The sequence below is a fragment of the Leptidea sinapis genome, chromosome 5 (genome assembly GCF_905404315.1).
Source record: "Leptidea sinapis chromosome 5, ilLepSina1.1, whole genome shotgun sequence".
NCBI classification, from domain to species: domain Eukaryota; kingdom Metazoa; phylum Arthropoda; class Insecta; order Lepidoptera; family Pieridae; genus Leptidea; species Leptidea sinapis.
The window spans coordinates 6,998,186-7,060,059 of NC_066269.1; the positions used below are offsets into that span (position 1 = coordinate 6,998,186).

A 61,874-nucleotide genomic window follows, 5' to 3' on the forward strand; every position below is an offset into this window, starting at 1 on the left:
CGGGAGGAGAGGGTGGGGCCGCGGCGGGAGGACACCGATTCCAAAAATAACAATAATTGTAACTAGAATTAGAATAATTAATTAGATTGTGTAAAAATACGCTTTTTTTTTTTTTACTTTTAATGCATATTATATCTATTGTTTTGGAATAGTTTTTGTTGTTTTTTTTATATTTTATTTTTTGATGTTACAATTTGAACCTGTGCACATACTGTCTCAATTCTTCATTTTGTCGAACATTTGTTTGTGTGGAGCGTGGGAAACCGTGAACCCACTCATTGAATGATGGGGGGCGATCGGATATTACTTTTTACTTTATTTAATTTGTATATACCCAAAATTAAATGCAAATCCATGGGAGTAGTTCTACTCTAAATTGACCATTAAAAATGTACTAATATGATTTTAATTAATAAATACATTTTGACTTTGAATTTAACATATTTGTACTATTATATTCATTCTTTGGTAGTTCCAAAATACGCAAACTTTGTACTGTGACTTAATAGTTAATCAGATTACGAAGGAAAATTTATGATCACTATTTGTGTGATCTTTGTCTGAATTTTTTAAGAGGAGATATATTTTTTTATGGAAGAGCTACTGAGACTAACGAGCTTATGGGTCTCCTGATGGTATGTGGTCACCCTCAATCAAGTTGCTCAGTTTCACCATAAACTTAAGCTAACACCAACTACACACAAAATTCTGTTCTGCAACGTCTGGCTATCACCTACAATAAAGCTTATTTTAATTTAGATATGTTTTGCTTGTCCAAATTACAGCTAAAAAAAAGAAATAAGAAATATACCTACATCGACTGCAATGATTATCCAAACACAGACAAACACACATACTACATACACCCTCAAATACACTACACACAACCTTACATACACGCACACACACTCCTGTAACCTTATTTTGTAAAGCTTATTTTCTAAGTAGCTTATTATAGTAATTGTAAATATTTTGTTATCTTATTCTGGCTTGTTTAAAAAATAAAATGTTACTTCTTTTGTTTAATACCTATATACTGTAATCAGTTTTGGCCTTATTTTTCTACTTTATAATATAATTATATTGTATATAAATTGTGACGCTGTAGATTACATGAAAATAAATAAGTAAACTTCAATTTCAATGTTCTCCTACTTTAGCCCATTAGCAGCAGTTATGATCATTAAATAATTCCGCAGGTTTTGCACGACACTGTAAAGTAAATGGACTATGGTCTATTAGTTCTCAATTATGTTAGAACGAGTGGGAGGCTCCTTTGCACAGAATGCCGGCAAGAATATAGGTACCACAACAGCGCCTATTTCTGCCGTGAAGCAGTTACATGTAAATATTACTGTGTTTCGGTCTGAAGGGCACCGTAGCTAGTGAAATTACTGGGCAAATGAGTTTGAACATCTTATGTCTCAAGGTGACGAGCGCAGTTGTAGTGCCGCTCAGAATTTTTGGGTCTTTCAAGAATCCAGGCGGCACTGCATTCTAATGGGCAGGGCGTTACAATTACCACCAGCTGAACGTCTTGCTCGTCTCGTCCCTTCATAAAAAACAATGTTGTCCAACTTTAGCAAATTAGCAACAGTTATGATCATTAAATACGTCGCAAGTTTTACACGACACTGTTAAGTGAATGCTTATACAATATGTTATGTTTTTAAAGTGATAACCCTCACTTCTAGGATTAATACACGAATAAAATTTGAATAACAAAATTTTATGAACGATGCGGGATTCGAACCCACGACCTCCGGCATTCCGTGCCGGTGCTCTAACCAACTGAGCTAACCGTTTGAGTACCGCCTCGTTATAAAATTCTGTTTGCTTTGTTCAACTCTCAGGTTGTCGCTTCATCTACAGGATCTACTTTACAGTTGATAACCTGCTCAACCCCAATATTTGCATATTAGGATATTACTTGAGATGTCGCTCTTGTAAATCTAAACAATATGTTATGTTTTTAAAGTGATAACCCTCACTTCTAGGATTAATACACAAATAAAATTTGAAAAACAACATTTTATGAACGGTGCGGGATTCGAACCCACGACCTCCGGCGTTTATAGCGAGGTGGTACTCGAACGGTTAGCTCAGTTAGTTAGAGCACCGGCACGGAACGCCGGAGGCCGTGGGTTCGAATCCCGCATTGTTGAAAAATTTTTGTTTTTCAAATTTTATTTGTGAATGCCTATAATTATAACTATCGTCTATTTGTTGTCAATTATGTTAGAATCACGGTATTTATGACATTATGAACGACGATATCTATTCACACGATGTGTTGAAACAGATTGACATTTTTATTATTTGGGTGATGTAAGGCGTGGCACTTACGGCCGTTCCCAATATTCAGTCTATCTCTTACTTGAGATAAAAATCGTTACTATCGTTGACTTTTCTGTCCCAATAAACTTATCGACGGTAACTCACCTCATTCGTTCACGCTGTCTGTCAATAGGACTAAGTATAGCTTGCCAGCGATATAAAGTTTGTATGGAAATTGCAATTCACGCGTCCCAATATAAGGCGATAAGAATGACTTATCGGGTATATTGGGACAGCGTCAGATTATTGACTGCTAATCACTGACAGTAGAGGGTAGTAATATATCTCTATCTGTTGATAGTATATTGGGAACGGCCGCTACAGTAAGCGTGCGATTTGTGGCAGAATTTCTAACAGTCGGTAATCAAATAGCAATGCGCTTTTGTTCATTGCTACATTGCAAAATTTTGTAGGTCTACACATATTTAGACAAATTATTAGTTAGTGTACTTTAGATTCACTAAAAATAAAAGTAAAATTTCACCAAAAAAACACAACCGACTTCCAAAAAACTATTCCGTACGGGTACGGCCGTTAGTAGTTTTGCCTACCCAAGATTGCTTAGAAACCGTGTACATCGTGTCTATGTGTGCGTGCGTCTTTTAGGGCGCTCTGGTGGGCAACTGTATCAAAAGTATTTAGACTGTTCATCTACATATTGGACTCAACAAACTCAGTTTCTTTAATTTATAAATGTTTCATGTATTTCTTGTTTCACTTGGACGAAATCTTGAAAAACATTAGAATTAATAGTCTGTTTACTTCTACTTCTTCTTGGTTTATTGACTCCGCTCGCTGCGTTCACCTTAAAAGGCATAAAAGGCATTTATTTTCCCAAAATAGATTCCTTTAGAATCCTTTTGGATGTCATTTCTAATAACTACTAGATACTACTACCGCTTCGGAAACAAATTGCGCTCTGAGAGAGAAGAAGCGGCGCAAGAAACTCTCCCAGCATTCTTTTTTTGAGCTCTTTTCAATAAAAATATACAATATTGTACAGTCATTTCTATCCCTATAAAATAATCACAATCTAGGCCCAGGCTGTCCGATCATTTAGATGTTCAGCAGTGGAGTAATAGGATTTACGACAGAGCCATTTTTTTAATACGTTTAAATTTATATTGCCTGAACAGTGGCTGGGACTTTATTATAGAAGTCTATACATTTACCCTTAAAGCTATTATGTATCTTATGAAGCCTACTAGAATTAGTTACAAGCAATCCCTTATTTCTAGTGTTATAATTAACTACAAACTTAGAACCAACTTCCTAACTTAGATACCAAATGTAAGATAAATGATAAACATTATACAACTTGAAAAGGTAGTTGTAAATACTGCTGTTTTTCTAGCAATTAGCACACCCACACTGATGATGCTATATTTAAGTAGCAATTCTTTAAAAAGAAGTTAGCATGTCTATTAATCTATCTGTCTATTTTTTATAAATTAAAATATTCTTAGGTCAGAAGGGCTGTTAGACGTTGGGAAGGGAACTCGAAGACAAGTTTCCGTTGTCATTCAGTCTGATAATTGATCTCAGCGAGAAGTGTGTCAAACAGAACTTTGGAATGGTTTCCGTTTTAAACGTGGCAGTCGCCCAATGATGAATCTGCGCTCATTACATTCATAAGATTCTTCAAGAGCGTGTGATAATCATACTAGGTTTTTTTATAAAAGAGAATTCATAAACAAAATGTATGTACGATGCGGGAACACGCGACCACTCGTGTTCCGTGCGAATTCTCTTTCACTGAGCCAATCGTGCGAGTTACGTATCGTTTATAAAATCTTGTATGCTTTGTTCAACTCTCGGGTACGGCTTCATCTACACGATCTTCTTTACAGTTGATAACCTGCTCAATCCCAATATTTTGCATATTAAGAAATTGACTTGAGATGTCGCTATTGCAAATCTAAGAAATTTGTTATTTTAAAGGGATAACCCTCACTTCTGTGATTAATTACACAAATTAAATTTATAAACAGAATTTATGGACAATGCGGGACTCGAACCTGCCACCTCTCATACCGTGCGAGTTCCACTAAGCTAACCAGCTTGATTGGTGTTACACAAATTGTTTATGAAAGAGAAGATAAACGACCGAACAGGTTACCTGATGTCAAATGATCACCACCGCCCACATTCTCTTGTAACAACAGATCACAACCGCTTTGTGCAAAGCACGTTGAACATAATAACGTTACATACATCTCAACTTAATTAATTAACGCACGATTTTACTTTCGATAAAAATTCCGCTCTCGTTCTACAAACAATTATATTATATATAAATCTTATACTCACATTAAGAATGTGGTGATTTTTATAAATAACTAGCTGCCCCGACAGACGTTGTTCTGTATATAATAAATAAAATAATGTTTTTATATGAATTTGTCAATAACATCAAAAATTAATTCGTAAAATATGCACCCTGCTGTCGTAATGAAATTTTTTCACGGCAGAACTGTCAAACCGTGCGTCAATAAATTCTCTCATAGAAATTATGTATGGCCTTGACACTTGGCCCGTGGGGAATAGAGGCGCGTAGAATGTACTAAGTACTATCTTCTCGCCTCAATAGGACTACTGGCAACCCAAGCGCTGGCAGCTATTTCGGTCAAGGGATCAGCCTAGCTATCCAACGTGGAAACACTGCCAGTATTCTTGGTACACTTTACTATAATGATAGTTTTAATTTAATGTAATCATAGGTAGTGTAGTTAATATAATTATAAGATTTGTTTTATTTAAATACTATTAACGTTTAAAATTTACTTAACCCTACTAATATTATAAATGTGAATAATAGTTTGTTTGTTACGCTTTCACGCCTACACCACCGAACCGATTTTGATGAAATTTAGTACAGAGATAGACAAGAGCTTGGGAAAGGACATAGGCTTTTATCGCGAATACAAGGCATTATTTTTTCTAACTTTTTTAAATTTTAGACCCGCGTGGGGATGAAAGAGGGGGACAGTTTGTATGTGTATTTCTTGCAAAGCGAGTTTATATTATAATATAAAAAATGCTGCCCAAAAAACTATTGCACGCGGACGAAGTCGCGGGTATAACCTGGTAAGTATATAAATGAATGATTCAAGCTAAAACTGATTAAGTTATATCTGTACTTGAAGTAACTAAGTAAGATTGTTGAAGTCATTATTTCTCATTGTTTATTCTCAAACCAGTCCGTGATCTTGGTTCTCAGAATTATAAAGTTTTCCAATGACTAACAATGACTCAACTGGGTGATATTAATTATTTTTATATTTGCACTAACTCAATGTGGGTCAAACGTTTAGAGAGTTGCCTTTTTTAATCCTGTCTGTTTTTTGTGAGGATTTTTAACTATAACTCTTGTCTGGCGCTCCCCAGTATTAGCTCGAACCATTTGACTGCGTAGAGATGTCACTTTATTTTGTGTTCGTCTAATGCATCTATCACGTGGAGTGTTCCGAAGAGCTGTTTGTCCTGATTCCTGCCGCCAAATTCCACCTTCGCAAGGCACGCCACAAATTAGAATATCATCCCCACCATCTAGATGTGTGCCGTTCCTCCCCAGTGTGGTTTTCAAGGAACTTTCTTCCACGTACAACCAAGCTATGAAATGAGCTTTCTTGTGAGGTGTTTCGAAACGATAGGACATGGGTACCTTCGAAATAAGCCCGTACACCTTGATGACAGTAAGAGACGAGACAAGCAGGACGTTCAGCTGATGTTAATTGATACGCTCTGTCCATTACAATGCAGTGCCGCTCAGGAATCGAACGAATCTTCAAAGGCCATAAATTCTGAGCGGCACTACTTGCGCTCGTCACCTTGATACATAAGACGTTAAGTCTCATTTGCCCAGTAATTTCACTATGACGCCCCCCAGACCGAAACACAATAATGCTTACACATTAATGCTTCACGGCAACAATGCGCGCCGTTGTGATACCCATAATCTAGCCGGCATCCTCTGCAAAGGAGCCACTGGTAAAAAAATCTGGTGTTGCGAGAAAATGTGGGTAGCGGTGATAACTTAACAGTGCCTTCTTCTATAAAAAAAACCTCCTCCTGAGTCTATTATTCTATCTACATAAGATTCAATAATCACTACAGTAAAAGATTCAATCGTTTCCAATCTACGGGGTTACACGAGCTAGTCTTAGAAAGCGCTACGTAAGTACAACATAAATGAAAAATATTTTATATTGAGGCAAGCTGATACCCGCGACTTCGTCCGCGTAGACACATGACTAAGCACGTAGCACTTATAAAAATCTTTATTTCTTATGACAAAACTTAATATTTATCGTTCATAAAAAATTGTTTTCAAATTTTATTTTAGCTCAAATTAAGTTTATATTTTACCTGCTGAGAAAGTTGGCAAGATATAAAAATTCTAAATCTGATTTCTGAACGACGGACGGGGGACACCTCAGAGGAAAAACAATAATGTTGTTTTTATTTAATTCGAAGCATTTTCATATTTATTCACCTTTTAAACCTTCTCTGGACTTGCAAAAATAATTCAAGATCAAAATTACCCAAATCAGTCCAGTCATTCTCGAGTTTTAGCGAGACTAACGAACAGCATTTCCTTTTTATATGTATAGATAGATGACAAGTATTTTCGCTTTCATGTCACTTTAAATATGCAATCGTAGTAAAAACGTGATGTTACAATCATTATGATGGAAAGCACATTTGCATATTTTTGCTCGCTCATCGTATTTCCGTGAAACGACGCAACAAGCATAATATAGTTAGTGACGATCATACACAATGAAAGATATTTTGTTAAGTAATTGCTCGTGTTGTATTACAACTTTTAGTTAGTTTTTTTTTTATGAAAATAAGGGGCGAGACGAGCAGGATGTTCAGCTGATGGTAATTGATACACCATGCCTATTAAAATGCAGTGCTGCTCAGGATTCTTGAAAAACTCAAATATTTTGAGCGGCACTACTATTGCAATCGTCACCTTGAGACATAAGATGTTAAGTCTCATTTGCCCAGTAATTTAACTAGCTACGGCACCCTTCAGACCGAAACACAGTAATGTTAACACATTACTGCTTCACGGCAGAAATAGGCGCCGTTGTGGTACCCATAATCTAGCCGGCTTCCTGTGCAAAGGCGCCTCCCACTGCTATTATGCCATTGAGTGTCAAGATGCCACGCACACAAGTATTTAATAGTTGCCGTAATAAAAAAGGTATTGTTCTTTGGTAGTGCGGTATATAGGATATATATAGCTGGCTTAATCTAAGCCAAATAAAAAGGATGCATATTCTAGCAGCAATGTGTACAAATCAGTATTCTATACAATACCAGTCAGTATATACAGTTATGGTTCACATCTGGTCTCTCTATATTCGCGCGCTCAATGCTGAATGTCGTGATGGTCTCGACCACTTTTTACTGTGAAAACTAGCCGCCACTTATACCGATCGATAACTAGCATTCAATCCATGGTGCTCCTCCACCTGATCACACCATTTAAATTAAACACTTTTAAAGGATTAAAACGCGTGTAATTGTAACAGTCCCCCTGTTTCAGTCCCCCTGAAAACGAGATCTGGAAAAGTCTTGAAACGTCCGGGCTAACTAAAGTAGAAATAATAATGTTACTTTTACGCAAAGATCTAATTTAAAAACACAGTTACAATAATACGCGTTTTAATACTTTAAAAGTCTTTTATTTAAATGTGTAACACTCGCGTTAATCAAAGAAAGACTACCTGAGATTGTCCGCTGGTTTCCTGCAGTATTCCTGGTGAATTGGTTCGCTAAAAGCACATTTTTACACACACTTTTTGAACTATTCTAGTTATAACTCAATATTTTAAATAAGTATGTAATATTGTAAACAAATACGAATAATAATCAAATTAATTTATAATATATCAAACAGATTATCAAATAACGGATGAGATCGTAATCTCTCGTATCTAGATACTGATTCAGAGTGATTCTGTTCATGAAATGTTAATTTGAAGAACGGAAATAGATAATGATATAAATTTGCAGCGAGAAGGTTGCAACTTGTACTTGCATCAAATATATTTCACGTTAACCTATACTGCGGACATAGAATGATTTAGATGGAGCGACGTTTTGTGCGGTCACGTTACAAATAGTACAAGTAGCATCGGGATCCAAATTTTATTGAAAATGACAGACACAGAGAGAGTGTGGTGATTTTTTTTTGTAAGTCAGCCATCAATGTAAGTTATCATCTACCTCCAGTATGAGCGCCTCCATTCTTCCTCCTCCTCGCGTCGTATTCCTCATTGCTGAGGGTCATGATTTCTTTGAGGATTCAACTTTTTGACAATAGTTCGCCACCTGTGTCTGTCTTTGGCTACGTGCAGTGCGTCATGAAGTCCAGTTTCCAGAGATGTGCAGATTTGGTCAGACCATCTTATAGGGCTGCGACCTCTGGGAACTTGTCCGTGTACCTTCCCAGTAACCATCAGTTGTTCGAGGTTGTGGTGACCTTTTCTGGCGATATGTCCAAAGAACTCTTAGGTTCTACGGAGGCAGATGGATGAGAGTCTGGTTTTTACACCCAGAGTGTGAAGGATGGATTGGTTGGTGCGGAATGCTGTTCAAGGAATTTGAAGCATCTTCCTCCAGCACCACATCTCAAAGGCATCAATCTGATCTTTGTCGGCCTTCTTAGTGTCCATGTCTCAAAGCTTCATTAGGCCTACACTTTATCTAGTGGGGGTTGAATTTAGACTATTTTCCTATTATTAAACACGCCTTGATGAGTAATTAGCATTTGGCAAGAGGCATCACAATTGCGTAATGATTTTGAGAAGATTTATTATGAAAATGTGTGCGCATTATTGCCTAATTGCAGATTCATCATTTTTAGATTTTAGTCTTCTTATGCATATTAAACTATTATTTATTAATAAAACTTTTACATTTTTTAAGTCTGTGTTAGTAATAACATAGGCTTGAAAAATTCGAACACACTTTTTTTAGTGAGTTTGCTAATTATGTATAAGCTTTTGGAAGGACCTAGCCTCTGCAACTCCTACCGCAGAGGGTAGGAAAAACATTATGTACCATATATTATTAGACTTGAATAAATGATTATTATTATGATTTCATTACTTATTACTTATTATTTTATCATGCCTTGTACCTTATCATAACAGCACTGGGCAAATATTATTTTAATCGCGACTCTGTCTGTACATTGTATAAAATCTATGTCACGAATGTTTGAATGTATTTGTATTTATGTTACAGCGGCGAGGCGAGGGCTGCGGATGTGACCGTGACGCAGAATGACCTCTGTTGTGATGTAACGTGTACGTCACCATATCTCGTACACACCCAGGCTATCGGGAACAGTAATCAAACGGATGCTAGGCCTAATGGCCGCATAACCCACTACCGGATGTACGGTCCGTTGTCCTCTTATATTATGACACGCTAACATAACCTTACTCCACCCAACCAAACTTTATACTATGATTCATTGAAAATTTTTAATAGGAAATTGGTAATCGAAATATATTTTTGGTTCTCTTAGACACCTTTATATAATAGTGCAAGTATAGAAGACTCACTCATTAAAGAAATAGGAACTCTAGCGGCCATACAATACGGTGTAATTCAGATCGCACAGCGCTATTAATGTACATTTTTATTCACCTAGAAGATGACTCTCTTTCTATAGCGTGACTCAACTCTTCTGACGACATCAGGGTTGTCTTCTTTACCTGCAATCGTACCTAATTTTTAATCAATAATTGAAGATAGTAATGTATGTTTTGGAAGACCACCACATATTCAACATATTTCATTTTTTATTCAAAAAGTAGGAACTATAATCTATATATACATATATATATTCAGTATACATAAATACATTGAATATGTGGTGGTCTTCCAAAACATACATTACTATCTTCAACTAATGTAGGTTTGACAACGAAAGAATATTGATTTAAAATGTGGTACGATTACATAGGTAGGTACCTATTTATTTTATAGAAAAAACTAAGCTATTTTTATAAGTGCAACCGTGGTCTTAAGATTTCCTTGCGCACTCGTTTACTGCACTGTTACATCTGGCCCATACTTCTATACGGATGTGAGGCGTGGACTATAAAAGAAGACCTCAGAAAACGTATAGAAGCTTTTGAAATGTGGGCATATACACGTATGTTGGCCATAATTTGGACCCACAATGTCACAAATGTGGAAGTTCTGCGCCGCGTCAATCAAAAACGCGAACTCATGCAAACCATCAAGATGAGGAAAGTCGCATATTTGGGGCACGTTCTTAGGCACGAGAGATACGAACTCCTACAACTAATCATGATGAGAAAAGTTGCCGGAAGAAGAGGCGTAGGTCGCAGAAAAAAGTCTTGGCTGCGCAACATCCGAGAGTGGACTGGAATCGCGAGTGCGGCAGAACTATTTCGCCTCGCGAAGGACAAACAATTGAAACTACAAAGCTGACCGCCAACCTTCGCTAGTCGGAGAGGCACGCGAAGAAGAAGATTTTTATAAGGTTACAGGTAAAAAAGACATATTATATATAGGTAGGTAGGTACATACGACCTTGAACAGAACCACAACGTGGGCTAGACTTGCACACGTCCTCTTAGGTAAGTATTAAATAAACAATAACAAATAACTTTTTTGCGCTCAGCTCTTGATCTAAATACGAAAAACGAAACATAACCTACTTAGGTAGATGGTAATTTAATAATAACCGCTTTAAATTAGATTGTTTCAGCATCTTTAGGAAGTTTAATAATTTTAAATTTGGATCACAATGACCTTTGATATGCTTTGGTGTTTTATGTTTCTCCATTTGAATATCGGTTGGACCGGTGAAGTAGGTGACAACAAAGACCGCGTGTGCGTCACTGCTGGCTTGTGAGACCCTATTGGCTGGCCAACTGTGTACAGGCCGCCACACGTACTTATGATTTCGATACTTAAGCCGGTTGCAGACCGAAAACTTAGCTATGCCAAGGCTAAACTAAGCTATGCCAAGCAAGCTAGGCTAAGCTAAGCTAGAAATAAATAGCATGCACACCAACAGCTAAGCCAAAGCACTGCCAGAACACTGGACAGCACTGGCGAAGGATGTGCAAAGGGTGTACGGGGTAGCGGGAGGGGCTTAGCTTAACTTAACTTAGCTTCACATATTTTAGAATCAGAATCAGAATATCTTTATTCAATAAAATCTCGAGAATCACATTGAATCGTCACAAAATAAATTATTCTAATATACAAAAATACAAAGTTGTATCCATAATTATACTATTTGCACTATATTATACAAAAACTAGTCATAGCTCTACACCGGTTTACAAGAACCTATGGTATTGTCAAGCTGTCATTGCGAGATGGAGCGACATCTGGCCAAGCTATCTTGGCATTTATAAAATCATCTATTCTATAATACGGGTTCCTTAAATAATTATTTTTTAATATAAGATTTGAAATGACGAATTGACAGCTCTGTCACTTTTGATGGGAGTTTGTTATAGAAACGCACAGAGTTTCCCATGAAAGAATCGTTAAATTTTTGTAATCGGTATCTTGAAATCAACAATTTATTCTTAGTTAGCTCATATAGCTTAGTTTGCATAGTTTGCGGACTGCACACAAGTATGGAAAACTGCGACAGCTATGCGAGCTAAGCTAAACTAACTTAGCTTAGCTCTTGGTCTGCAACCCCTATTACACGGGGACAGGCTTAGCATGGGTACTACCCCGTTATGAATATCATAAAAAATCTTCTCATCAAATCTTCATAGAGTAGAACATCCTCGAGGTAAGGCGGAAACGGCAGCGATCGTTGTTACGTGGAAAGTGCTCAGAGGCGATATAGATGCGCCAAGTTTGCATGATGCGTTGTGTAAAATCTTTGTACCGGATAATTATTGTTCGTGACGCAGGCATTTATTTGTGTACGAATTAATGTTTTTTGTTTTTAATTAATTACTTGCTTCAATATTTTAATTGGCTGACGCCGTTGTATTAAAGTATAAATAAATAATTAACTAACAAAGTAAAGATTCACTATCAAGATAAAATTTGAGTTGCAGCGACATGAAAGAAACAGGAAATGTATGGGGTGTTCATTTTATGTTCAATAATTAATTAATACTTAATAAAAAAGACGTGTGGCACTCGGGGACTGCCGCGGTGAAGCTATTGCATAGCATTTTTTATCAACTTATGCAATCATAATTATTTATTTACTATATTTTTTTTTAATAAAATTAATTTTAAAAAAAGCAAACGGGAAGTGTGTAAAACTTAACTTGCAAGATTTGATTACAGACAGACAACGGGACAGGTGAAACTAAATAAAAATGCTTGTCATAATAATAAAAAATAAATAAACGTGATAAAAAAATAAATAAAAAAAATCATTATTTACCCCAGGCTCTAAAAAACGCTCTAAGGCAAACCTGGGACCTTCTGTATAACGAGCATATGAGATAACCGCTGTTCCACGGCAACTGTAATAAGCGTGCCGAAATAACTATATACATCTAGTAAGTAACCTAATAACCTTAAAATAACCAAATTATCTTAGTTACGGAATTTCTGGATTCGGTCTCCACGCTCAAGGCCCGCGATAGAAGCTATGCAATAGCTTAATATATTGTTACAATACAAGTGGTGACGAGGCAAACGTTGTTTTGCCATATAAATTATGTACCCGCTCATCGTATGAATTGTCATATTATTATGAAATTGAAATGTCATTGACTGAATTATTTGTATTGCGAATTTATAGGTATTATTGGTATTTTTTTAAAGTAGTAAACCTCACTTCTGGGATTGAATACACAAATTAATTTGAATACAAAATTTATTTAAATAAAAAAATTTTAAGGGTTAAAACGCGTGTAATTGTAACGGTTTTACATAAGATGTTTGCCTATAAGTTACATTTTATCCGACGTTTCAAGACATTTCCAGATCTCGTTTTCACGGGGACTGCAGATGAAGTGAGTCAAATATAGTATTTGTCATAGTTGTCATTATGAAGTTTAGCGCCATTTATTTCCTTGGAGGTGGTATTTGCTGTACACAGATGGTTTTTGGCAAAATTTACTGACAGTGTCCTCTTCATTTTTGGTATGTGTAGTAATGGGTTTTAATTTAGAGATTATTGGATCCCAACAAAATTTATGAACGATGCGGGACTCATGAAGCGACAATGACTTAAAAGAGTGGCAATGATTTTCTTGCTACTTCTTCTCATTAGCTCAACCCTTTACGAAGCAGCGGTAAATTCAATAAGAAACAATATTTTTTTTTGACATTCATAAGTGTCATTTCCGTGAACTACATGAATAAAGTGTTTATGAATTTGAATTTGAATTTGACAGCCAGAGAGTTGAACAAAGACATACTCGAACGGTTGGCTCAGTGGAAGAGCGCTCGAACGGAACGTGAGACGTAGCGGGTTCATAAATTTTGTTTTCAAATTAATTTGTGGAGGTATTTCTTATTCAATAAAACAGAGGTGCCGGAAAAGTAATCACCAACAAACATAATATACTAACCAGCCCTTCTCCAAAACACGCTGCATCTTATGGTGTAAGTATTATTCCGATCGGTTCAGTAGTTTTCGCGTAATAACTAAAAGAAAACCGGATCTCCATTTATTAGCATAGATTTGTGTCAAGTGACCGCTGTCAGTAATTATTAACATTGATCAATTGACTGTTATTATTAGTAAACAGTGTTTGATAGCTGCCGTTATACTATTTATTTATTTATTAGTTTAACTTACAAATTACACTCTTAGTATGCACACTTATGTAAACAGTAATAATATAAATTGAATGAGTTGTTTCAATTATTAGTCAGCACTCCATAATTTAAAACTTCGTGTTAATCCAGTATTTTAGGCTAACCCAACGGTATGTTAGGTATCAGTTAAGCTCCACGATGTAATGAGAATTAATTAAAGTTGCCCAATTGAATTAATTAAATTAATAGGTCTATAAATACTCGGTTGGTTTTAGCTTTTGGGGTACCGATAACTTGAGAGATAGGATAGTTGTTATTTCGATTTGGGCTACCCATAATTATTTTTATTCCAATATTTGTTTTGTATGGACATCTTTTCTAAATATTGTTGAAAAATTCATTCAAAACTTTCTGTAAAACCGACCTGTGGTACGCAATTCTCGTCGCTATAATGACTATGCAAAGAAAAGTCCAAATATCGACATTAATATTGATAGTCTTAACAACTTTAAATTAAAGCTCATAAAGTGTGACCTATCTACAGCCTGAGAATGTAATACTTAGGTAGTCTTATATAATAAATTGGTTGGAATATTGCATTCACAGATTTGTAATTAATATAAATAGCTCGTAATTTACTAATTTTAATCAATATTTTCTAGATTTCTCTAGTTAATTATAATTAGGGCCTATAATTAAGGGCCTTGGTTTTAATTTTTGTTATTCTTCATTGATCAAAATCATCAAATAGATGTTTAATACCTAAAATGGTAAAAGGTAATGATAACTATTATTATTTTTAAAGTTTTTCGGTATTAGATTAATAATAATCCCTAAAACTTCTGAATGAATAAACTTGGACTGAAATAGTAATTTGACTCGCTAGCTGATATTTCTTTATCAATGCAACGTGAAAGTTGAAAGAGTTAAATAAACTATTATATAAAAACCATTCTATAAAAGTATTCTCAAATCGCACGCTCACAAAATCGTCACAACATTCGTTTGTCACTGCGCCGATGGGCCTGTCTCACTCCACGTGAAGGTATAGAAATCGTAAGTACGCGCGGCGGCCTCTGTAGAGTAGGCCAGCCAGTAGGGACTCACGAGCAGTGTCGCGTACGCGCGAACTTTGTTGTCCGACCGATCATTAAAAAATAGAGAAACATAAAAAAGTATAGCATATTCAAGTTTATTGCGATCAACATTTAAATTTCTTTCTTTCTCTTCCAACGCATACGTTACTATTTGCAACGAATGTAGTTTGTCAACGAATGAATTTTGATTTAAAATTACGATTACCTATTTAAGAAAATTTATTGAATTAGGCGTTACTTTGCGGAAATCCATAATTATACAAATGATTTAAGATTTCTTTAGTGTTAATTCCGCCAATATTTGTTTTTAAAACAATTCGACACGTGTTTCGCCTCTACACGAGATCTCGAGATCTCGTGCCAGATTTTGGCGAGACAACACGTCTTGAGGATGCCTCGTGTAGAGGCGAAACACGTGTCGAATTGTTTAAAAACAAATATTGGCGGAATTAACACTAAAGAAAACTTAAATCATTTGTATAATTTTATATTATAGAAAAAACTTAGGTATTTTTATAAGATGACCTTATACTAGGTAGGTACAGTTTTAGGTCTAAGTCAACCCTTATGTCGTCAGAAGAGGTAAGAGTCATGCGATCGAAAGAGAGGCAACTTTTAAGTGAATAAAAATGTAGTTTAATAGCGCTGTGCGATTTCAATTACACCTTATTGTATGATGGTGATGGAAAGGTCCCTATTTCTTTAATTGATTTTGCAAAGTGAGACTTCCGTACTTGTGCTGTTATAAAATATTCGTTGGCCGCGGTGCATTCAGGGCTGTCTAGTGTACCAAGTGTCTACCGAACTGATTACTGAATCTACGTACGTATTTGGGTATAGGTAAGTGCATTCCCGCCGTTTGTATGAAGATAAAATAATGTTAGATAACGTTATTACCGTGGTGTCTGTATACGCAAATAACATACTCTAATACATTGTATATACTCAAGTCTAGGTATATTATGCGTGTTTGACTGTTTGAGTGGTTTTGTAATTATTATTTGAATTAATTATGTAGACATCATTCTGTACAATAACTGTATATTCCAGTATTTATTTTATTTATTTATTTATTACACTTTTTGACTCTACATTAACTAAATATAACTGGGATATAAGATGATATGGTGCAAATGGCGGACTTATCACTATATAGTGTTCTCTTCCAAGCAACCATTTGTAATATAATAAAAGAGAAAGACAGTACATAAAAGTGTAAGAAATGTGTCAAAAATATACACACACATTATATTATATGCTATTCTAAAGTATAGATAAATTTCTAAAGTATGGTATCTAGTTAACGATTTATTTGTGTTAATAAATCAATTTTAATGGTTATAAGGAATTTTTTTGAATATTCACTTCTGTTTGCAATCTTTATTATTGTCTCTGTTTTTTTATAAAGCCCATTGGAATGAAACAAACATTTAATTAATGTTTCGGAAAGCTTACCACAATAACAAAAGCAAACAATTCAAGCGGGAATTCCAATCTCTAAAATTATCAACCATAGATAAACAAAAAAAAGTTGCCGGCCTTTAAGGAAGGTGTACACGCTTTTTTTGAAGGTACCCATGTCGTATCGTCCCGGAAATACCGCACAAGGAAGCTCATTCCACAGCTTTGTAGTACGTGGAAGAAAGCTCCCTGAAAACCGCACTGTGGAGGACCGCCACAGATCCAGATGGTGGGGATGATATCCTAACTTGTGGCGTGTCGTGTGAAGGTGGAATTCGGCGGCAGGAATCAGGTTAAACAGCACTTCGGAACACTCCCCGTGATAAATGCGGTAGAAGACACACAATGAAGCGACGTCTCTACGCAACGGCAAGTGATCTAGCCGTTCACAGAGCACTGGGTCCCCGACAATTCGAGCTGCTCTGCGTTGCACGCGGTCAAATGAATCGAGCTGATACTGGGGTGCGCCAGACCAGAGATAACAGCAATTCTCCAACATACTATCTATCTAAAGTCCCTTATTTAGATTTCACGAATAGTCTATTATAAAATCAAATTAAGCTTGTAAGCTTGAAATCCTGATGTCATCGTTTTAAGCCTGTATTACAATCGTTTTAGAATGGCCCATAATAAAATTTTTTAGAAATACATATTGTTAGGTGATAAGTGTAAGGGGCCGTATTTGCATACCAAGATAAATGCAGTACCACCATTTCCTACCACACTTAGGTACTATACATAACCGCACTCGCCGACGATTGTGTTATCTCTTTTATCAGAAGACAATCGGACTATCAGATCGTAAGCGATCTTTTCTCCTTTCCACAAGCACACAGCCTGTCCCAGGTTCGAGTCTCCATAAGAGACGCCCGCGTCTGTTGTTGAGTAGTATTTGCGGCCTCCACGGCCCACGTCCTATGTTGCTGTTAAAGGCTTTTCACTAATTTCATATTTTGAGCCCAACATATAGGCCCTGTTTCGGGGTCTTTAGTATGTAAATGTACTCTCCACCTTTTTTTTAAAGAAAATAAGGGACGAGACGAGCAGGACTTTCAGCTGATGGTAACTGATACGCCTTGCCCATTACAATGCAGTGCCACTCAGGATTCTTGAAAAACCCAATTATTCTGACCGGCACTACAAATGCGCTCGTCACCTTGAGACAAGATGTTATGGCACATTTGACCAGTAATTTCACTAGCTACGGCGCCCTTCAGACTGAAACACAATAATGTTTAAACATAACTGCTTCACGGCAGAAATAGGCGCCGTTGTCGTACCCATAATCTAGCCGGCATCCTGTGCAAAGGAGCCTCCCATTTGTAGAACACCTCTCAAAGAAAATCTAATATCTATTGTATGATCACTCCAGCAGTCAGCGGTACCTTATCTAGTGGAGATACAGTATCAGCCGCTATAAAGTATATTATGCGCTTTATCAGCGAGGGGGGGCACGGGGAAGGGGGGGGGGGCGGTATCGATAATATTGTGTCCGATCGCGATATCAATCTCTATGCTAAGTGTCTTTGTTTAGAAAGTAAATACTTCATGATCCAAATTGGAGTAACGGTAAGAATTATTGGAAGCGAAAACTTTATTGTATTTTATAGTTTTTGTGGCACATATAATATGTTTTTATTTATTTAACAGGGGGCAACCGAGTACGTGCACATAGTTCGACGGACAGATTCTCGTTGGGGCAGTAAAGTCCTCGAATGGTGACTACGTAACGGAAGACGCAGTGTTTGCAGATGTCCCCCACAAGATGGACCGACGATCTGGTAAAGATCACCGGAATACGTTGGATGATCATATCAGTCCGAAGACGTCCACTGCTGGGCAAAGGCCTCCCCAAAAGATCTCTACGTCGATCGGTACTGCGCTGCCCTATATAGCTAGTATAGCTAAAAGCCCTATCAAGCCATTGCACCAACATACTGTATATTATTTTATCTACACCCATGCCCTTATTGCCAACATTAAAGCACCCAATGTTCTAATAACCATTACATCATCCAAACGAGTGTTATAATGTTGTACTGAATTTCATAACAACACTCCTATGTTTTTTTTCGATCTCTTCATGCGCAAAGAGTTTCAACAGACAGTCACATTCTTATTGCTCGATGCGTGGTATCTGTATGAATTTCAAAAAAAGAACATTTTCGTTTACGCGCGTTCCACACTACCAGAAAGTCGCGCCCATTTTTCTTCGATAGTTTTATTGTTTTGTTTACAAAAAATCGAGTGAATTTTAATTATTGCACAATACAAAATGTAAATTACTACTAAAAAAAATTGTTTCATTAATACTTAGTTTATTTGTATACTCAGTAATGAATGATATTAGGTTACTACTAGGATTGGTGTTTTAATGTTAGCAGTAAGCTAACTGTTCCAGAATCTTTAAGAGGATTCATATTCTGGATGTAGATAAAGTCTTGAATGCAACTGTTGATAATTAGGTATTTCAACACTCATGTGATACTATTATCACAAATCCACATTCGTGTTTTAATACCCCTTAATACACAACAGTTGCATAAATAACTAATATTATAATTCCCATCAGCGTGAGATAGATACCTATGCATAATAATGCTGATGTCAAGTAGGGTGTTTGGCCGTGATTACCTGATGAAGATACACAAATGCTCCCATCTGTAGTTATATAGATATAAGTTAATGAACTTAAAAAATTCGTACGTGACTACCACTTGACATTATGGAAATATCGCCTGGTTATCGTTCGTATCTGATAGTAAGTCGATATCTATTGTACATTCCACGAAACAATTACAAATTATATTATCAGTACATTATAAATTAATTTGTTATTAAATCTCAACAGATTTCACTCAAGACTCAATCTAATTCCATTAAAAATAATTTTATTTAATAGCTATAGGTACCATCGACTATGATTATGACCCACTTTGAGGATTATTTTTTATTTAAATTATAAAAAGAGGTTTATATTTGAAACGAAAAATATTGTATGATTGATTGGTGGTCTGTCAGTGTATATGATAACAATTACTTAGGATATGTATGATCTTAGGTTAGTAATGATTTCAACCAACTTATTTATTATGACTGAAGGGAAAGGATATTATGATCGGTCGCGATTAATTTTTAAAGTAAAAACTTTTATTACATCGTCTCAAACTTTTTCGTCTGTGTGTTGCGTGACGGTCGGGCGGCCGCGGCGCCTATAGTTCGCAGCAGCGGACCGGGTAGTGTATAGACTATTACTCATTTGTGCCAGTGCTCCACGCTATTTTGTTTGTTTTTGTCAGTGTTTAATGTTAATGTTGTTACTTTTATTATTTCCCATTATCATTCCAATTTTCCAAGTTTAAAATTAAAATTGATAAAGCGATTTTTATACCTAAGGGCATATGGGTATAAATGGAATATTTATCCAAAAATGTTTACTTAAATTTCTATAAAGTGGAAAAAAAGTTTCACTTTTACCGTGGTTTCATAAAACCACACAATCCTTTTTTTTTCGATATTGCAATATTAGCACAGATGCTGTAAAATCAAACTTCTAAATCAAACCAACCAAAAAACCGTTTTTGACCCTCCTTCTTGTTGGCTATTATTCGCTACCAACTTGTAAATTTCAAACTGTGGCTTTAAGGCGACACTAAATCCCAGCGACCTTGAGCGATATGAGTTCACGGCTGCCGGCCCGCCATCTATATTTTCAAAATTCTTGCGTGGAAAATAGTTTATATGCTTACAATCCTCGTAATTCACTACTAATCTGAATTAATGAACCTACACAAAAAAGTACAAGCTTTAAGAATAACTACCTACCAGTGGGAGGCTCCTTTGCACCGGATGCCGGCTAGATTATGGGTACCACAACGGTGCCTATTTCTGCCGTGAAGCAGTAATGTGTAAGCATTACTGTGTTTCGGTCTGAAGGGCGCCGTAGCTAGTGAAATTACTGGGCAAATGAGACTTAACATCTTAGTCTCAAGGTGACGAGCGCAATTGTGGTGCCGCTCAGAATTTTTGAGTTTTTCAAGAATCCTGAGCGGCACTGCATTGTAATGGGCAGGCGTATCAATTACCATCAGCTGAACGTCCTGCTCGTCTCGTCCCTTATTATCATAAAAAAAAAAACTTTTCTGAGTGAAGTACCAAAATATGCGTCACGCCATTCCAAAAAACTTGTTTAACTTCAAAGAAAAGTAGTAGTTCAAAAAGGCTCGGCAGTGTTAACTATGACCAACAGCAAGCATTAGCAACCTACAAATAAGACTTAAGGATATGTGTAACAGGATTAAGTAAGTGTTCATAGCTCGAAATCCTATACTTTCACCAAAAACTTGTCTAAAAACACCATGTTTGCGTGTTTTCTGCTTACTCTTCGCCTTAAAGAAACGCGAAGTATCCTGGCCCATACCATCAGCTGAGTAAACTGTCCATTTGCCTCTTCTAATATAAAAAAGCTTGAAGTACAACAGGTTAAAGGTATATAAACACACCTTTATTATTGCTTTTAATAGACTGTTAGCGCAATATATTGTACAATGAGTTTCTCAGGATGTTTCCAGATTGTGAATAAATCACACACGATGATAAATATGTGGGATCAAGAATACAAGACTGCAAGGTCTGAAAGGTCACGCCTGCTATATTTACTTATATAGTACTCTTCTACATAATAGGTACAACATGATGAACAACCTTAGTTCAGGGTATTAAAATACCGACTGACTTGCGCTCTCGATGAGGTCCTCTCGGACACAGGAGCAAGCTCAATGCTACAGGGAGATACGTAAAAATTTCTCCGCGACCGTGTAACGTAAATCAAATCAAAAATCAATTTATTCACGTAGGTCGCGGAAATGACACTTATGAATGTCAAAAAAATAAAATATTTATCTTATTGAATCTACCGCTACTTCGTAAAGGGTTGAGCTAATGTGAAGAAGTAGCAAGAAACTCATTGCCACTCTTTTATATCAAGATTTACATTTAAGTGCATCGATTTACAAATCATTTCAAATTACAATATAATATGTAAAATGTAAAATGATGCAACAGACACACTCAAACGTCAAACTGTCAATGTCTTACACGAGTAAGTCAAAAAAGTAAATGTAAATTAATACAAAAATTATTGAGTACAGTAGCTGCATCATCCACATACACTATAAATAAATAAAGGTATTTTCTGTGAGCATTTTATAAGCGATTATAAATAAATAAATATGTATATATCACAAAAACTTTTAAGAATCTGAAAATAATAGGAACAAGCCGACAATTTAGAACAAGGGTCGGCAACAGGCCGACCACGGGCCGTTTGCAGGACCGCGTTAGGTCGAACCTGGGACTGCCAAATACATTCGAATTTGCTGTTCTTCTGGAGCAAACAAACTATAAAAAAATCTGGCTCAAGACCGTCGGTGCAGTTTCTAACATTAATATTTTACCAGTGGGAGGCTCCTTTGCACCAGACGCCGCGCCGGCCAGATTAAGGGTACCACAACGGCGCCTATTTCTGCGGTGAAGCAGTAATGTGTAAGCATTACTGTGTTTCGGTCTGAAGGGCGCCGTAGCTAGTTAAATTACTAGGCAAATGATTACTAGGCAAAGTGCTGCTCAGAACTTTTTGGTTTTTCAATAATCCTGATAATTAATTACCATCAGCTGAACGTCCTGCTCGTCTCGCCCCTTACTGCCATAAAAAAAAGTTGATTCATGACGTATTTATTGGCTTATTCAGCCTGCCTTCGTGTCCTAGCTCAACAAACTTGAGACACGCGTTGCTATTGGATATCGGGGGCGAGGCGAGCTAGAATTGTGCCACCTTTTTATACTTATCGGTTCTATTTCAAATCCTATATCGTATGGTCCACCAAATAGTCTCGTATTTGTCATTATGTATTACCACCTATTGCCCGCGACTTCATCTGCGTAAAAGAGTTTTTAAAAATAATAAGCAAGTTTGGAATTGAAGATTACCTCATGACCTATTCCAGTTCTGGTTTCCGTTTTCGCTACCGTTCCCAACATATTATATGAATCTTATTTCGAGGAAGATTGCTATGGCAAACTAAACCTACTATTGGTATAGCTATAGCTCTCCGACGTGAATTTCAGTTTTTCATAAATCCCGCGGTAACCATGGTTTTTTCCGGGATAAAAGGTAGCCTATTCTTTCCCAAGCTCTAGTCTAATGCTGTACCAAATTTCATCAAAATTGGTTCAGTTGCTCCGTCGTAAAAGCGTAATAAACAAACTTTCATACACATTTATAATAATATCTACAAGCTCTTGTTCACTGTTAGCGTCTAAGTTCTGTGTTGTAAAAGATTTTTGTGCACTGTGAGTAATTTTTAAGAAACTGATACACTTACTTAAGTTATGCTTATAACATAAGTTATCCCTTAAGAGCCCAATTTGGTGGGAATAATCAGATTTTTCAGACCAAATTAAATTGAATTTGAAGCGCTTTTTTTGAGGTTTGGAAGTATAGAAGCAAGTGGCGTTCTACTGACTGCACCTACGGGAAAAAGATGTGAGTGCATGTATGTATGTATGTAAATTACATCTCTGTGTATGATTTGGTTTGAGACCTGTTACTAAACTTTCTGATTAACATAAAATATATACGTTGTATTTTAGTTTCATTGGGAATACTGGGAAATTAACAAACAAAAGCTGCTTCCAAACTTCTTATCACACGGGAGAGGTTCTTGCGCCTTTCTTCTCTCTCAGAGCGCTATTTGTTTCCAAAGCGGTGGTAGTGTTTGAACTAACATCAAGAAGAATTCTATAAATGCATTTATGCCTGGAAGACATGGATGAATGGTGGATGTTTGCACAACAGCTGTTAGAAACGTTAATATTTGAATGGCAATCCGCGTATTGTGCTTAAAACAACAACAAAGTAAACAAAGTATTTTACCTAATTATATATTACTTACACATTACTGCCGTGAAGCAGTAATGTGTAAGCATTACTGTGTTTCGGTCTGAAGGGCGCCGTGGCTAGTGAAATTACTGGGCAAATAAGGCTTAACATCTTATGTCTCAAGGTGACGAGCGCAATTGTAGTGTCGCTCAGAATTTGTTGGGATTTTTGAGAATCCTGAGCGGCACTGCATTGTAATGGGCATGGCGTATCAATTACCATCAGCTGAACGTCCTGCTCGTCTCGTCCCTTATTATCTTTAAAAAAAAACTTTTACTATTAATTAAATGTATTGTAATCACTTCCATTACACGTATATAACAACAAACAAAATTTGTAATGTTATAAAGTAATATAATATTAAACTTGGTATTTGATGTGTTTGCAAGCATGCAAGCCTTATTATTACCATGTAATTAGGCAGTTGAGATAAAAATGTAATTTATAATAATTATATAAGTTATATTATTACGATACTTAGAGAATAAACGGAAAAAGAGGTGATCTAACTGACAAGTCTTTATTAATAAATTTATTTTAATTCAGTGCTTATACCACTGTTAATGTGCAAATTTAACTAAAGCTGATTGACCTTCTAAGGTCATCTGCTGTAGTAAATATGGGCTTAACACAAATACTATAGTGTATAGAATTTTGCAGGGATTGTCATTGAACTATTAGCTTATTTGAACCATTAAACCGTAAATAAAAACATCGCAGTAAATAGTAATATTGCAATTAATATGTAAGATATGTACCTATGTTTATCCATTTTAAAACTACTTTCCATAATACATTACGGAATGGAGATTAAATAAATTAATATTGTTTAACTTAGTTTTAGTGTTGTGTTTTTTTTTTTTACAAAAATGGCGATATCTTTTAATGTGCATAAAGTTTTAGTGTCGATGTTTTTATATGTTACTAGCTGACCCAGCAAACGTTGTATTGCCGATATTAAAATCGCGATACAAAAGTAACTGTTGATCGTAGATGGGTGAAAATTTGAAGTTGTATGGATTTTTTTAATGCTGACTCATAATCAAACAAATTTAAAAAAAATGTCAAAAAAAAATAAATCGTGTGGACCACCCTTAGCATTTAGGGGGATGAAAAATAGATGTTGTCCGATTCTCAGACCTACCCAATATGCACTCAAAATTTCATGAGAATCAGTCAAGCCGTTTCGAAGGAGTTTAACTACAAACACCGCGACATGAGAATTTTATATATTAGATAAAATCGGACAAAATTCATATTATAAGCGATGCACAACTAACAAATTTATAAGGTTATGTTATTATCTTAGATAATTTATATGTCTACATAGATTATTTAGATGGTTTCACAGCTGTTATAGTCTATCTAGGTTATTACGATAAAAAACTACCAATAAACAATTATTTACTTCTGCCATAACTCTCTTTAGTAGTTCATTTATAATTATTTATATCTTACCGTTGGTTATTGAGTTTAATCACATACTCAATTAGGAGAGAAAATAAGATCGATGTCCGCCATTATTATATTCTGTCACATTGTTTTTCAAATTTCCATAGACTTCCATAGATATCTAATAATTTATGTCAAGCTGACAGAGGGGATCGTAAATATTACTCATTTTAAGTAAATTTGACCGACAAACCCATGTAATACTGTGGTAGTAAGTACTCAAGTGATGAAACGACTTTGGTCAAGAGAATAATTATACTTTTTATAACTCTTTTTTTACTAATTCCTTAACATTGTTATTTGGTTTTAATTGTCTTGACCTTAAATTTTATATAAATGTGCTTGTAATAAAAAACACTTCTGCTTGTATTATATTTTTATAAATATAATTAATAATTATTTTTATAGCATGTTGAGTTTCGGTTTCAGACATGTAATTGATTATTCTAAAGATTTTTTTATAATGGCTTTGAAATAGTTATTTAGTTATTTCTAATGAGAAATTATGAACTTGTAAAAATATGGATTAATAATGTCTGCCATCCCAGCATCACTCGCGTTTAACTCTTATCTACTAAAGAATGAGACACCGAGTGATAGGGGCTAGGTGTCGCGATGAGTCGAGATCCTCACTCATTCACATTCTAGTAATATATGATTTGCTCCTGTAGGATTATATTTATAGTAATAAATTAAAGTTTAATTAGTCAATTGATCATCTACTTGCACAAAACATTTTTTTTACACGCTTTTTATTAGCTTCACCTGTATGATTGTTTGTAACCGACTCATTTGGGCGCGATTTTGACCCACTTTAAACGGCCAGATTTCGTTCAAACTTAGGAGGATCGAGGATCGATGACAATACATTAATTTGATCAAATTATTCCATTTTTCAATTTGCAAAATAAGATTTATGTTAATTTATATAATTTTTTCATCTACCCTCGTTAAGGCAGGAATTGATGCTAACACCTGATGCTAAGTGATCACCGCGCCCATACACTCTTGCAAAACCGACCTTTAACTATATAAATACTGCTAACGATGAGATTTCATTTAGGAATTACTAGCTTTTACCCGCGAATTCATCTGCGTTTAATAGTTACTTTGGGCAGTTCTTTTATTCTTTAGGATACTTTTCAAATAAAACACATACAAACTGATCTCTCCGGTGCTGGCAGCGCTCTTCTATGATACAGCGCATATCTCTTAAAGGACACTATCTTTAATAGTATTTCCCTGTGAACTTTTATCTCCTATTTCATCCCCATGTAGATCAAAGTTTCAAAAATACTCAAAGAAATGTTTTTAAATTATTTCTTATGAAGTGCCTTAACACAAATTTTCATGGTTTTATCTTCGATAATGACGATTTTCCATACAAACTGCCATCCCCTATTTTAGCCCCTCCATTTATTTTTTTGCAATAAAAATCTATGTCCTCTTTCAAGCTCTAGTCTATCTCTGTACAAAATTTTATCTAAAACAGTTCGGTGGTTTAGGCGTGAAAGCGTAACAAACAAACTTTCATTTACATTTATAATATTAGTAGGGATTTTTGGTATGAACTTTAGAATATTTGGTGTGAACATAATAATAACTAACTCTCTCAAGGCTTACGCAATGAATAATTACTTATATGTAATATTAACTTAATTATTTTTAATAGAGCAATGCATTAATTAGCAATATTACTAGAACGACCTACTTAATGTTAATAAGTACTTATTGTGTTAAAATTAATGTTTTCACATCAGCATTATTATGTAACCAAAGTGGCACGGTTCAAGTTCAATTTTTGCTAACAAAACATTTTTTGTTTTACATTTGTAGGTATATTTACGAGTAGTAACTAGTAATTATTCGGTAGGTATGTTATAGTAGATGTACTCCAACAGGCATCGAACCTTCGGTCACTAATGTAAAGTCGATAATTACAAAACTTTCACTGCCTTACAAATAAAATAGGTATAAAGTTGTTCAGATAATAAACCAAGAATATGCAAAATATTTACAAATAGACATTTTACTTAATATGATTGGTTTATTCGGACATATAGCGTTTCCCGCGTTTATTTGCAAGGCTGCCTGACATTTGGAAAACTTCAGAATTATAATTGTATTGACAGTGTTGTCAGTGCTATATTCAATATTTTGCATTGGTTTATTCTCAGGTATAACTGTACAAGTTTATTTGTAAGGCCGTAAAGCTTAAAGCCGTAAGTTACTAATTGTTTCAGTTGGCTGGGTGCAGGTGATCTATAAGTAACACCTGATTGTCACTTGTTAATAGTTGTTATAAAAAGAAACCTAGGAGCACTTTATCGTTAGACATAATAATATGTCATGACAAACTGATGACTGTGTCAGTCACCCATCTTAATCGAACACCTGTCAATAGAAACCCGGTTTGTGTAGGTACAACTATATATACACAAATATATTACTTACTAGTTGACCCGACAGACGTTGTTCTGTATATAATAAATAAAAGAATGTTTTTTATTAATTTATCAATAATATATCATAACATCAAGAATTATTTCGTAAAATATGCTCCCTGTTGTTGTAATGAAATTGTTTCACAGCAGAACTGTCAAACCGTGCGTCAATAAATTCTCTCATAGAAAATATGTCCATACAAAACAAATATCGGACGACGGGGGACACATCAAAGGAAAAACAAAGTTGTTGTTTTTATTTAATTTCAAACACTTTCATATTTATTCACCTTTTAAACCTTCTCTGGACCTCCACAAATAATTCAAGACCAAAATTAGCCAAATCGGTCCAGCCGTTCTCGAGTTTTAGCGAGACTAAAGAACAGCAATTCATTTTTATATATATAGATTATTCACTAGTGGGAGTCCTTTGCAAAGAATGAAGGCTAGATTATTGGTACCACATCAGCGCCTATTACTGCCGTGAAATCGTAATATGTAAGCATTATTGTGTTTCGGTCTGAAGGGCGCCATAGCTAGTGCAATTGCTGGGCATATGAGGCTTAACATCTTATGTCTCAAGGTGACGAGCGCAATTATAGTGCGGCTCAGAGTTTAAGGGTTTTTCAAGAATCAGCACTGCATTGTAATAATAATAATAATAATATTGACACACTTTTTACACAAATTATCTTGCCCCAAATTAAGCATATATAGCCTGTGTTATGGGTTGCAAGACAACGATATATTTAATACAATATACTTACTTAAACGTACATAAATACATATAAACATACATAAATACATTTAAACATCCATGACACGGAAACAAACATCCATATTCATCATATAAATGTAATGGGATGGGCGTATTAATTACCATCAGCTGAACGTCCTGCTCGTCTCTTCCCTTACTGTTATAAAAAAAGTACTAGTGTATAGACGAACAAAGCACGCAAAAGAGAATAAAATCTAACATAGATACAGAAAGAAAGAAAGCGAATGTATTTTTACTGTTACCAGTTTTGATTGATAAGTCGCAAACAGCCACGCTTGGAATTAGCTACTTACTTATCTATTAACTTACTTAGACATTGCTCAGACTTAACTTAGGTAAATCTTAGATGAGTGTAATAAAACGCGAACTTAACTTTTGCATTGAGCTGTCTTAGCTTAAGCTTATCATAATAATTTCAGCTGTTAAATGAGTATCAAACGAAATCAAAGATTATGCTAAGCTTACATTTAGCTAAGTTGTGGAACTTTAGCGAAGTAAGTAAATATTAATTACAAATTTAAGCAGAATTTTTAAATTATAAGTATTTGGTGAGTATTGGATAATGTGTAGATTAAGATTCTTTTTTGTTGTTTGGTTGAGTTCCCGTGACAGGCTTCGTCATGCTCGCTTAAATGTCACTGCTCGTGGCGGCGACATGGGACGGGTCGTCCCCTTCCCTAAAATATGGTCCAGGGAGACAATCGCTGGCTCATGCGTCATTCTCGTGAACGGGCGCTGCTTGTGGTGGCAGGATGATTCTGTTACCGGAAGCTCTGCTTCAGATTCTTAAAAATAATTGTATATTTATTTATTTTTACAATCGCTTATAAGATGCTCGCAGAATACATTAATTTATGTACGGTGTGTGTGGATGATGCAGCTACTGTACTCAATAACTTTTTTTTTGTATTAATTTACATTTACTTTTTTGACTAACTGTGTGTGAGGCATTGACTATTTGACGTTTGAGTATGTTTGTTGCATCACTTTACATATTATATTGTAATTGAAATGATTTGTAAAACGATGAAAATGTAAATCGTGATTTAAAAGAGTGGCAATGAGGTTCTTGCTACTTCTTCTCATTAGCTCAACGTACACATTGACAAATGATAATTGGTCACGCATTATTGAGCTATCGCTAAGTGTATATACTCCATTAAATTCTGACTCTGTGGGTACAGAACACGTATATCAAACTTTAATTTTATTATATAAATCCGGTGTCCTGATGTTTGTTTCCAGTGAACTCCTAAACTAATGAACGGATTTTAATGGGGATTACTTCATGGAGTGCAGTTTAGTCCAACTTGAGGTATGGGATAGTTTTTATTTCGATAAATATTTTTATTTCCAATATTTGTTTTGTATGCACATATTTTCTACGAGAGAATTTATTGACGCATGGTTTGACAGTTCTGCTGTGAAGCAAATTCATTATTAGTACAACAGGGAGTATATTTTACGGAATAGTTCTTGATGTTAAGAAATATTATTGATAAAGTCATAAAAAAATAGCATTTTATTTATTATGTACACAAAAGCGTCTGTCGGGCCTATTTATGAATGAATAATTTATGTTGCTCGTATTGACAGTGACAGCTCGTTAATTGTGTAGATATTTGTTCATTGTTATTCTAAACTCGATCTTTAAACAATGTACTTACTTGACACTTGTCATTCATCGCTATTATTTAGGTACTGTCTGTGCTGTGCATATGAACTTCTGAATTGTCATACGACAACTTTGAATGTTCTATCGTACCAACACTCCTAATAGTTACTATATTTATATATATTCCCTTAGATTATTGATTGGTCTCCACTGCGCTCGAACTAGGTACCGCAGGCGTAGTCTCAAACTGCGGCATCTAATACAACTCTCAAGTGGGCGTACTCGATCCAGTCACGAACAATGTGTGACGTTGACGTGCCACACGTTCTGTTAAACTTTGCTAAAAACTTAAACTAAAATGCCGTCTCTTAGTATAATTTTGTAAAAATAAGGAAGACACTGGGACCACCACAAAATAACACGAAGCGTAAGTCACAAAATTTGAAAAATGCCATTGAGTGTCAAGATGATACGCACACAAGCATAGTTGCCGTGTGCTTAGGTAGTGCGGTATCTGGTTGGAGCGCAGCGGAGACCAATCGTTAATCTAAGCATAAATCATTCATAATATTCCCTTTAATGCTCTAAAGAATGATGTTTACAGCAATGACTGCTAGATCCATAGTTTAAAGAAAAATTAAAAATATTACAAATTTAAAAAACAAAGATAAAACACGAAAGGTTACCAAGTGAACGAGGGAAACTGCATGTTAAAACATATACATCTTCGAACAAAGCCTTCGTACTATAATAATCGAACTGCACTCGGGTGAGTTTGTTTGTTCATAATATTATTTTGAATCCAGATCTTATGTAATCTACATTTTAATAGATAATATCATAAATTTCAAATTTGTATAGTATGGACGATACATGTGAATGTATATCACATTAATATTAAAATAGATAAACTTACCTTTTTTATATAAGAGGGGGCAATAGGGTCAGAGGCTCGCGGGAAGGGGAGGGGTGAGGAAACAACCCATGTACATCAACACCAGGGCTCAAGAGGTGCGTTGCCGGCTAAGCCGACCCAGAAGTACATGTAACACACACACCTTCATCTCATTCCATTTAGCCATCAAGTATGTTTAAATAAATTTTAACAACATCAACCAATTTCTCGATGAATGCATCATCCAGCCACCACAAATAGCGTAAATTTACGAGCATGAGGCATGGACTAGCCATCGCGTCCCTGCACCATGTTTTAATGGGCCCACGACGTCTATGAACTACTAAATATGAGTAAAAGTTCTCTCTGATCATAAACATTACTCTGTGATGAAAATGAAATACAGACTACTATGTTACATAGATGCCGGGCGAGCGTCCCAAACAGAATGTAAATACTACGTAATAAGAGGCGGACTGCGTGAGTAAAAATTTAAATTTAGTTTTGTATGAAACGTGCAGTCATTTGACATAAGTTTAAAATAATAGTAATTATAGTATGGCGATTGGCGACGAAGTATAATCCGGCTAAGTTTGAAAGCGAGCAGTAATTGCTTATAACGTACTGGATTTCGGCTATCTCCGTTTTTACAAGATTATACCCGTCATCTGTCAATCTATCAATGGCTGCACGTTTCATACAAGTTTCGCTAGACTGGGTCAGCCGTTAAATGAACACCTATCGCTCAAGGTCGCTGGCATTTAGTATCACCTTTAGCAAGTATGACGAAGCCTGCCTTAAGATCTCAAACAACAGGAAGGAATGTGTATTTTATATTATGCAATGCTGCCTAAAATACCTTTCTTACTGCAGGTAGAACAAAAAAAACAGCACAAAAATATTTATGACAACATTTATTGCGATACCCCTAACAAATATAAATTAATTACAATATATTACAGCACATTTTGTATATATGGGATTTGTATGCAATTTGATAATGTATAGGTAATTTAATATATTACATTTTAACAATAAGGCAATATTCAATATCACATAGAATTTACATAATATTAGATATTTTGTATTATTTCAACAACAATAGCAGGTAAAGTATTGTATCGGCATGTATCTGGCACTGATTAGATTAGCTCGTAATTTCATTGATAACGACGCACGAATATATTTAATAACATAATACAATTCCTATAAAATAAATTGACTATTTATAATTATTATGGTAGACAGTAACGAACACTCGATCAGTATCACCCACAATTAGTTCATTTATATAAAAATTATCAAAAGTAATATCGAAACAATGGCTCGATTCATAAAAACTGCTTTACATTCTTGCAAACTGACTACTTGTGCTTAAAACAATATTAAATTCATTCTTTAATAAACTATAGTCGCCATGTTTGGTCTAAATATAAATTCTTCGATGTTTATTTTTTATAATTGACGAAGTTAACTCATGAAACCTACAGTCCCCTAACACACTACACTATTACTAACTAAAATCTCAAGAACATCTCAGCTCGTTACCGCAATTAGACTCAAGAGTTCATGAAATAGAATGGTATTTACCGTTAATTATATATTGTAAAGTTATATCAACATTTAAAAACGTACAAACAGGCAGGCTGTCTTTACAAACTGCTTACTAACCGGCCTTTTATAGGTATGAGTTGGTACGAGAACAGCTTTTATTTAAGAAAGAGTAAACAAGGCCTTATAAAAATATATAGACAACATTGCGACGTGCTGTTTCTACATTAATTATCTGTAGCACGAAGTTGTAATGTTGACTACAGATAAAATTACAGTAAAAGATTTGTTACAAGCAGTATTGAACACAGATCACAATATTATTAGATATAAATGTATTCCTTTTAAAACTATTATATTCTCAGCATCGATATAGGTATCTACAGAAACCGACCTTAAAAAAAAATTACCATGAATCGAATAACCAGATTGAACGAAGACAGTAAATATTGTTATACTTAAGTATGATAAAAGTAAAATACAGAAACAAGAAGAGCGAAAACGGATAGAAAGTATCTTCTCAATTAACCAATGAATATGCACGAGCCGGCCGCAACGTGGTCGTGCCACGCTAGCAGCGCCACTACAACTGAAAGTGATCGGTGGTCAGTGGCCCGCGCACCGAGCAGTTCCTGCTCATTCAGTAAACAACTCCAATAAATAAATTTCGCCTAAACGTGTTCTTTTTTAATCATTACCAATTAAACTTAGCCATAGACAACGAGTTATATGCAAATCTAAAAAGGTCAGTGTAGTATGAGTACGTGCACACACCGTAACGAGATGAAGAGGGGGCAGTACGGCAATCGTATAGTACCGTACCGCGCTCGTCAACATCAGGCCACGTGACGCCGATGTTTGAGCTTCAACCTAAAATTAAAAAGGCTTCTCTTGCAGTTTGAAAACTACCAACACAAAAATTAGGAAGTTCAATTTTGATTCGGAATTCATTTTTGTTTAAAATTTAAAACATGTTTGGCTTTGAATATTTTTCACTCAGACATAAACTTTGGATGTCCTTTAAATACTGATAACACTTGAAAGGAATAAAGTAGGCAAGATGTGATACAAAAATATAAAAATCAATAATTAACTTACAGCAACGAACTTACTAATAAATTAAGGCACGCGTGAATCCTTGAGATCCACTCACAAAGCGACATCACTACCGTGTGTATTACTGCTCAATACTGTCGGGAAAGCGCCGACGTAAAAACGGGAGGTTCTCATGAATGCGCCTCAAAACTATCAAACAATGGGTTGAAACCATCAGCTCCCACCGAGCAGTGAAACCGAACAACATATTGGCCGCTTTCGCGACGTAATTATCGTTACCATCATTTGCATTGTTCGCGATCTTTAGAAAATTAATTGCTACACAATCGATTGGCCGAAAAAATATGAAATCGAGCGATTGAAATGTTTCACGCGGACATCGAGCTCTGTATACCGTTAGCGGGTTAGCTGATAAATTGAACGATCACGACATACCAGTCAGTCGGCACGCTCCTTCAAAACATTCCGTTACAGTTCGACCGCGGCGTCCAGGAGACGCTCCTTCCGTCAGTCGACGCTAACGTTTCCGCTCCAACGAGTTTGTTTCGATCCAATTTGGCGTCATACACTTTAACATTACTCATTCCGTTACCTAACACTATGCTGCGCCCGCTTCTTGCTTCTGCTGTATGATAGACTCCCATTGGGCGATAAGCCGTGTGGAACTGGGCGCGAGGAACTCTTGGCCGGGTCCTAGATCACAAAGTTCAGCCAGTGATTTGGCAGGTTTTAAACTTCCTAATGAGTCGTTCCCCGAGCTATTTCTCGGTGAGGGTGACCTTACGTCCTCATTCAAAGCTTCGTATAATTCTCCTATAGACTTCGTGGCTTTCAACTTTCCCGGCTGAGGGATCTCTTCGTCTTCAGACTCTGAATCAGTTTCATTATCGCTGAGCTCTAGATCGAAAGGTTTGTATTTCTTCCTCATTCGTTTCAGTTCGTGTTCCCTGTTTTTCATATCTTGGAGTTCCTTTTGGATCTTCTCCTCGACAGGGACGAAACCTTTCCTCACGGGTTTTCCTTCAGGTGCCCGCGTGATAGCCTCTGGTGGTAAGATGGGAATTATAGGGGTCAGCGGAAAGGCGGGAGCCACGGGGATGGCGACCGGGGACGGTGGGGTCGCTCCTACTGGAGATGTGACCGGAAGTTTTCCCTTGTTTGCGATAAACCTTTGCATTAAACCTTTGGTTCCTGTTTGCGGGGTGAATCTTCGCGTATAGCCGTTGGTGCTTAGCAAGGTAGGCGTGGCGGGAGGCGAGGGTGCTATAGGTCCGAGCAGCTGGGACGTGGAGACGGCTCTGTTCAACGTTTTTGGCTTGTCGATCCCATTCCCGTTAACGTGACCGTTTTGTTTGTTCACGTCAATCGTAGATTCCGACATCAATCTATTGATCCTGAAGTGTCCCTCCTTGAACTCGCGCTCTCTCTCCGTTACTTCTATTATCTCCCGCTGGATTCTTGAGAGTGGGTCCTCTTTCACTAATGACTGGAAAATAAAAACGGAAAAGTTAGTAAAATAACATAATAAGACACGATGATACTAAGAACTAAATAACCTTTTAATATGTGGGACATATACGTACATATACTTTAGCAGTACTCCGTTAGCAATGTGGCCGTGTGAGATATATTTATGGCCAAGTATGTCTGGGTCTCTATGTAGATACTGGTTCGCGGTGACCTCACAATCTGACACAGATTCGTAAAGAGACCGTGACAATATTAATACACTCGAATTTTACCTGACTATCACCGAAAAGATCGGAAATGATTTTCATTTATTTGCACATTTATGATGATAATTGTACAATATAAGTTATAACACAATATTTCGCTATGAGTCATCGTGATAAATAAATGGATTAATATTAATTCTAGAACAGATGTTCTTATTGATAACACATAAAGCTGATCCGATACCAAGTGCTGTACGATATTCAAAACCTTCAATGTAATAAACTGATAGGTATGGATTATAAAAATTAACGATTATTATAATTATATTGTATCTGTTTGTATGTTGCACCAGTAATACTTCTATTTATTTATTTGTATTATCAGCAATAGTCACATAATTTTAAAACGATAATATAGAAACTCACCTAATAGGTAAAATGTGTGAGAACGCAGGGTACTTTTGAATTTACAGAACAACAGAGAGAAATATCGTGATTCTCATTAAGTTATACTGAATACTTATTTAATATACTATGTTTAAAAGTCAATAGCTGTAATAAGCCAATATAGGTATACCTACCTACCATTTATGATATATATAATAGATACATTATTGGGAGAACGCTGACGTATTAGGATTTCTTAGCCCAGAATACAGTTTTTAAATGGAATAGATCTACCTATATTTGGCAAGTATGAGATTCCAACAACCGGACATCGCAACGTAGCCTTCTTGATAAATCCCTGAATGATAAGAAAAATACTTTTGATATAGCAGAAAAATCGATTGAACACCACATCCTTGACATTGAAACCAAAAGTCAAAATGTCGAATGTCAGAAACACACATTTAATGTGTGTTTATTATGATTATTTCCAGGTTGTTTATAGGATGCTGCTCAAACCTTAGATCGGATACAGAAGTGTCTAAGGGCCAAGCGCCGAGTCTTGCCTCCCGGCTTCGGCCATCGGTCAACGACGTCAGCTCGACCTTAAAATGGTGAGTTATCTAATGAAGCGGTCAGTGCGGGCGACTCCGGGCGGCGAGCATAGCCGTGACCTCGAGCAAGCTTTCTACCGTCGTGTCGATCGCTATTGAGCCTCTGGAGCCGACATACATTCCCGAACTGGACCACGTACAGCGTATGGAAGCAATTATATGATATATCATACACGTGACTGTGCGCGCAAAGAAATGCGAGCCGATGACCTACGGAGCACGGAGTCACGCTGCCGGCCGCAGTCGAGCCTAGTGCCAGTCGAGCGGGCAACGTTCACAACTAGAGCACCGACCGCGGATTGCGGTCCGCTGCTAAAACACAATGAAATCCGTACTCACATCACCCATTTTCGTGAACTCGATCAATCCAGAGCACAAGAGGTTGGTTACCACGTGAAGTACACTAGATCACAGCACAAACATCACGGTGCACTCGCCACGCTCTCAGGCAGTATCGTCGTCGCGTGCGCGAAGTGTCGCAGACGTGTGATGACTGCGTAGGAAAGCGTTCGGCGGACGCGGGCTAACGTCCTCTACTGACTACTGACACTGAGCGGCGAACGCAATGGTGACGGTTAGGGCTCACAGCTCAGATGTTGCTATCACCTCACGGCCACAGTCTAATTGGCGTGAGCGAGAGGACTGCGCTACCTGTGCCAGATAGAGCGAGAGAACAGGGGTGCAACTCTTGTGTCTTAGATATAAATAATAATAATATTTATCGAATTTTTAATACTAGAATATTTTGTGCGACTGATTATTTAATAGGAGTAAAAACTGACGTTTCGTAACTTAATCAATAATAATACCAACTAACTTACCACGGGTGAGGAAAATTTAAATATTTCACGTCAAACCGAAACGGAAATCAAGTTACAAGATTGAAGCTAAAATCATTTGAGAATCAATATCGACATTTTATTATCTCGACTATCCAATACAACATAATAATAATCAGCCTAGCTATCCAACGCGGAAATGCTGCCAGTATTATTTGTACGCTCCCGGTGACGATTGTTTAAATTTAATGTAAGCATAGTATTGTAAATATAGTTAAAAGATTTGTTTTGTTTGAATAAATGGATCTAATGTACATAATAATATATCTCTGGTCTGTCTAATCGTCCACAGTATGATTCTCAAGGAACTTTCTTCTACATAGAAATGTATAATTAACAAAACTGTATGGACTTAATTGTTTCCAGGTAGAGACGGCATAGGTACCTTCAAAAAAAGATTTTCCTCCCACCTATGGATCGTCATAGTTCCGGTGATCCTCTGGTTTTTCAGGAGAGCAGGGGCGGCGTTGATCAATTGACCAGTTGATTGTACTCTTTTTACAATTCAACAAAATTATTATTATTATGTATGAAATCGCCGTTTTGGTGTACTGGCTACTTTGGATGAGAATAAAACCTTCTTAATCCGAGATTTCAGAATTAAGATGTTTTTTTCAAGTCACTTAGAACACATTGGTGTTAAAAATGTACAAATATGGATTGTTTCTATTCTTTTTCATTCTGCTTTAAAATTAAAGATATGTATTAAAAATTAGAGAAAAATTATATACGAGTTTCGGCGTGAAACTGAAACAACTTGCACTTAACTCTCAAGGAATTAACGGCATTATTTGATGTCAGTGTATACCCATAATATTGACCCATTTGTATCAAATCAGTAAAAAAAATCAATAAATTTCTTTAGAGTTGGTTGAGTTCCATATCCCTAGAGTTCTACCTCAAAGTCAAACAAAACATTTCCCTGAGATACGACGTTAAATACTTATATTAAATAAACATAATAATTAAACTTAAAAAATAGTTGAAATTTTAATGTCAACGTGTGTGTACAACGGAAATTTCAAAATATAACCCTCTCAATATAATATCCTTAACCTTTACTAAGGGTTTTCAGTCTTCAAAGTTACACGATATTTTATCGCTATCACTCGAATCGGACCCTTCTGACTTCATGACGCTACAAATTTGAAATTAAGCGCGGATTTCCACACCACTGAACTTAGAAGGGAAAGGAATAAAAAGGAAGAGGGGTGTTTAAGTATCGAATCCCTGACACCAACAGGTTGGACATATTGCTTACAACAGCTGGTCATATTAATTCCATCAAAAGCATAATTTGTAAAAAACACAAGTCTCGCAACTCGGTTCTTCTGCCGTAAAAAGTTGTGAGATCCATGTAATACCAATTCAGTCAATTTATTCAGTCCCTACGTTTTAAGGGTCCTTTTTGTCTTAAGTTATTACGTAATTAGCTAACCTAACAACATCTCAACTAAGCTAAGCTTAGCTAACTTACAATGATAGATATTTATAAATTAGGTCCTAAGAATCATTGAGAGCAAAGTTTAAAGAACTTAACATTTTGAAATGTTGCCTCTCAATAATATATTGTTGATAATTATGTATGTACATAGTCACATAGCTGTATTTTCTAGAAACTGTCATAACAGTAATCTTAACGCCAGGAACAAACATAAACTTATTATGCTTACTACACGAACAAGTCGAGTTAGTCAGTCGTTTGTGGGGCGGTGTATATGCTTTTACAACAAGATCCCAGAAAATGTTCAAAATAAATTTATTACGAAATTCAAAAGGATTATAGAAAGACGTGTTTGGGGTAAAGGTTACTATAACATAAATGACTTTCTTAATGATGCCACTGACTTGAAATAGAACCACCGCCGCCAGTGCTATATACTATGGCTACGAATCTATGGATATTCGGAAATTACTTGTTCTAGAGACTTCTGAGCTTCATTAAAAGCAGACCATTTGTTCTACCACTAAACATAATTAGTAGTCCAAGGGGTTCAGATCTGGGATGACGAGGATGGGATCTTCAGCTCTTACTGTTCAGTACCTCGTTGGTGCCACTTCTTCTGCTAAATACCTCATACCTTTTTCTCCAAAAAGGAAGCTCGATGACCACTTTGCACTTTTCCCACCACAGTTAAGCTCTTTTAGAGCTATGAGCGTATAATTTTACTATTTTTTTATTTGTATAATGGTCTTCAACAGTGAAAAAATTTTATCACTAAAAAAACCCTTTTTTTTTTCATTTGTCGTTCGCTGCTCTTCGACAACACCTCCCTTCAAGATTCGCCTAGTATCGGAATACTGGGTCTCGATAATCTTGAGCGATTACCAATTCCTCGGTCATCTGGAGGGCAAAGCCAAATTAGCTTTGAAGAAGCTGGGCTTCACAAATAGAGCACGACATTCTAGCGCTCTACATAGCGCAGGTCCGACCACATATGGAGTATTGCTCTCATCTCTTGTCTGGCACACCCCATTCTCAGCCCGGAACATTTGACCGCGTGCAATGCACAGCTGCTCGAAAAGTCGGGACCCAGTGATCACCTAGCGTTGTGTAGAGACGTCGCTTCATTGTGTGTCTTTTATAGCATTTATCACGGGGAGTGTTCCGAAGAGCTGTTTCAACAGATTTAGCCGCCGAATTCGCACGACACACTACAATTAGGATATCATCCCCACCATTTGGATGTGTGGCGGTCAAAGCTGTGGAATGACCTTCCTTGTTCGGTACTTTCGGGACCATACGACATGGGTACCTTCCAAAAAGCACGTACACCTTCCTTAGAGGCCGGCAACGCCCCTGTGATTCCTCTGGTGTTGCGAGAGAGTATGAGCGACGGTGATCACTTAAAACCAAGTGACCGTACGCTCGATTCTCCTCCTTTTCCATAAAAAAAAAACATGTTGATCGAGTCAATCTCTTTAACGGGATTTAGGGCATGTCCTATATATATCGACGATATGACCGGGACTTTGATGATACGCGAGAGTGTAGCATGGGAAAAGTCGTAGGGAATCTCGCTGTATTTTTTTTGAGTCCTTATAGGATTATAGCAAATCTGGCTTTAACAACACGGCTGCCCGATTTTGTATGGTTCAATACAGGATGTGTTGGTATATATAAAGATACAGGAAAAATCGGCTTTCCAGCCATGTTATGTAAGGCGATTACAGATAATATTTTTTTTTCTTTAAAACCCCATTCCATTATTGTGATTTAATATTAACATCGAAAAATGTGTTAATTGCCGAGATATAACCGAAGTTTTTAATATAATATTATACAATTTCGTAAGTTGTAATAATATTTATAGCCAGACTTTTGAGGTATCCTAGTCTTGCCAAACATTTATTTCTTTTACAGTTTTTAGTTTAATACATAAATATAAAACAATTTAAAATATAAAAAGCTTATTCGAAGTGGTCTCCATTGGCTGCAATACATTCCCTTAGACGCTGGGGCCAGTTATCAATAGAAGCACGCACTCTTTCCATGAGAAAATTTGTTACGGCCAATCGTACGGATTGTTTTAGGGACTCCAAGTTACTTGGCGTTAAGAGCAAGCCGTAGTCTCTAAACTGACCAGAAATCATAATCCAGCGGATTAAGATCGGGATTAGACGACCGCCAGTCTTCAGCTCTGGATGAAGTCTGAAATGTTCGTTTCCAAGACTGCGTAGACCGAGCTTTATGACCCGGCGCCGATTCTTGCTGGAACGACCATTGTTGTTAAAGGGCTTCACTGCCTTCTCAAGAATGGTGTCTTGATACACTTGTGTCGATGTTTTCATACCTTTTACACAAAAGTTAAAACACGCAACATGATTCTAGGTGCTATCTTCATTTCCCGAGATAAAATCTTTTGCCTTCACAGCCTGGACAGCTGCTTTGAGCACCTTTTTCTGTCACAGAGGTCTCATTGTACCTATTATTAGCCCGGTACACCAACATTTTAATAATACCAATCGTAATTTGGTTCAGCAATTTGGTTCTCTTTATCACCCCACTCCATTTTAATATCGCAAAATATCGTACAATGTATTGGCGCCAAAATTAGAAGACTCAATGAACAATCATTTAAAAATGACAGATTCCAAATTCAAATGTAATATTATGTTTATTTTTAATTGTAACAGTATTTATTGTTAGACAAAGTACATAGACCAACTTCTAAATTGATTAATGAACTATTTTTAGTGGAGAGTGAAAATATAAATAAAACAACATTTTGGTACAATACATAATACATCTTATGTTACTTTATTTTAAGGACTAGAATAACTCTTAATATTATAGGTCAGTCTCAAATACAACTTATACTAAATCTAACTCTGTGATGCTGAGATCATTTCTTTGCTAATTGACTTAAGTGACTGGAGCTGCACATCCATGTGGCTGATCCTCAGATGACGGGAGAGGTCACTGGTGCGGAAGAATCCTCGAGAACAATGCTGGCATATATATGGGGTATGGTTTGTGTGCTGCTTCAGCAAATGGAACTCAAGCATACTGGCTGTCGGAAACATTTTATTACAATCGCCAACAGAACACTTAAACTTCTGGGCATTTTGATGTTTGTGGAATATATGATGAGTCAAGCTCCTCTGAAAAGCATAAGAGTTGTTACATACATTGCATGTGAATGGTTTCTCTCCAGTGTGCTTGCGCATGTGCCCTTCCAAATCAGAAAATGTTTTAGAACATATGGTGCATTCTCCTGATTTGTGGGAATGTTTCCTTTTCATGTGTATCATTAGATTGCCTTTATTGGAGTATGTACAACCACAAATGTTACAAATACTCTTGTTCTCATTAGTATGAAGATGCATGTGAGCTTTCAGCGCCCCTCTACTTTTCATAGACTTACCACACAGCTGACAAGCAAATTTTCTTTCATCGCTGTGAACACTCTGATGCTTTGCCAGAAGTTGTTTGTCTGCAAATCTTTTCTTACATATTCCACATTCATAGGGCTTCTCCCCTGTGTGGATGAGTTGGTGCCTATTTCTAGATGTAACCTGTTTAAATTTCTTCAAACAATACTTGCAAGAAAATGGTTTTTCATCTGTGTGAATGCGGATATGTATGATGATATCATTTTTTGTAAAAAAGCTTTTGCCACAAGTTTCACAAGTGAATAGACGCTCTCTGTGTGCTGAGTGATATACTTCTAAATGACGCTTAAGAGCACCCTTTGTAGAATATCTGGAGTGACACAAATCACAAGAAAATGGCCGCTCTCCAGTGTGTTTTCTCATGTGAATCTCGAGAGCGGAAGGACTTAATGTAATCAAGCCACAAATAACACATTGCACACGATTTTTACCTTCTCTTTTCCGAACCTTCTTTCTAACACTCTCATGGGTCTGTGTTACTGGTTCTCCATTATTTTCAAATATTGTCCTTGATTGAAACTCAGATAGCAAATCATTGTCGAAGTCATTCGGATAGTCATGGTCGTCGCTTAACTCTTCACTCTTCAATTCGTTTGATTCGTTCTCTATGTCACACCTAGCTTCATTTTTTAATTGTATGTCGGAGTAAAGATGTATTGATGAATTCAGACATTTTAACGTTTGTACAGACGCGTCGTATTTCTGAACAAATCTATAGGCAATATCAAGATCGCTGACACATGACTCACACACTACGCTAGGAAGAATATCTTCCTCTTTTACCTTTAAAACTCGTATCAATTTAATGTTGTATTGTATACCATCATCTCCTTTGCTGAGAATCGAAATATTACCTGTTTTCTCAAGACAGATTTTGCATAGCATTATGATATCCATTTATTTAACCGGGGCGATACATTTTTTCTTATTTTCTATTTTGTTGTTTTTGTTTATAGGATAATATAATTTCAACTGTCAATATGACATTTAAGTCTTTGAGTTTTTTTATTAATTTCATGACTATGAATGCTAGTCCTTCAGCTTAAATAATAAAATTGTTGTTTTTGAGTTGCAGGTTATAAGGCTGATAAGGCTGCCATACAGAAAACTTTGGGGATCTTGAATGATTAGCTGTAGAAATGTATGGAAATTAAATTTCCAATGATTATGATAATACTCCTTGCTTCAATTCACCCTGTTACCCTAATTTCTGAAATAAATGTAATAATAAACTACCCACTACCAAGAATATTATTAAAAGTAGATGTAGCATTTAAAATGTTTACTTTCAATTTTTGTCAACATGATTCGTAAAATTTTATTTTTATATTTCGTTTGATTGCTCTTTAACATTAGGTTCTTGGCGCTAAACCAGTACATGACGTCAGATAGAGCATTGTTTACTTCGTCATATAAAAACTTGGCTTCTTTTCCCTTTGAATATTATGTGTGAAGTGTCATCCGCAAACAAAAAAAAAGTTATCCACCTTGTGTTTTTTATATAGACACCACACTTACCTCCACATCGCCGTGACCTTAATCCGAGTGAAAAGGTCTGGGCTTCCATTGAAAATATAGAGATAGAGGTGAACATTGGAAAAATTGAAATGGCAGAAATACACACATCAAAAAAGTCTAAGCAACATGTACTAATTTAAATTTTAGGATGGTTTTTCACATAATAACGTTGTATTTTATTTTTAAAATAATATTTTTAGGGTCCTATGATGTAAAAAGAATAGCTGTTGTCTTTATAAGTTCTTTTAATAACAGAAATTAACACTATTAGAATATACTACAGAAACTAAGGTACATAAGCAACTAAACATTTTTTTAACAAAATGAAATTTCTAAAGAAAATAAATTTATTGTGAAAGAATAGGATAATTTAATACAAAATATGGCCTCCTCTGCTATTCAGAACTTGTCGGTCTGAGAATATCCTCAACGTAATTTTCAGCGTTCATGTTTCCATATACAAAAACGAGCTCAGTTCGCCTGTTCTTCATAATACCCCCCCCATACCATAACTGTTGAGCCGCTGTATGGATGATCTTTCTGAATGCACCTGAGCCTTTCAGTATTTCCGGGCCGACGGAACACTCGCACCCTTCTGATATCTGGCCTAAGCCCGAATCGCGACTCATCGGAAAACTTAATTTTATCCTATTCTTCCTGGGTCTATGTTCTGCGTTCTATACACCATTCATTTCGACGAGAGTGATCCCCGTGACGTGTCGGTGGGCACCTAATTGGGTAGTAGGCCGTATTCATGCAGTCAATTTCGCACGGTTTGGAGACTTACATCAACACCACTTGAATTTTGTAGCCTCAAACTTATCTCTTGAGCGGTTAACATCGGCTGGCGTCTTGGAGTCATTGTATGTACCGGTCTTGCCGAGTGGTTGTACTCCTTTTACTGAATGCTGTTCAGCGGGTTCCCTTGTATAATTGTAGCGCTGCCAAAGACGACAAATAACACTTCTGTGCCAAAATGCCGATATACTTGAGATTGAATAAGTACTTCCCGCTTGCAACACCCCTATAGCTCTTTGCATTTCATTTGCCGTCAAATGACGGCGCTCCATGACGTAAAGAATATCTAACAATTCAATTTTTTCGCTAACTTTATTTAAATGGTTGGTAATATATAAAATCAAAATAAAACGTAGCAATAAAGACGCACTCGAATTCAAACAAATTCCCTTTCATTTAATTTTATGAAAAAAACAAAACATAATCGATTTTTTTTTACAACCAGCCAGTATGTCATCAATAACAAAAAAGTTTACATACCTTTGCTCTTTGAGTGGATAAAGACTTAGAAATTAAATAATATAAATGTTAAATTTGTAATATCATGCATGTTGCTTAGACTTTTTTGATGTATGTAGTAGGAAATGCATCAAAGAGTAATTTTACCGATGAACGGCGTATTAGTGCTCAGAATTTAGAAGATTATAATATTATTAAAAGATGGATATTTAAATAAATCTTTCAACATAGAAGTATGTTCAGATGAAGAAAGTAGACAGTGATGATTATTCTAGTATAGATAATGATACCTAGTGAAGTTCTTGATATACGACACCTTGATATAAGTGCATTCAGAACATAACCATGGTAAAAAATAATTTACTCACTATCTTTTGCAAAACACTGAGTACCACGCTAACTCACACTATGACTTAACTGACCATAAGTAACAGTGTATAATGCTTCATATCTCATTTATTCTCCCACGTTAAATCGAATTTGTGTCAGTCTCTTTTTCGTTTCATCGACTTTCAAATTAACAAAAAAAATATGCTGAAGAAGTGTTCACTTCAAAAATTTTGGTATACTAGGCTGGTGTGATATTCTATCCCAAATTTATTAAAATTAAAGGATTTTCTGATGTTTGAGACGGACGATCTATTTCGTTATAAGTAATCTACCAATATAATATAAGTAATCTATCCATACACATATCTTATAAATTATATAGGTTTCCTTATCCCGAACCTATATTTTCTTACTAATATTAATTTAATTAGCATGTTGCTACGATGACATATGATTTCAACCGTTATGAAAGACATTACTATCACGACTACCATATTTATGTTCTCCTGGTGTCTATGTAGTAATACGTCCTGCGCATAACGTAAATATTACGATATACTCCCGTCATGCATAACACATCTCTTCTTTAACTCTGCTTCCTATCTCATTTTCTCCTACGTTAAATCGTATGAATTTATGTGTCTGTGTCTTTTTACTGTAGCGCTTTATCGTTTCATCGACTTTCAAATCACGATACTAAAAGAAGTTTTCACTTCAAAAACAATTCCAAACCAATAGATATAATATGCACTAAAAACTAAAAAAAAATATTATATTTATACAATCGAATTAACTATTCTAATTCCAATTATTGTTATTTTTGAAATCGCGGGTGTTCTCCCGCCGCAGGCCACCCTCGTGTCTCGCCTTGTCACGTTGCGCGTGCGACACAAGCACATCTCATCTAGAACTATGTATATATTATGTAGCTACTTGATTGATTGAAAATCATGACAATCCTAAACGAAATATACCTGTAATATCTTTTCCTCTTTTTTTACTTTTAATTTAAAAGTTTGCCTTTTAAATAAATTGACAAGAGAAGACTCGCTCCAGCGATTTATTTTTCCGAGGCTGAAGGATTATTCAAAATCGCAGATATTCGAAGATGATGATCGGTGAGGGGTCTTGAAATCACGGCTTGAAATAAAACAATTAATTGAATGTAGATATTTCATTACATTACATAATTATCTGTATTGTCATCAACAAAATAATTGTAGAAACAATAAAGAGTACAACATTATTCATAAAATTTAATTAAGTATTCAATAAATTGCACACATCTCAATCAAAATACATTTGATCCAGTCAAAATATCAAAATAGCGATGAATTAATATGAAACAACCTTCATAATGATCCTCACTAACATGTATATGTAAACTAACTATGCAGCTCGGCAAACAGTCAACAATTTACTATTATTAAAAAAAAACAAATTCAGACACGCCGCGCTTTGAAATTACCTCGGCTTTTCAATTGACCTAAAAAGAAACACGGAAATAATATAGAATGAACCATAGAACGATAGAGATAAGTGTAGTATTTACTTTAATTAACGCGAGTTTTAAACACATTTAAATAAAATTTATTGAAGTACTTTGCGGAAATCCATAATTATACATATGATTTGATGTTAATTCCGTGAACTTTAGTGTTAATTCCGCCAATATTTGTCTTTAAACAATCTGGCACGAGACAACACGTCCTGAGGATGCCTCGTGTAGAGGCGAAACACGTGTCGAATTGTTTAAAGACAAATATTGGCGCAATTAACACTAAAGAAAACTCAAATCATTTGTACATTTAAATAAAACACTTTTAATGGATTAAAACGCGTGTAATTGTATTTTGTAGGTAACTGTGTTTTTACATTAGATTTTGCGTAATAGTGTCATTTCATCCGCAGTTCCCCCTGAAAATGAGATCAGGAAAGGTCTTGAAACATTGGCTAAGTAAAATAATAATAAAATTGTAACTTTTGCGCAAAATCTTTATATATATATATATTTCTTATGTGCATGTGTTTGTCACTGAACTCCTCCTAGACGGTTGGACTGATTTTAATGAAATTTTCTGTGATTTTAATGATATCTTCAGGTGGATTTAAGAATGGTTCAGATTCACAAATACCTCCTTAACTGCCGGGCCGATTTTGATGATTTTTCCTGTATGTTCCAGATAATTTGAGGATGGTTTACATACTGAATTTAGTCCATATATGTATGCCCACGCGTATATCAGTGAACTTGATTTTTTTTGAACAAATTTATGCCGTGTGTACAGGATATTGTCTGTCCGGTCCGCTAGTCTAATGTATAAAACACAGTTACAATTACACGCGTTTTAATCCTTTATAGAGTTTTCTTTAAAAGAGGTAAGTGTTCTTCATAGAATGTGAGGCAAAAGAGGGTAGGTCTAGCACACAGCTCGAAGTAATTTCAATAATACAATCTAGATGCAGCCAACTAAACGTAGGCTCCTCGCACACTTCATTCAGATACACACAATAGTATGCTCCGTCCACACCATCTGGTGCAGCCAGTAGGCCGTTGAGTTCAGATGAGCTCTGCGTAGTGGAGCAGTGCTCAAGTCCATCTCTAGCTATCAGTTATAAACTAACCGAAGCAATCATGCTTGTTAGCACCAAACAAATTCAGCACATTGCAGTTCACTAACATCGTTTGAATGAGTCACATCGAAGCATTATCTTTTTAAATGTAGAACACCACCATTATAATATAATATGAAAGGCGGAGAATCTCGATGTCTGCGGTTCTCATCACTAACAGTTACTTTATAAATAATAAATAAATTATTATAAATAGCTATTTTCCAATATACAAAGAAAATTATTGTAAACATTATTTTACTTAATTAAGTGTTTAAAACACAAACATAAATTTTCTATTTAAATACACACGATTTAATTGATTTACAATTTAAAGCTGTCGGTGACTATGTTACAATATGCCCTGTAGTACTGTCAACAAGAAGCAAGCAAAATAACTTATACCCGCCCCATTACTATATATCACTATATATGAATATGTACACAAATTTAATGTACATCTCATAATAATATTATGTACAGGTTATATCTTAGAGCGGGGAAATGTCCACCTGCCGCTGTCGCTTGTCACTATTTACTAACTAAAATAATAGTTCCATCTACTCTGTAAGTAGGAATGAAAATGTATTAGGTTTTTTCACATTATATTAATTATCTGTTAGTTTTGAATAAATAATATCCAACCAAGTCATAGTGAGTGATGACTTTAAAGAATAAATTTTTCTATTAATTTAAGCGAGCAAATATCTATATACCCGCGGCTATTCAGTTATCGTTGTTGATAAAATCAAGCCATATTTCCGGAAATAGGACTCCATATCCGCGTCAAGTTCGTTGTCATTACGTGAGAGAAGATTACCCTCGAGACTTTAAGTGCTTATCTGGGCGGGTTATTATCACAGTGGTCCTCAGTTGATTGCCTGCTCGGTCATCTGCAGGCAGAGCGCGTCCAGGCCCGAGTAGTCATGCGGCGGGGGTCGCAACGTAGGAGGTAGCGGAGGGAAGGGGGGATACGAGTTGGACTTGCCGCGCGGCGGAGGCGGAGCCCACCGACGGCCACGCACGCTCGTAGGCCCACGCCACCTGTTAATATTAAGACACTTAGATCATTAATACGTATAGACTATGACAGCTGTCAAAACGTCAAAAAAATTTAGCGGAACCTCTATTTTGAGTAATACACGCACACTAACACAAGTACTTAGACCTAGAACCGAAAGCAAAAAAGTTGTTTGTAAAGCCTTTTCTATACGGATGTAATCCAGCATCCCGTCTGGGGTGATTTTTAGTGGGACCTTTGCACAGGATAGTACCGTATAGGATACTATGTGTACCACAACGGCGCCTATTTTTGCCAAGATGCAGTAATATGTAAAAATTACTGTGTTTCGGTATGAAGGGCGCCGTACCTAGTAAAATTACTGGGCAAATGAGACTTAACATCTTATGTCTCAAGGTGACGAGCGCAATTGTAGTGCCGCTCAGAAATTTTGGGTTTTTCAAAAATCCTGAGCCGCACTGTATTAGAATGGGCATGTATCAATTACCATCAGCTGAACGTCCTGCTCGTCTCGTCCCTTAATTTCATGAAAAAAAAATCTGGGGTGACCTTGTTTGATATCATCCACAAGGGTGACGTCTTGGATTACAACTGCAGTCTACAAAGACTGCAGTTGTAATCCGAATAGAAACCTTCATAGTACTTATGATTGTGGCCGCGTGATTCCATCCGCGGTTGGAGAGCGTGGATTAAATCCGCTTAGCTGGCGGATTACATCTAACAAAGACAGTTCCTAGACAAGACCTATGAACAAATCTGTGAGAAGGCATGCCGCTCACGTGACGGAAGACATGTCCGGGCCGCAAGTGAAGCGGCAGCGGACGTACTCCTGTAGCAAGAAAAAGGACATACCTCGGTTTGATCCTGTGGTGGGACATGTCGCTCACGTGAGGAAAGAAATGTCCGTGCCGCAAGTGAAGCGGCAGCGGACGCACTCCTGCAGCAAGAAAAAGGACATACCCCGGTTTGATCCTGTGGTGGGACATGTCGCTCACGTGAGGAAAGAAATGTCCGAGCCGCAAGTGAAGTGGCAGCGGACGTACTTCTGCAGCAAGAAATAGGACATACCTCGGTTTGATCCTGTGGTGGGACATGTCGCTCACGTGAGGAAAGAAATGTCCGAGCCGCAAGTGAAGCGGCAGCGGACGCACTCCTGCAGCAAGAAAAAGGACATACCCCGGTTTGATCCTGTGGTGGGACATGTCGCTCACGTGAGGAAAGAAATGTCCGAGCCGCAAGTGAAGTGGCAGCGGACGTACTTCTGCAGCAAGAAATAGGACATACCTCGGTTTGATCCTGTGGTGGGACAAGTCAGTCACGTGAGGAAATAAATGTCCGAGCCGCAAGTGATGTGGCAGCGGACGTACTTCTGCAGCATGAAATAGGACATACCTCGGTTTGACCCTGTGGGGAGCATGTCGCTAACTCGACGGAAAAAATGTCCGAGTCGCAAATGGAGTGGCAGTGGGCGTACTCCTGCAGCAAGAAATAGGACATACCTCGTTTTGACCCTGTGGGGTTACATGTCACTCACGTGACGGAAGAAATGTCCAAGCCACAAGTGAGGTAGCAGCGGACGTACTCCTGCAGCAAGAAATAAGACATACCTGGGTTTGATTCTGTGGGGGGGCATGTCGCTCACATGACGGAAGAACTGTCCGGGCGGTAGGCGGTGTCGCAGACGGCGAAGAGACTCCTGCAACGCGCTGGACCGGAATGACTCGTGATGCAGGGCCTATGTTAATACATACAATACCATTGATATCATGACCACAATTATGTAAAGTTCTTTCAACTGATAAATTACACAAATATAATCTACGGACATTTAAGTTTTCACCAATTATCAAAAAACCTATGAAAATTTTGGTACTACAAAGAAATAAAGGACTTTTACGGCATTTATTATAAAATAAATAATACTACGCGATTATGTTTTTTTTTTTAATCAGAATGTTTACTTACTAATAACGTTAATCGCCATAAAATATTATTAAGAAAAAAAATTTTTGGGTTATCAACTTCTTCGTGGGGTATGAGGTCCCATGTTCTTTGTAAATGTCCCTCAAAGATCTTTGCTGTAATATTTCCCAAGCACATATAATTTGATTTAGGTCAGGCAACTGAGTTGCAATAGTATGAGTAGAAAATTTTATTTAGGCTCAATTAATGACGTGACATAGCGGACTAAATACACTGGACCGCAAATAAACCGGACCAGCTCACTACATTGGAACTCTGATTTTATTTTCTCGTAAAGTATAAAACTTACAACTATCAAAGTTATACCCTACTGTAAGTGCATGTCATGATGATTAAAGTGAAGTAAATTCATTGGAATTAATCAATTTATTAATTGATTATTAAGGGTTTTACAAAGAAGAGTGGTTTTACAATGGCATTAATTGCTGGTAATCATAAAATAAAATGAAAAATTAAGACCTGAAACAAAACAAAAAATTTAAAAGAGTTATTTTTCAGTATTCTCTCCCCTTACGCGGATAACTGCCAGCATCGTAATCTTGAGGAAATCTATCCACTCCTCTTCGATTGCTATTTGCAGCTCTGGAAGACTTGTTGGAGCAGGTACACGGGCTCAAACACGACGTTTCAGCATATCCCATAAGTCATCTATCGGATTTAAGTCGTGGCTTCGAGCTGGCCAATCCATTGTATGAATGCCGACATCGCGTAGATACTGGGTCACCACGTGAGCAACATGAGGCCGAGCATTATCATGCATCAACTGCATATTCTGCCCGGTATATCCTGCGTAAGGTACCACAAGGTCTGCGAGGATTTCAGTAATGTAGTGATGGGAAGTTAAGCCACATGCATGGCCACGGGCCGTCGGTTCGATGAAAACTAACGCTGTAGACGCGGTTAACGAGATGTCGCCCCAGACAATTACAGATCCTCCTCAATAAGCAACAGTTTCCTCGATGCAACACTGAGAATAACGTTCTCCAGGGCGACGAAATACTCTTTTTCGTCCGTCACCTCCATGTAGACTCACCCTAGTCTCATCAGTGAAGAGAACATTACGCCACTGTTCTAACGTCCAATCCCCTATGCTTTCAAGCAAATTCAATCCGAGCTCGACGGTGGGCTACCGTTAATGCTGGACCTGTTGCAGCTCTCTTTGGAGTCAGGTTCCATTCAGCAAGTCTTCTTCTGACGGTATCTGAACTTATGACCACTTGGCATTCGTCACACAGACTTTGTTGGACTTGAACTGCGTTGAGGCGGCGATTTCGCAGTACAGTATACTTACTGTATCGGTGTATCCTACTGGATATACCGATCATCTGTTCTTGATATAGCCCTAGATCTGTCCGTACCCGGACGACGATCGAATGCTCCACTCTCCAGATATCGTCTGTGAGCTCGTTGCATCGAAGATGTGCTGATCCGAAATCTTCGAGCGACCTCACGTTGTGTAAGGCCTGCTTGAAGTAGTGCTACAGCTTGAGCTGCTGCGAAACGAGTAGCAAAATATCGCGCGTCAGGTCAAACCGTTGACAAAAACTAAGGAAATTATAAGAAATATCCGACTACCCTCATTGTAGTAAAACGTACGCTAATCGTGATCTCTAGTCAAAACAAAGAAAATCGTTACTATCGTGTTAGTTGCTTGATTTCAATGTAAGTTGTCGGTACTTTATAATAAATTTATAGTTATTTTAATCACCATGAAACGTACTCTCTATAAGTATAATTAGAACACTTGTAAGTCTTATACTTTTTGAGAAAATCGAGTCTGAGACCCGAAGTAGTTGGTGGCCCGGTTTATTTGCTGTCCAGTGTATTTACACGGTCAGAAAAAAAAATAAGCAACATTTGCCCCCTTTCCCTTCTCGTTGCCAAGTAGGTTCTTAGAATCATGCGACAGTATATTTTTTCTTTCGTTTATTTATTAATATTTTTAATTCGTAGATACAGAATAAATAGGTTTCAATTCGTATAATATAACTTGTTATGGAAATTAAAAATAACTACTGTAAAGCTGCATTCGACTCGCGCGCTATCTTTACTATATAAAACACATAGCAAGGTCTGTTAAGTAACAAAAGAAAGTTCACCTTCTCAATGAGCCAGCAGTGCAGTGACATGGGGTCCATATCTTCACCCTCAATGCTACTACAGCTATTCTGTGCTCGCCCCGACATACACTTCGAAGCTGGAAATTTAATAATTAATTTTATTTTTACATGTTTAAAAAATTCGCAAACTTATGGAAATAGACGCCAGACGGATCACAAACATTTTTATTTTTATGAAATTAAGGGACGAGACGAGTAGGACGTTCACTTGATGGTATCTGATACGCCCTGCCCATTACATTGCAGTGCTTTTCATGTCGATTCTTGAAAAACACAAAAATTCTGAGCGGCAATACAATAGCGCTCATCACCTTGAGACAAGATGTTAAGTCTCATTTGCCCAGTAATTTCACTAGCTACGGCGCCCTTCAGACCGCAACACAGTAATGCTTACACGTTACTGCTTCACGACAGAAATAGGTGCCGTTGTACCCATAATGTAGCCGGCAACCTGTGCATGTCCCGTACATGATTGAGAGAACTCGCCTATGGACACCTGCAGCATCAAAAAGAAATCGAAGAGATAAAACAAATTCAAGACACTGTCGATTCTCATTCTGTTATTGTATCCTGCGGTTGAACAGCGACTTAACAAGCATTCAAGTAAAAGCAATAAAATAATTTTTTACAATTCTGTACCAAAATTTACGGACGATTTGGGACTCGAGCCCTCGCCTCTAGGGTTCGGTATGAGCTCTCTTACCAACTGACCACTTTTAAATTTGTAGATGTTTTATCCCAGGAGTGACGAATATCACTTAAAATTAAACTAATTAAATAAATTTTTACCTAAATCGAGTGCAGCTACCAATGAAGTAGGTAGGTCTGACGAAGGAGGCATTGGGGACAGGAGAACACTCCGAATCTTCTCGAGGGCTCTGCGGACCGTCCCAGTGCCTGAAGTCAACTCGGCCTTCACCCCGTCCAAGGTAGAAGAGCGCTCATGCAGCTTTTTAATAGAGAGTAGGATCTTGTGTCGGGCGCCCTTTGTAACACCTGCAGATATTTAACTATTTAACTACAATGTCTTTTACTTATATAATTATATCTTTACAACTCATGCCAGTGTAGCCCAAATTATCTCGTTTGCAAATTAAAATGAATTTGCAAGGCAGATTATGGACTACAAATAATAGAAGGTGATTTGGTGAATAGTTTTTTTGGTAGGTCACAGTGTAGAAACTATTATACATATTATTATATATTTCACTCTCAAACTGAGCATGTTTAGCAATGAAATTCTATATAATTATAAGAATCATTCGCAGTCTGATATTGGAACGGCAAAAGTATGGCTAAAGACAATGTAAGCACACTTTTCTCTTTAGTCATGTCTCAACTGTCACTGTCCGAATCAAATCTGCGGGCCTACCATGAACTCTTACTGCGATTCAATTGACAACCTAAAATGAAGTGCTTTACTATTTCGTACCACGACGTGATTAGAGCTATCTAATTTGGGTTGACGACAAATCAACTGATTAAATCGCAATGATGTCAATTGAATGTCAAAAATGATATCAACTGAATCGCAAACTGATTTAGTTCGCTCATTCATTGGTACCATGAGGTAATTTTCAACCTAAACTGGATAGCTTATGTGTCAAAGCGAGCGATTCGAAAAAATTTCCTACTTCCTTAGAGGAAAGTGAATCGCCTTGTTAACAACTTTTAAAAAATAGTGAAAACGTACAGAAAAGGAAAATTTTATTGACGAAAGATGAGATGAGAATACTTTATCGGACTTTTTTGTAAAACAAAATACTGAAAATAAATACCAAAAATGAAAATACTAAAGACGAGGCAGTAAGGGCCCGGACTATACCCTGTTCGCAAGAACGATTTTAAAAAAATGTACTCTGTGGTCCTGTCAAATCAAACATCAATGGAGGTGCGTTCATAACTCGTTATTTTTACGAAAACACCTAAGCAAACATTTAATTTGTAATTCAAAGAACTATATTTATTTATGTTAATATTATTTAATAAGTACAAAAAGGCTTAGTGGTTTATAATTTGACGCTCTAAAGCGCAATTTTAAAATGTTTTTTTAGTCTTATCTACGCAAAAAAACCGCTAAAATCATATCATTTTAGGTTTCGAAACGCAACGCATATATTATATTCGAGTAAGAGAGACAAACTTATGCAACAACTGTAGAGCTCACACCGCGGACCATAGACAAATTTATTTCGTTCATTCTTCATAAGCGATCCAAGCGCCATTCAGTAAAAGGCACTTCATGGTACGAATTTTAGTGATTTAGTTTAGGTACCTAACTTAAACTCCATCAGAATCGCATCGCTTATTAAAAGTTGATGGTAGGCCCTCTGAACTGAATGAATGTTTTACATTGCTGCTTATTGACCAAGAATATTTTAAGCAGCTGCAGTGTATGCGGCAATGTATATATATATATCATTCGAAGTTTATTACGGTCTTATTTGTGGCAGGTTCCATATTTCGACTTTGTTTTTATACATTGATTTATGTATTTCGACATTGTTCAGTACTTGGTGGAGAAGACAAGGTTTCGGTTGGGGGTCGAAAAGTTGGTGACGCGGCACGCAGTAGATTTTAACTCTTTTGTTGTTCGCGTCCCGACAGAACATAGGTATATCGACCTTCCTGGACGAGAAGCTGTGGCCGAGGCGGGTCGTGTTCCGCAAGTATCGCGGACGTCGCCGACCGCCGGAAGTTACCGAACCCGCGCCTCACATCGCGAAAATGTGACGTAGATTTAAGTTTTATAAATATGTATGTTATATGTATAAGGTATTTATTTTATAGGCCTTGTAGCCTGAAATAAAATGATTTATTATTATTATATGACGTAATTTCGTCTTAACATAAATAACGAAAGTCAAAAAGAGCATGTTTAGCAATGACATTCTATACAAATATAAGGATCATTTGCAGCCTGATATTGCAATGGCAAAAGTATGCTTACCTAAATATGTAATTAATGACAATTTTCTCCTTTGTTATGTCTAAAATGTCATTGTAATATGTCAAATATCATTCAGTCAGTTTATATATAAACTGAAAAAGCGGCCAAGTGCGAGTCGGACTCGCCCATAAAGGGTTAAAAGTAGCAGCAAGTAACATAATATAAAAGTTCTACTTGTTCGTTGTAACTTTGATCGTTTATTAAAAACAACTGCTTACTAGATCTCGTTCAAACCAATTCAAACCGGTGGATGTGTGCATGGTAATGTATATCATATATTTTTTTTTATTTTATCATTCTCTTATTTTAGAAGTTACAGGGGGCACACACTTTATCACTTTAGAAGTGTCTCTTGCGCAAACTATTCAGTTTAGAAAAAAATTATATTAGAAACCTTAATATCATCTTTGAAGACCTATCCATATTTTATTCATATGCCCCACACGTATGGGTTTGATGAAAAAAAAATTTCAGTTTCAGTTCTAAGTATGGGGTATCACCAATAGTAGATTGTTAACCGAGGGTCGAAAGAATCAATTATACTTTTACTTTAATAGGAATTGATACTTTTACCCGAGTTAAACACTCTGCTTTTCATTTCGAATATGAGGAAAATAAAAGTAGTTGTTTATCGAAGCACAAATTAGTATCCCGCCAATTTATGTCGACTTTTTAAATTTCAAATATGGAACTTACCGCGTAATTGTTGCGGTTTATTCCGCTCAAGAAAGTCACATGACCGCAGCAGTTTTTTTATTAGTTCTCTTTTACATAAAACTCTTTACACAGCAGTTCCATTTTTAAAGTTAATTCCGGCCCTTAGGTGGGAAGTCATTTGTATGAGTTTTTCCCTCTCTATGGAGGGAAGCAGCATTTTCCACCCAATAATCAGATCAAAACAACATTACTTTCTAAGTATGAGTGATGAAAAATTTATTTCATTGATGTTTAGAATAAATTGACCGCACTGTGAACAAGCAAAAAATGTACTAAAATATAATATATAAATAGGTGACTCACCAAGCTTCTCCAAATACTTTTCATCTATGGCCATCATTTGTTCATAGCTAATGTTGGTGAATAGCCACACGTACTTGTGGAGACGCAGACTCTTGAGCCACTGAGCCACAGAGGACATGCCAGGGTGGTCAGTGTAATTGTTCAGGCGCAGGTCATCAAGCCGGGTCTCACTTCCCGTCGTTCCGTACATCACACTAATCGGACGCAATTGACTAAGACTATGTTCGCTAGATAACGAGAAGCTTCTAGGTTTCTGAACGAAAGGCTCATCGCTTAAATTCTCGGCTGACGATGACATCTGCAAGAAGTTCGTTGAAGGCGGCGTCAAGCTGTTCGATCTTTGGTTCTTCGATAGACCGATAGTTGCGTCAAAGTTTAAAATATCTCCGTCTACGCTAATGTCTACGTCTCTTCCATTTTTTGAGAAAGACTCTTGTAACAAATCAGTGTAAGGTGGGTCTATCGAGTCTAGAATGCCTCTGAACTCGACATTCTTGCCGATGGTCCGTCTGAAGGTGCTATTCGATCTCCAAATGTTAGTTTCTGGTAGGATACATTGGTCTATTCTCTGTGGCCAAACCGATTCTGGGTTTCTGTTGCTTGACATATTATTTTCTAAATAGCGGAGCCATTGTGTCAATGTTCTGAAAAAAAAATTGTATAATTAATAGTAATCTGAAGGACAAATAACGGAAGGTAACGGAATGACCTAAATCCTACTTTTGCAAATCAAAAACTATTAATTTACTATAAACTAGCTGACAAGCCAGACGTTGTTCTGTACATAGCAAATAAAATACTGTTTTTTTATTAATTTTTCAATAATATTTCATAACGTCAATAATAATATCGTAAAATAGGATCCCTGTTGTTATAAAAAAAATTAGTTCACAGCAGAATTATCACACTAAATTTTCAATAAATATTCAATAAATTTTCTCATAGAAAATATGTCCATACAAGACAATTAATATTGGTTTGAAAACTATCTCTCGAGTTGGACTAAACTGCACTCCATGAAGAAATCCCCATTAAAATCCGTTCATTAGTTTAGGAGTTCACAGGAAACAAATATCAGGACACCGGATTTATTTATAATAATTATTATAATTATATATAATACTAGCTGACTTGGCAAACTTTGTTCCGCCTAACAGTCAATTCTTTAATTAAACATAGCTTAAGTTACTCCTAAATACATCAGCTACCTGCCAATGTAAGTCCCATCAAGATCAGCCCAGCCATTTCAGAGATTAGCCGGAACAAACAGAGAAACATTGTAAAAAATATAATGTATGTATCTTCATATACATCTAGTAAACAATGGTTATTTCAATATTACAAACAGACACTCCAATTTTATTTATATGTACAGATGGACTCGGAGACTGGTCATAGCTGTTATAAATAAAATTCATTTATTAAGCATGAACATGAATTAATATTAATTAAACTTATCAGCAGCTACACACACCATAAGACATCTTTACAAGACATTGCTCTAATTTTAAAACTTATAAAGTATTATGTCAAAATACCCAAAAAAATTGTGTTTCAGACACTAGTTTTTTTGAAGCTGCAGTTCTTCGTATTAGTTTTCAAGTCTCTGTGATTGTTACAATGAATAAGCGATCAAACTAATATTTTACCAAAAATTTGGTTTTCCCAAATATCTACAGAATTGCTGAAAATGTTGCATAAGGTTCAGAAAATTGTAGATTAAATACATAAGTAAACAAAAGGCATTACTTGTCTACCTTAATTGCTATGAACTACGAAAATATGAATGAAAAAGTGGTCCCGCAAAATTTATGTAAGCATCTATGTATTATTAAGATATAAAGCCCAGGCATGAGACATAACCAACATTTATGAACCTTCTCTATTGTTGGTGAATGGAGGATGGGGTGAAGAGCTGCCAATATTTTCAATAAGGCCCCATTACTTGCAATAATGGGGCCTTATTGAAATACCATAATAATATGCAATAATTCAATCACAGCATCACTGAACAAGTATCACAAGTTTAACTTTCAATTTAATATCAACAGCAACAGGACCAATAGACCCTGCTGCTGTTGATATAGATGAGATTCCATTAATATTCTTACATAAAATAAAATAAAAATCTTTTATGATAAACATTACAACATAGGTATAATAATATTATCATGTCACTGTCACTATTGTAAACACTCCCCCGACTAGCTGCAGAAACCATAGAGGGTGCGTCCTTGTCTCTTCAGGGTGCACACAACATCCATCGCGGTGATGGTCTTCCTTCTGTGTGCTCGGTGTATGTGACGGCGTCGCGGATATCGTTCTCGAGGGGGCCGGGTCTCCTTGTAGATGAGACCAGATATACGCTTCACGCCAACCCTTCGCGCGAGACGTCGGATAGCCCGTTTCGTGATGCCCTGGATGTTATCACGCAACACCTATGACATTTCGCGCCACATTTTCCAAGACCTTTGCTTCTCTTGCTGTGACCGTCATTGTGAATGAGTCACTTGAACAGAAACAACACAACCACATTCAACCATATCACACAAGGCATCCTAATGGTCGTATATATAGTAGTTATCATAAACTGAATCTGCCCACCACCAGACACTATCAACTCAATTCAGTATGATGGACCCTGACTTTCTAATAGGTAACCAAGTCTTTGTATGATGGACATGCAAAGCGAATAAAGATAGATTGGATGTACATATGATGGACCCTGACTTTCTAATAGGTAACGAAGTCTTTGTATGATGGACATGCAAAGCGAATAAAGATAGATTGGATGTACAAACAGAATGGAATTGTCACACTTTGGAAGTGGTGATAGATACCAGAAGTTTTGTTTTCTAATTGTTACAGAATTAAATTGCGGAAGGTGTACCTTTGGTCATGGTGTGTCAGTGCTGGGTGGATGAGTAGATATGAGAGCAGCTGGCGACACAGTTCGGGCGCAGCTGTGGGGCGTGGTGTATCCACGCATCTCTGCACCACTGCAGGTGCCGCGCTCACATACACATTTTTGGCTCGCTCATTGTCCGTATGCAATAATGGCAGCAATGTCAACACCCTTCTAAGGCGCTCACTTTCTATTCCAAAACATTATACAGTTAAATTGAATTTGCATGATAAGTTTTTTGAAATCAATAATATTAATACTGTGTTCTAATATACTTATTAACACTAAGTATATAATTGAGTTTTAGTCATAATATATTGTGGTAAATAGAAGTATGACTTCAATATGATCTATGGTTAGGAACTTATCTTGCAAAAAACTTAACATCCTATTATAATTCTGCATAATATTATCATTGTCTATTGATAAGATATTAGAATATTTTTAAATCATTTGTACCTAACTCCACAGAGGTCACAATACAAATTAGTTATAAGCATTAATATTTTACTAGTAAATATGTAGGTACCTCTAGAAATGATAATTTTAAAAATTTTCAGAGGCAATGAAGTAAGGTTCTTAAGAACATATTGGTATATTCTTGGTTTCTATTAAATGAGCAATTTATTTCAATATAATATAATAATAAGTGTTTTATTACTACAGATAATTGAAGTAAAAAAACTGAATTACCTTCCTCGTCATCATCATCAGCTCTTGCCGCCAATAAGCTAGCTATAACTGCTTCGTCATTAGCATCCCTTTCGACACGCTCGTCTTCCACATGATTCTGTAAGGCAGCCTCTACTGCTCTCTGAACCAACCGCAGTCCCGGCCAAGGCACCCGCCGTGCTAGGGTGCAGGCTACCACTGTGCGCTCACACGTGCCCCACTGGTCGAAAACCCCAGTAACACCCCCTAACTGCTCGTAAAACGTGCCGTTCATCTTTAAAACAGCATATCACTAGTAGGTTTGTTTGTCTTCGATACACGTCAGGAGCCAGCTGATCTCGATTTTATTTCAACTATCGGCGTTTTCTTATTTCGGATTTTTATAAATATTGGGACACAGGGTTGAGGTGGAAATTGGAATGCGCTATCTTAATCGTTAATGTGATAAATTATACGTATATAAATAACAATAAATACAAACTTGATTCTTGATTTGAAGGATCGCTCAATTTTTACTTTTTTTTAGTATCCAAGATCAAAGATGGCCGTGAACAGCAAATACAAAATATAAAGCTCACAGATAATATATTTTATTTTTCGTATATCAAACTATGCCTAACTATAAATAATATTTCTTCTTACTTAATTAATACAAATATTCAAATTAAACTTTTCCTGTACTGAAAAGAATTAGCGGAAATCCTAAAAAAATGATTCAAATTTCAAAGCAAAATAAATGGCAATAACTATATAGTATGAAATGAGCTACTCCACACTAGATGGCGCTGTACAACAAAAGTGATTAAATTATTTCCCGCAAGATAGCGTTATAAGGGGATCAAATATATTATTATAATTAATTGTGACCCATGAAAAAGAAAAGTAGCCAAATTTAAGTTTTTTCGATAAAAGCTAAATTTACGGTCTAACGGCCGATCCCAATATTCAGTCTATCGCTTACTTGAGATAAAAATCGTAACTATCGTTGACTTTTCTGTCCCAATAAACTTATCGACGGTAACTCACCTTATCCGTACACGATGTCTGTCAATGGGACGACGTATAGCTTACTAGCGATAGAAATTTATATGGAAATTACAATTCACGTGTCCCAATATAAGGCGATAAGAATGACTTATCGGGTATATTTTGGACAGCTTCAGATTATTGACAGTTAATTACTGACAGTAGAAGTTAGATAGTGTATTGGGAACGACCGTTAAAATATTAATTATATCGTGACAAATTATAAGTAATTTGAAGAGGATCGCAAAAAAGAGGTGGAATAGTTTTCCATACTCATTCGCCGATTCCTCCTCCTTTTTCGTCCTCCAAAATTTAAGCAATCCTTACGAAATTTTGGAAACTGAATTTGAAAGATTTAATATTCTGTGAGGGAGGATGATTTACATTAGATTAAGAACACGTTGAAAACGTCCCCCTGAAAAGGTGCTCTGGAAAGGTAACGAAATGTCGGGTTAACTAAAATAGTAATAAAAATGTAACTTTTACGCAAAATCTAAGGTAAAAACATAGCGTTTTAATTAAAAAGTGTTTTATTTATCTTGTGTTCTTGTGCGGGCTTGAGAGTATATTTTCGGTATTTCATGCATGAGGATGGACAATAGTTAATTCCTAATAAAGACGGTACCAGTGGACCACCTCGGTGTAGCGGCCGGGCGACAGTTTC

The 61,874-nt window shown here is 36.4% G+C and overlaps 3 protein-coding genes across 4 annotated transcripts; all 3 read right to left on the reverse strand.

The window, feature by feature from the left end:
- Nucleotides 1-31,673: 31,673 nt before the first annotated feature.
- LOC126964557 (uncharacterized) lies at nt 31,674-36,627 on the reverse strand. The gene is made up of 2 exons (XM_050807752.1): nt 36,400-36,627; nt 31,674-34,869 (listed from the first exon to the last, which is right to left on the reverse strand). Exons 1-2 carry the CDS (start codon nt 36,406-36,408, stop codon nt 33,982-33,984), a joined length of 897 nt encoding a protein of 298 aa, XP_050663709.1. The 5' UTR covers nt 36,409-36,627; the 3' UTR covers nt 31,674-33,981.
- Nucleotides 36,628-41,126: 4,499 nt separating this feature from the next.
- On the reverse strand, nt 41,127-42,744 carry LOC126964521 (zinc finger protein OZF-like). The gene has a single exon (XM_050807698.1). The coding sequence runs from the start codon at nt 42,690-42,692 to the stop codon at nt 41,226-41,228; it is 1,467 nt and encodes a 488-aa protein (XP_050663655.1). The 5' UTR covers nt 42,693-42,744; the 3' UTR covers nt 41,127-41,225.
- Nucleotides 42,745-46,059: 3,315 nt separating this feature from the next.
- Nucleotides 46,060-60,718, reverse strand: LOC126964510 (protein Smaug). Of its 2 annotated transcripts, none has more exons than XM_050807677.1 (7): nt 60,206-60,718; nt 59,498-59,702; nt 56,608-57,251; nt 53,427-53,633; nt 52,617-52,714; nt 50,142-50,269; nt 46,060-48,557 (listed from the first exon to the last, which is right to left on the reverse strand). In XM_050807677.1, exons 1-7 carry the CDS (start codon nt 60,456-60,458, stop codon nt 48,383-48,385), a joined length of 1,710 nt encoding a protein of 569 aa, XP_050663634.1. In that variant the 5' UTR covers nt 60,459-60,718; the 3' UTR covers nt 46,060-48,382. The 2 variants fall into 2 exon arrangements, with proteins under 2 accessions (XP_050663634.1, XP_050663636.1); XM_050807679.1 differs by having other exon boundaries at nt 59,498-59,698; nt 60,206-60,323.
- Nucleotides 60,719-61,874: the final 1,156 nt, after the last annotated feature.

Coding starts and splice junctions, on each gene's coding strand:
- LOC126964521 (XM_050807698.1), bottom strand. CDS start 42,692: ATGGATATCATAATGCTATGCAAAATCTGTCTTGAGAAAACAGGTAAT.
- LOC126964510 (XM_050807677.1), bottom strand. CDS start 60,458: ATGAACGGCACGTTTTACGAGCAGTTAGGGGGTGTTACTGGGGTTTTC. Junction 57,252..59,497: donor CTGACACACCATGACCAAAG/GTACACCTTCCG, acceptor TTTTTTTTTCAG/AACATTGACACAATGGCTCC. Junction 50,270..52,616: donor ACTGCTGGCTCATTGAGAAG/GTGAACTTTCTT, acceptor GTATTAACATAG/GCCCTGCATCACGAGTCATT.